This window comes from Meriones unguiculatus, chromosome 8 (genome assembly GCF_030254825.1).
Source record: "Meriones unguiculatus strain TT.TT164.6M chromosome 8, Bangor_MerUng_6.1, whole genome shotgun sequence".
Lineage (NCBI taxonomy): Eukaryota > Metazoa > Chordata > Mammalia > Rodentia > Muridae > Meriones > Meriones unguiculatus.
In genome coordinates, this window is record NC_083356.1 from 41,775,830 (window position 1) to 41,847,918 (window position 72,089).

Consider the following 72,089-nt stretch of genomic DNA (forward strand, 5'->3'; position numbering starts at 1 on the left):
AATAATAACCTGTGTAAGTGCATGAAAATAGTTGTTACACTGTTCTATTAAGGGAATGATGACAAAAAAAGGTCTACAGATGCTCCAGGCAGATACCCAAGTACTTTCGATCTGAGGTTCATAGCATTTGCAGGTTCAAAACCACAGAGAAGGCTGAGCACACTGTCTTACGTGCTCATAGCATATTTGCTGTGTACTGGGTTCTCAGCTGGCTGCCGCATCGGTTACAATAAAGATGATAAAGAAGGGATTTGGATCTTGATTACGCTTGAGTGGATTTCTCGTCTAAGCAGATTTATTTTCTGAGATAGCGTGCCTAAGTGTCCTTAGGTTCAGAGAAAGCAGTGATCTCCCTTACACAGAGGAGAAAGTTCCACGGAGTAGGTGACACTTGGCCTGGGCCTTGAAGAGATCTAGGATCTGGACAAGAGGGATGCGAGAATCATAGAACTCTCTCCTCTGAGTGCCACAAACAGGGGAGAAAAATCTCTAGGCACCACTCGAAAAAAGGTTTACGACATTCTTGTCCCTGGCTCCAGAGTTAGCAATCTGCAAGTAAGCAGCTGTCATCAGGCCAGAGAAGGATGTTCTCTGCCCCAAACCTTGAAGCTTAAGTCTCAAACCCTCCTCTTGTCGGGACGGGTAGAACCGGCCCTGCCTTCCCCGGGGAGCTGCCAGAGAGGGCGTTTCAGCGCCGCACTGTCTGGCCGCGGTGGGCACAGGCTTGGCGCAGGGCGCGGCTCTTTGTGCTCATTTCCCACAGGCCTGGGCAGGGTGCGGTGACCCCACGAGGCTCTTAGCCGCCCCGCTGCTCCTCCAGGGCCGTCCAAGTTCCAGATTTAGGACGGTGCTGCGGAGAGCTGCCGGCAGCCGCACCAAGCCGCCGGCCGCGAGCACCAAACTCCTTATTCATTTATTTCTGCCGTTCCCTGCGGTGCACTCAGCACCGGCGGATGCCATCTGACAGGGTGCGCACCCCTTCCTTCCCCCTCCACGCAAGGCAGTGGGTGGAGACTCTAGGGTAAGCTCCCTCCCAAGCGGCTATGCGCCTGCGTAGCTCCGCCCACGCCCCTCCCTCTCCCTGTCGCCCCGCCCTGCCATCCCGGTCTCCACCGCTAGGGGTGGCGGCTGCGGCTCCGGCCGGAGGGACGGCGCGGATGCTTTGAGGGCGCCGCAGCCCCGCCGAGTGGGGACAGCGGGCGGCCAGAGGGTGGGAAAGCGACCGGCGGCGGAGGGCGGCGCCGGAGGAGGGCGGCGCGCGGTGACTCATCCCTCTGGAAGACCAGACACGCTCGCCGAGCTCGCCCGCGCCGCCGCTCCTCACCCGGGAGGCGCCCGCCCGCACTGCCCGCCCGCTCCGAGCTCCCGGCCCGGCCGCGGCACAGAAAGTTTTCCCGGGCTCGCGGCCTGCGGGAAGCGGAGCGGGCACGGCGGGGAGGCGGTCGCCGCGCGGGCCCGCCGAGTGCATGGTTGCGGGGCGTCCGGGCCGCGCGTCAGGAGGAGCTGGGGCGGGGCCGAGCTGAGCCCAGCTCCTGAGCCTCCGTCCAGCGGCGCCCGCAGCCGCCTTCCCTTGGGACTGCCGCGGGGGTCGCGCTCCAGCGCCATGTCCCGGCTGCTGCCGCTGCTGGGGAGCCGGACGGCGCGCAGCCTGAGGCCGGGCCCTGCCGCCGCGCCCCGCCCTCCGTCCTGGTGCGGCTGCGGCCGGGGGCTGCTGGCGCTCGGGGTCCCCGGCGGTCCCCGGCTTTTGGGCACACACCCCAAGAAGGAGCCCATGGAGGCGCTGAACACGGCGCAGGGCGCGCGCGACTTCATCTACAGCCTGCACTCCACCGAGAGGAGCTGCCTGCTCAAGGAGCTGCACCGCTTCGAGTCCATTGCCATCGCCCAAGGTAAGCGGGTGGGGCCGCCTCGGAAGACCTAGTTCTCGGACCCCTGTCCCCTCCCCTCCCGCTGGCCCCGCGTCTGGGGCGTCCGAAAGGGGAAACTTTCCATTTCCCAAGTGTCCCCAAGGCAGGGAGGACACGTGCGGGTCGTGCCAGGCAGCTAGGGCCAAGCCGGGCTGGTGCCTCCCCAGCCATGGAATTCAGGAGGTTCAGCCTGAAATGCCAGCTGACTCTGACGGTTGTGTTTTGGTTTGTCCTGTGCCTCCTCGCTCCAGTCCTCCATTCCCTAAGCCTTCGGTGCCTTCCTGAGACCCTGCACCCATGCAGGTGCCGAGTCCTTCCCGCTCTAAGAAAGTGCCAAGAACTAGGCGGGCAGGAGGAAACTTTCCTGAAGGTGTGTGCTGTCCCCCAAAGGGGCGTAGCTTTCCGAGGCAGGGATGCTCTAGGTTGTATATTGCTACTCAATTGTATATCACTTCTGAGCCCCCCAAGGAAATCTTTTCCTGGGAAGTGGAAAGAATGTATGGAGCCAGCAACTGAGTAGGTACTGGAAGCCTGGAGATTCAAATTGAACTCCAGTGTTTGTTTCCTTGGAGTTTGAAAGAATGAAGCGAGCTTTTGGGTGGTTGAGGCTAGGGGATCTGTGGCTTGAAAAATGGAAAGCACGCTTCTACTTAAAATAATTGGGAAAGGATGAAAGGAAAGCTATTTTTAAACAGACGTGTTAAGATACGGTATTTTTAAAACAAGTGCGGAATGTGGTAGGTCAGAATCTGAGTGTAGGTGAAAAGGCTAAAAGTTCAGAAGGGGAGACTTGAAAAGATGCAAAGACCAAAATGGATTCGGTCTTTAAATGCATATTTTTGCTACGTAAATTCTGTCGTATATATAAAACACAACTACTATTTTATATGGCATTCGGATGTGTTGGAAAGTTTTTCCGCAGTTGAAGTTGGTACTGGTTAGCATTATATAAACATCCCATAGGTTCTGAAGAATGGAGCACATTAATTTGTAACGTGGCTCTCAGATGTCTTGAAAGTTTGTTTTTGGCCCGTGCGTAAGAGGATATTAGCATGGCTTCCCTTTACTACTTAAGAATCTTAAGTTGTACCCTTTAACTACTTTAAATTTTTTTTCCAGGTTAGGAGATTGTGAATGAATATAAGGTAGTGGATAATTTCGGGCATTGCTTACCCAAAATGCTTTTTACAGGAAATGCAACATCCCAACACATTCAGTTAGTAAATCACAATATTACAGGAAATCATAAATGAATACCAGCATATTTTTAGTCTATGTGTGTGTTCTATGTGTGGCTTTAAAAGACTCAATTCTGAAAATGTGCCCTTTGAAAACGATTTAGACAGTCAAATCCTAAGTCAATTTTTGTCGCCCAGGCAAGACTATGTACACATCCATTTTCCCTTTTCTTTTAAAACAGGGTTTTAGAAATGCTACATTGTCAATATGTTGCAAGATTGGAGGGCCCTGTGAATATAATTTTATATCAGTTATTGAAAAGCATGTTCCGCAATACCTGACTTGCTAAATTTTATCTCATGCATTACTGTTTTTGTACACGTTAGCAGTGTATCAGGTAGGAGTGCTACATTTCCTAATGAAGATAGTACTTTAAAATCTATGATGGTTTTAGATATCCTAAGAAGGACCCAAAAATTCAAGTCCACAGAGGTCTTTAGCATCAATAAAGTTTAATGATCTAAATTGTTGGAGGAAGCCATTGCTAATTTAAATGTATCTGTTCAGGAGAAATGGCTAAGTATGTGGGAAACAATTTGGTGGCTTACTGCCTCTTGTTTAGAAAAGTAAAGAACTTCAGAATTTGGTCGTCTACTTTTTGATGCTACTGACTAAATCACTTGAGCTAAGCGACGCCTAGAGGAGCTGCCACATTCATTTTTAGCATGCCCTGGTGCTCACTTAACAGTTTCATGTCTAGTCCATGTAGTTAAAGGGATAGCTAGCTAGACCTGCTTAGTAAGTTATCTTGTTCAGAAGGCAAAAGGATTCCTGCATCGGGAATGCATGCCCCACTATTGCTGAGGTCAATGGAGTTTTTTTTTTTTTTTTAAAGTGAAAACTTCTCATGTTTTTCTTTAGTCAATTTTTCAGTATTTCTTGTTAAACATATTTTAATTACTTAACTTGTGTGTGAGTGTGCTGCTGCATGCTTGTGTGGCACCGCCAGACGACAGCGTGTGGGAGTTGTCCAGTCTTTCCTTCCAACATACTGTTGGACGATATCAAACTGGGGTCCTTAGGCCAGGCTGCAAGTGCCTCACTAGTGAGCCATCTCACCCGTCTTTATAATGTCTTAAACTACCGACTAATGTACTAAATATCCGAGTATTTACTACTACACTTTCTAACGATAGTGAGGCCGTCTCTTACTGTGGAAAGCCTGGGCGCTCTTGGAAAGCTGCTTTGATCATCCTGGCAAGCATTCTGGCTTTGATGAAATACTGCAGAAAGAAAAAAAGAAATCATCTCTGTTTTGAGATGGCTCGTGAGGTCTGCTGAAATTTGTGACTTGGTCCTTATCTTCCTCATGTATCTATCACGTAGGCCTGTGGTATAATTTGTGACAAGATAACACTCCAGAAAGGGTTTGTAACAGATGAGGCAGACTTTGTGGGACAGCTCAGCTTATCTTATTACTGAGTTGGGTTGCTTTGATTTTAAAATTACAGACTGATATCCTTTTCTGTTTGAAGAGAAAGTTTCTGCTGCACTCTCACCTGCTCAACAGTGGATTGGCTGAGAAACTGATGTTATTATAGTTGCCTTTTGGCACTCTTCTTCTTCATTTTTGCAACTAACATTTCTGTTCAGAAGTTCATAATTATTTTAAAAACCTTTAAAAGTACATTTTGCCTTTGAAACAAGGCAGTAGTCATTGTATTGTATTAGTTGATACCTGTTACTATAAAACAAATTGTTTCAAACACACAGAACACAGAGCAAGTACCTTACAGTTTCTAATGTTCCTGAGTCCTGGAGCCACCTATTGGGGTATTTCTTACTCAGTCTCTCATGCTACTGAAGTCAGGCTTTTGGCTTTCTGAGGTCTTGCCTGGGGCTGGAGGATTCATTCCCAGGAGGACACGCTCGCTTGCTCACTCACTCACTCACTCACTCACTCACTCACTCACTCACGGGGCTATTGGCTGGCAGTGTCAGTTTTTTATTTTTGTTTTGTTTTGTTTTGTTTTTTGATGTATGGACCTTTCTAGAGGGCTGAGAGCTTTCAAGACAGAATTCCTGGAGAGAGGGGGAGGTAGAAGAGGGAAGATGATGCTCAGGGGAAGGAAGGAGTTCTAGAAGCTAGTTTTTTTATGATGCAATCTCTTGTTTGCTGTGGTACCTTGTAGGAGGTTCCTATGCAGGATGTGAATATTGCATCTGAGATTGGGAGCCTTTGCCGTCATGTTGGAGGCTGATTGCCATGCTTACTAAGGTTTAATGAACAGTTACTGTGGAGTTATGTAAGACAAGAGCTGGCTCTGGGAGAGATACCATAAGAGATGAGATTTGAAAAAAGCTTCTATGGGAATATTATTGTCAAATATAGTCAAAACTTAAAAAAAAACAAAACAAAACAATTTTACGTAAGGGAAAGAAGATAGATCAAGGTGATACTTAGCTGGCAGAGGTGATACCATGATCAAGTAGGTGGTTTTCCTAGGTGAGGCTCATCATGGCACTCAGGGTGTGCTGACCCCTGTGACTTCCCCAAGTGGGGCAAACTTGACTGTATGGTTTGTGGTAGTGAGGGACTGTGTTCCTGTTTTACTCTTAAAAAAAAAAAAAGATATTTCTTAGTGACTAGTGCAGTATTTCTGTCAGCAGCAGATTCATTAGCTTTTTCTCCTTGCTTTTTTCCACCCCCTCTGTGTAAACAGTAACTGTGCACTTTTAAAGTGTTTTTACTACTTATGTACTCCATATTACTTATATAATTCTAGGCTGTAATGTGTTCATTCCTTCCTTTTGTGATTGTTTATTTGAGGTAGGATAAGGCACTCTGTTTGGAGTGCTTTGCAAATAGCCTAAAGGGCCTTTGACAAAAAAACGAAAATCTGACAGCTGTTGGGCTAGACATCTGGAGTACTAACACATAACCAAGTTTTGTCATGGAGATCGCTCTACTATGGATCTTGTACTTTTTTTTAAAAAACTCTCTTCTTGTTTTACACAGCCTGTTCCTCAGGATTATATGAAAAAGAAGCAGTTACACCCATATCTTAGCCTCTGGGAAGGATTGCAATAATCTCAGCTTTCGCTCAAAGAGAAAAGCATTTCCTGTGCCAATTAGGACATGAGTAAAGATATTTCAGTGTTTTAGTTGAGATAATAAAAGAGGAATAAGGGATGTGTAGCCACAAACTAGCCTTAGCAAGAGGGCAGGAGACACCACGGGTTCACCAGAAGTCAGCCCATGTTTTACTCACAGTGGGCTGCTGACTCAGGCAGATACATATTTCCTCAGTAATGTGACCATGACATTTCAGAATGGCTCTAGCATGTAGGTAATAGGTCAGAGTTCCTAGAAAAAGTGTTTCAAGATGGGTAGAAAAGCTGTAAAACTTTATCAGTTCCCTATTGCTGCTGTAACAAGTTAGCACCCATTCAGCGCCTCAAACAACACAGTTCCTCTTGTACTGTTTTGGCAACTCAGGGTCCAAAATGAGTCTTAAAGGCACTTGTCAGCAAGGCCATGTCCTTCTGGAGTCTCCAGGGAGAATCTGTTCCTTGCTTCTTCCAGGTTTTAGCATTCCTTGGCTGATGGCCCCATCACTTGAATCTCTGCTTCAGTTGTTGCATTATCTTCTTTTCCCTTGACCTTTTTGCCTCCCCGCTTGTAAGGACTCTTGTGACTACATTTAGTTTTAAATTAGCAATAATTATACCCTGGACAAACCTTATTGCACATGCCACCGTACAAAGCTTGTGACAACTTTTATGATCCAGTGAGATAATTCAGGATAATCTCTCTCAAAATCTTAAATCACATTTGTCAAGTCCCTTTGCTCTATAGGTAGGATATTCAAGTTTTGGAGGATAAGACTATGGACATCTTTGAGATCCTAGGTCCAGCTTCGTACAGACTTGTTATGACCTAGTCTTGGAAGCCCACACTGTCATCTTTGCTGCATTCTATTGATCAAGAAAGCAAGTCACTAGGCCTATTCCAGATTCAAGGAAAGAAAAATTATGAGATAGCATTATTATGTGAGTGATCATACCCAATAATCACAGTTCCATTATATCTGGATATAGAATGAATTTTCTGTTGAAGATTTTGCAGATGATCATGTTAGTTTTCGTAAGGGTATAGGAACATTTTGGAACATTTGTTCCTGTAACAGGTTCTAGTACAATAATTCGTTAGTCACTGAGGTGTACAGCGTTCCTCCGTCTTTATCGGGATTTCTTACTTTTCTAGGTGTTGGCATTTTGGCCTGGATAATTCTTGGCTTTGGGGCTGTCCCCCTCAGAGGTTATTTAACAGCCAGCATTCCTGTCCTGTGCCTACCATTCACTGGTGGCGCCTTTCCACTCTCTCCTAGGAGTGTTGGCCAAAAAATGTCTCTACCTGTAGCTACATGTTTCTTGGATGGTAGAGAGTATGGAGCCTTGCAGAAAGAGACATCAAAATCTCCTGGCTGAGAGACATCATTTATATGATATGCTGATACTGTTTTAGTTGTTCTCCCTTGTCTCTTCTCAGCATCCACGGTGCTTGCTATTGGCTGCATGCCTTTGCCCCCACTTCCGTGTTTAATTTTTCCATGTGTTTGTGTCCCGATGAGGACAGAGGATAATTCCTGACATATTTAGCCAACTTCTCATCTGTCTTATCAATAAACTTTACCGATAACTGTTTTTCTCAACATCTAAAGTCAGAAAACACTGCTTTCAAATAAATCAGACATCACCCTAGTTTAATTTACAATTTGGCATTTTCTATCTCAGTAGTCACTTTTATTTTAAAATAGCAGTTATGATAAGCAAATTTACAAAATTTGTGGGTGGGGAAGTTGGAACACTATAAAGTCAGTGATTTATAGGATCATGAAGAGGGTTGCATGGAAATGAAAGAAGCTGGGTGATTTTGAATGTTGAGTATGACCTGATATTAAATCATTATTAATAGAGATTTAGTTTTTCTAAAAATAGTCATGTTTGCATAATCACATTCTTGTCTGTCTCCCTTTGGCATGCCTGCTTATAAAATCACTGGAACAAATGGAGACCAAATCCCCGAGTGCAGATTCTGTTAGCATCTTGCTCAAGTCAGTTGAATTAATTAGTATGAAGCTTTACAGGACTCCAGCCTTGTCTTTGGCTTGGCTTATGTCTTTGTGTCTTCTTTAAGGTAAGGTACACTATCATGTAACAAGTAGTTACATGGTAAAATCACCTCAATCTGATTAATGTGAGGCTCTTGTAAAAAGATTTTGCAGGGAAACTATGAAATATTTATTCTGCTGGCTTTTGATGTAGTCTTTCTGAACATTTCCTTCTCTGCCAGAATCCTTCTCTACTGTATTTTGGTACAGTGATTTTTCTCTGAGGCTACTTCTATTTGTAGACGTACCAGTCATTACGTCAGATGCCTGCAAAACACAGCTGTTTTAGGTGGCATCTTTAGACTGTCATAGTGAGCGTGAAGCGTGTTGGGTTTGGCCTGCTCTCCACCTCCCTTCATTGCTCTCCCATATTCTGCTATCTTCTCATTCATTCCTGGTGGTTCTGTCCTGCTTTGTAAGGAGGTATGCTTCTTGGCATTTCTGCTACTGTTTCTAAAGTGTGCTGTTCTGCTGTTTGTTACTTTTCCATGGTGCTTATAATTTATTTTTCTTTTACTAATAAAGCAAAACCTTGTGCCCTTCCACTCCACGCTCAGAAGTATCTTGATAGAGACTCCAAGGACCAATCCAATCTCCAGCCAGCCACTGACATCCATCACATGGTTATAGATCATCTTCAGCTATTTCAGCTCAGACCTTTCTTGTGAGTGTTTTCATTAATAATATATGAGTTCTGGCTGGATTGTCATTGTTCCAAACACCCAAAAAAAGTAGTTTTCTGGGGCATTGTTTTTATGAGTCTTTAAGCTGCAGAGAAATTTAAGTTAGAATGATGCTTTTGGCTGGTCCAGATTTTCTGTTTTCCTTCTAAATCTCAGGACAGACTATTTAATATGTTTTTTAAAAAATCTGTAATTTAAAAGTCGGTCTGGGATTTTGTAATGTAACTTCTGAATTTTTGTTGTGTTGCGACTGTCAGTATTTCTATTGTAAGCACGTCATCACTGCTGCTCTGTATGTTATTGGGTGCTTGATGGATTCTGGACATACCGAACTGACTTTTCTGATACTAACCTTGCTTACTATTCTTGGAAGAGGTTATCTTTATCTTATAGATTATGAAACAGAGGCTGAGTTCTTTCCCCAAGAATTTTTAAGACAGGTATCATATTTGAGTTATTACTCAGCCTTGTTTGGCTTCAGAACCTCAATTGTTACCCTTCCTTTTTGAATATTTGTACCAGGATGAATATCCAAGTGACCAATTAAAAAAAACAAACAAACAAAATAAAAACAAATGTGCCTGTATCATCTTTTTTGGTGTGTTTGTTGGCTTTCGTTTTTTAGGTAGAGTTGCCTCAAGTTCAATCTCCTCCTGCCTCTTAAATGCTGGTATTGTAGGCCTGCAGTACCATACCCAGCTGGTAACATATCACAGTCTGTCTTTTGTGTATTTTTACAAATACGTATTCAATATAAAAGTAAACATGGCTTCTTTACTTTGTCAACAGGGGTCCTCAGTGTGCAGAATAGTTAATAAGATCATGTAAAAGTTTGGGAAAGTCAGGAAACTAATATTCGAGTTTATCCATAGCTTCCTATGTAATGGATGCTGGTGAGATAATGATGGAGACCTAGTCAGTAGTTAGTTGGGTGTGTGGACACTGGAGTTCCAGGGGAAGATTCAAGCCTGGGCATCCTACTCACATTGATAGTAAGGTGGGTAGGCAGAGTGAGCAGAGTGAAGGGGAAGCTCCTAGAGCAGGCCTTCTCTACCTTCCCAATGCTGTGACCCTTTGATACTGTTCCTCGTGTCATGGTGACCCTCAGCCGTAACATTATTTCATTACTCCCTCATAACTAATCTTGCCACTGTTATGAATCGTAATGTAAATATCGGATGTGCAGGATATCTAATATGTGACCCCGCCCCCGCCAAAGGGATTGCAACACACAGGTTGAGTGAGAACCACTATCCTAGTAGGTAGTTCTGAGACACACTAGTGCTTGCTGGACGGAGAGAGAGGAAGAAAACTGAGAATTAGATGGCAATGAATGTCTAGAGAGAGATGGAAAAGAGCAGTAATATGTCTAGGAGCTAAATAGCAAAGAACACATTTCAAAAGAGAAGGTGGTCTGGCAGTTCAGGTGGTGAGGGGCACTCGGCTGGGGCATCCCTTGGCTTTCAGAACAAGGGGAGCAGCAGCGTCTTCGTCAGAAGCAGGTTATGATGGCCTTGTGGGGAGTGGCCAGATTTAGTTGGCCGAGAAGAAATTCAGATTTGGAAGGGTTTAACTCTGGAAAGGGAACTCGGGGTGCAGAAGGGAGCTGTGGGTTAGGTTTTACCTGATCTCTGTACTCATTTGTCATTTGGTAATTTGTTAATTAATATGCTAATTTCCCCATGTGGTTCCTGAGTAGAATTCTAGTTCATCAGTCATGATTCCCAAAGTATATGAACTCAGATATCTCGTGTTTCTTTGTCTTTACCTCATTTTAACCCTCAATTTATTGTAAATTGGAAAATAGTGTTCTTGTGCTATACTTTGAAACATGGCTTCACAGGAGGATGATATTTTAACATTTTTTTCCTGTAACCAGCAACAAAGGTGACCTGGTAGGCATATGTCTAGAGGGTCATCTTGCATTGCTGGAATCTCAGAAATCCACCATGTGCTTTCTACAGGTTTGAAGAAAACTGAAAAGTAATTAAAATTTTTCATTATGAAAAACTTAAATTTCATGTGTAAGCAAATTACACTCTTTTTTTGGCAGCATTCTGTAGAAAATGTGTGGGCCATTTAGCAGGTAGAATCTGTTCTTTGTGAGAAGCTTATAGGCAAAGTGGATTTTGCCAGCATTTATATTTGCACCATATGTAGATAAAGTGAGCAAAGTCTAGTTTGTATTTAGATAACTTATCAGCTGTGATCAGTTCAAACTCAGAAACTAAAAATAAATTTTGGGGGTGGTCAGGTGGCTTATGGTTTGGAGACATGAATTCAGATAGCTCTGTCTGTGTTCCTAGGCAGACAGGGAAGGTAGGAATTTACATGCTGAACTGGGCCATGGGCTTGTTGCTGTGGAAGATATAAGAGTATGTTAGCAGAATGGAAGTGTTCATAAGACAAGATTCCATTAATGTCTTAATTTCATATCATCAGCTTCAGATACTGTGCTTTCCACATTGCTCAAGTTCCCGGTGCTTGTGGACAAAGGATGACAGAAATTGTTGGAAATTCCGTTTGGGTCAAGTCAACAACTTAAATTGAGTTAAAAAAAAAAAAAAAGAAAAGAAGCACTCTAACCATGTAATCTAGAGACATACTGATTTGATTTTTAAAAATGCTGAGGAATGATAGGAGCAAAATACTGTCTTTGTTTTCTGTAGTTAAACCATTTTGTTTCTCTTAAGAGCAGAACACTTTCTATGGGTAGTTGAAACACTGCAGTTCATAAATAGTAGTCATGAATTTGAACCAAGGTCTTTCAAGCTGCATTTGGCCATGGAGTACCGTACTGCCAGGGACACTTTGGGTTCATTGTGTATAATTTTGAGTAGAAATCTTCAAGAAGGTGCAGGCAGAAACCCCAGGCTGTGTGTCTTTGTACTGTCTCCCTTCTCGTTGCCTTTTCTTGCTCTTCACCTGTTGTAGCTGGACTCTTCTCCTGGTGTAAGGTTGCGTCTGTCCCAGGTAAACAACTGCCGAGGTCTCCTCTGCCCTTGGAAGCTCTTGACGAAGTTCCAGTTGCTCTCTCTGTAGCTACAGTTCTCTTAGGGGTCTGAAGTTAAGCTTTGAATCTGAATCGACTTTAGACTTATTTTATCATGAAGGTGGGTAATGTTTCTTGTACCTCTCTATTTCAATGGAAAGTAAACTTGGTTTAACAGAGTTTACTATATGTACATTACCTGAAACTAAGGTATAAATGAAGGATCTATCTCAGTAGGTTTAAAGGCTTCACACTTTCTCAAGAGTTCCCAGGGATTTCCATGTTACAGGTTCAGGGACTTTATTTTAAGTAACAAAAGTTAGAGCTTTTTATTCCTTTGTTTCTTTTAAGATAGTAGAGAATTGAAACTATGCAGATAGTAAACATAGGTACATTTGAATTGAAAAGTATAAACAAATGTGATCATGATGATAAAGATGTAGAACATTTTGTGAGAATGGTAGAATTTTATATTTGCATGCATAAATGATCTTTTGTATTAAAAAAAATCTAAGAATTTTTTTTTTCTGCTTCAGAGGGGCTTGCTTTTAAAGGACATTAGAAAAAAGATGCCTTGTAAACGAACATAGTTTTTCGTAGCCACACAGCAGCCACCTTTGGGAAATGAAAGCTGTGTAACAAATGCTACATAATGATGCTGGACCATATCAGATTTGTATCAATGTAGTGAATACCTGTGACAGCTAATATTACTAAAAGATAAACGCAGCTTGGGGTTGTGGAAGCCGAGTCTAAACCACCTAGCTTTTCAAGCTATGCAGCTGCCTCTTGGCTGTATTTTCTTCAATGGTACAGGCGGCAGCATGGGAGTCATGTGAAAGCCGTTAGTAGACCAGAAAAGGTACAGTCTCCAAACAGACAGTCAGGGACTTGGGGGGCGGGACGTGCATGAGACAGATAGGACCTGGATCCCATGGGTTCCCATAATCTTTTCTTAGGGCATGTCCCCAGTGACCCAAGGAACCTCTCAGGAGAGTAGGTGTGAAGGTTCTCTGTACCCTGGGGACCAGTGCACCGTTAGAGGTCAGTCAGACCACACTCAGACTGTTGCGGTGATGAACTGCGTGGAGCATGGCGGTCCTGAAGCAGGAAATTGCCTGGTGACAACATCACTGTTTAAACATACTCTGATACTTGCACAACTAAAATTTCCTGACAGCGCTTGTCTCAGATGTGGCCCTATTCAGTGATACATTGCTGAATTACTTTCTACTCATGTTCTTTTATTTGCTAATATTGCCTAGAACATACTCTCCAATGAAGTATTTCCTCAGTGAACGTGCCTCCACACACAGATCGTTTTCATTTGCTTTTTAAAATGCTGTTCTCCTCATGCACTTATTTCTGATTACTTAGAATTTTTTTGGTACAACCTCATATTTACAGACTTCCAAGTATTGTTCAGTATTGAACATTTTTTTTTCTTTCCTCGAATCATTAGAAAACTAGTTCCTGGGATGAAGCCCTATTATCTCAGTTGTAGGTTACAGTTCCTTGGGAAGCAGTCCATGCGACAAAGACTAACCGGCAAGAAGTACATTGGGTATCTTTGCTTCAGTCCTTACCTTAGGAGAGAAAGGAGGACCCAGGCCAGGCTCAGCAGGGGAAGAAATGAAGCTTTGGTATTGTCTGAAGAGGCGACTCAGCTGACCTGTGGGGAGTTGTGGAGGTGGGATGGCTCCTCTTTATTGTCCTGAGGTGGGTGACAGTACTGGTCTCTGCTTCTGTGAAGAGGAGCTGTTGACTGTAGACTGCTCTGGACAGAGTGTGGAGCTGTACATAGGTAAAGCAGTAGTCTCCAGCTGCAGCTCCCCCGCCCCCAAGACGAGTGGATGCTGAGAGCCATCTCTTAGTAAAACTTACAATCAGAGTCCTTTGATGTGCACTTCCTACAAACAGGAACAATTTTCTGGAGGAATGGAGAAGGGCTAACAAAAAAATAAGGATGTATGAAGAAGTCTTAATGAACACTAGTTTGTAAGCTAATTAAAAATACAATTAAAAGAAAAAAATGGCATTGAACAGAGGTATTGACAGCACTGCTCCCAGGAGACAGTTTATTAATGAAAATCTCAGTGCTGTCTGTGTACAGGTCATCTCCCTGTGGTCAGGGAGGCCCAGAATCATCCTTACCATATAGGCCATTGCTGCTGTTTCTGTTGTGCTACCTACCACAACTAGACTGTAAGACCCTGCTACTGAAGATACCACACTGGTTGTAGGACTTGAGGAAGTTAATTTTGAACTGACCAAGAAACTCTCCCTGCTAGCTAGCTTTTCCAGTGGTAGAAGGTGCTGTGCAGGTTGCTGGAGGTGCGGGGGGGAGGAAGGGTATCAGTGGTCTTATCCAGTACTGGATCCTGCATGTTGCAATACTGACCTGCCAGGCAAGATAGTACAATAAAGGCAAAACAGTTTGTCGGGTAACCAACCACTCTCTTGACTGGATTTGAGGCCTGCTCCACAGGATTGAGTCATTCCTGGTACTGAAAACACTGTGAAAACCCAAGGCTGGAGAAGTGATAGGTTCAAAGGGAGAGGCTGTTGATAGTTGGACTAAGTGGTCATGTTGTCCAGCTTCTTTTAAATACTCATGTTTATGTGCTGATTCCAACCTTAGAGAAACTGCTCATTGTGTCCAGTGGTGGTTAATTCACAACTGTTTAAAGTGCTGAGAGTCAGTGACTGAGTGGTCAGCAGTAGATGCTATAGATGCTGGAGCTCAGTGCTCCCAAGGCTCAGGGAACACTGCAGAAGAGGGAGTGGAAAGAATCTAACAGAGGATGGGAGCAGTGTTTTGAAATGCTGTCCTCTGGACATGTCATCACATCAGTGGCACAGACAAACTCACAGCAGTGGTGGTTGCCTGCACACAAACAAGCCGATTAAAACTTCCAACATGGAAGGAGGGAGACTTGCAAGTTGCCATCTCTGACTGAGGATTTATTGGTAGTGGGTGGCTGCCAAGGAAGGGAGAGTCAGTTTTAGGGCTGGGGTACTTGGAGTCTGCTCATGCCTTGTAGAGGCCTTCCACACTTACATGCATATGGCGGAAGGAGATTTGTTGCAAGTATGAGGGAACTGGAGAGAGGGAGTGTGGGGTGGCTGTGAATAAGATATACTGTAGTATACGTGGATGGAAATTTTAACTAATTTTTAAAAATAAAGAACATTGTCCTATGGCTATATTGTAGCATGAGTACATTACTACTCTTTACTTCAAAGATGCTTTTAAGGTTTCAGCAATTATCCAATGCTTCTGTAGAGCAAGAAGTTCTAGACAAGTAGCACACTATTTAATTGTTATGTCTGCAGTGGTTCCTCAGATCTCCCTGTTGGTTACATAACCTTGACACTTAGTGGCATTATTATCAACTTGAACAGTTAGTGAACAAAGAGTTAGGTGCATAGATGTGTGTGTGTGTGTGTGTGTTATAAAGAACATGTAATTAACCCAGTACCACATGGTCCATTTTAGTTTCTTAGTTTCTGCATTTGTAACTCTCTTCTCTCTTGTATAGAAACCTGACTCCTATTAGTACTAATATATTTGCTTTCTCGGTACCAGTGTACCACCGCCCACTGCTGCTGCCTTCTCATGCAAATATTCTTTCACTTTAGTTAGGGCACTGACACCCAGTGCCACAACTCCTTCCACTCTACCCCATGGAAGGAAGCCTTCTTACCCAAAGTGGATTTCATACCTTGTTCCGGATTGACCCTCCTCTTCTCCCCGCCCCTCCTATACACCTACCCTTTACCCTGCTGCAGCTGTGAAACCCTGTTGTGTGTCATTCTGGCTTCCTCACTTTTGTATAAATGCCTGCCTGCCTTAGTCTGAGCTGGTGGCTTTTAGACTAGGTATTATGGGAAGAAGGGCTCCCTCCTTTTCCTCCTACTTGCTTAAAATTTGCAGTGCTTTAAGGCTAAGCCCAAAGCCTTTTTTTCTGGAATCTTGTCTTAGGAGCGAAGTTCTTCCTGCTGGAAGGTCACGTTATGCATTTCTGCTCTTTATTGACTATATATATAACTCTGGTATCAGGGATAATTTTTTATGAGTTTTTTTTTTAAATGACTCTCAAGTATTTTTGTTTGTTTGTTTGTTTGTTTTTTCCAGTCATAGGTGGGAAGGCAGGTTGAAAACCTTTCTAGTCAAATTTATGGTAACATTCCTTTATTTTTAACAAGGTTTAACACATGAACTTTGCTTCATTGTAGATTAGTAAATCCTAGGCTGGTAGTTGAATGATAGTAAAATTGAATAATTTAAAAAGAAAATATTTAACTTCTAAGGAAAATACTTTCTTGATTTGCATATGTAGTTTATGCATAATTTATTAAATAATCAAATTTTCATTTGTATAGGCTGTTTGTGCTTTATATAGTTCCCAGGTAAATGGATTTAAATGAGGATGCTTTAGTTAAATAAAGTAGCATCAGGCTCTAACAATGTAGCTTTAGCGTTATTTGTTTATTAATGTTGAATAATTGTATAATATACAGACTTCTCTGTAAGTTTGGTGAGCGCCTCAATTCACAAATCACTCTGCAAACACATGTGTGTGATGGTTAGTCATGGCTAGTCTCATCACAGTGTGTTCATATTTGGACACTGTATTCATTATTCAGTTCATTGTTAGAAAAGCATGCAATTGTGTTTCTTTCTTGTCTCCTAGTGATAAACCCATGGAACATTTTACAGAGTGGATAATCAACAGGGAATTGAAGATCAAGTGTGGTTGCATATGACTATAGTTGTAATACTTAGGAAAATGAGGCAAGAGAGTTATCTGAGCTCAGGAGTTTAAGCCTCTCTGGGCAACACACTGTAACCCTATCTCAACAAAACAAACAAGCAAACAACGCATGAATGAGGAATCGATGGGAAAAATGAAAGTGGTGCATCAGAGAAATGAAAAGTGTGAATTGGGTGTGAGAGCGCACACCTCTAATCCCAAGCCAACTATATATTGAGGCCTGTCTTCAGGAAGAGGAGGAGGAAGCGTAATTGCTTTGTTCTGTCATAGCTAGAGGCCTGAGACCGGGGTGGTGGCCCTTTGACATATAGTGTCATATGATAGGAGCTGTCCTCCAGCGTCCATATGGGTGCACCTGCCCCTCTCTCTCCTTCCTTTTTCTTTTCAAAGAAAGGTTTTCACTAAGCTCAGGCTACCCTGGAACTTACTCTGTGGTTTAGGTTGGTTTTTAACTCTTGTTCTTAATCTTTCTGCCTCCTTAGTGCTCTGGTTATAGCCATGTCCCCTACCCTGGGTCATGAGAGGTGGGGAGATAAATAAGGTCCCAGAATAATTTAAAAATTTCCTACTGATTGTTGTTGTTGTTGTTATTATTTTTCGGTGATGGGGATCTAAGACAAGCTAGGCCTCACCTACTAGGCAAGTGCTGTACCCTGGAGCTACACCTAGCCCTCACTGGCTATTATGACTGTACCATTTAGTTCCGCATTGTCAGTTTTACAGTACTGTGCATAGGAAGGGCTGCTGTGATGACTTCATTGCTTGACTGCATTCTGATTTTAGAATATTTTTAGCATGCAGATTCCCTAAACCCGAGATGGTCATTGTGAAGCGTGCGAAGGAGGTATCAGCAGCAGAGAGCCCTGATGCTTTCGGTACAGTCCAGTCTTACAGTGTTCGGCAGATGCTGATTGCAAATAGCATCCATGTGGCAGCACTTCTGGCTTGCTGGAAGTCCAATGCTCAAGAACATTTCCTTTGCACTAATATTTCAGATTCTTAGCAGAGTGTTTCCATTGTCTCCCCCTGGCCTGTGGTTGTGATTGAGTGATAACTTGCATGCTCAGCTAACTAAAGGGTTCAATTTGTGACCGTGAGACAGTAACAGCCAGGTAGCAGCTCATGCCTTTCTGCTCCATGAGGAGGTAAGACAAGAGCTCTCCTAGCTTAAAACCACCCTGGGCTACGTAGTGAGACCTATGTCGGTGCTCCTCCCATACGTGGACATGCAATCTTAAGCAGTCTAAAAGTTTATTTAAGTTCTCAGTTCATGTTAATGCCAGAAGTGAAAGGCTGTTTAGCTGTCGTTTTAGATTTGGTAGCTGTGCATTTTCATATATTAGCAGTGGTGGAATTATGTGTATATGTATTTATATGTGAAATCTACACAGAGAAAAATAGTTTAAAGTCAATATTCTTTGTCCTAATTTTAGTTCATAGTCTATTTAGCATTTAATATTAACTAGTAAACCTTTAGCATTGCCTAAGAATGCAATGCAGTGTGTGAAAAGATATGAGTTAATTTATGCCTTTATGGGTTAATAAAATTTTGTGAGGATAGGAACTGAATACCACTCAGACAGTATTTATGGGGTCAAGGACAAAAACCGAGTTGTCAGAACTTTAGAGAACTATAGAGGCACATGTGTAGGCCCATCTTTGTATTCACATTAACATACTAGTTCCTGGTCTGTAAAATCCTGCTATATTCTACTTTGCTAATTCTGATGTCAGTGTGAAAAACAAGGTAAGCAGGTAAGCATACACATTTAATGCTAGCATCTTGGAGAATAGTTTTGGCTTTGGATTATTCTGGAGATCGTTACAATGTAAACATAGAGAAATACTCTCAGCCTATAGCCTACAGCGCATATTCTCAGCAGTTACTGTGTTGCCGAACGGTAACTGAGCTAACAGTAGGTATTATTTGGTATCAGCTCTTGAAACTTGGTCTTTAGTTATGCCCCTTGTTGCTACACCTCTTTGTGAACATTTAGGTAGTGTCCCTCCAAAAGCTACCAGTGTACAATAAAGAAGGACACACTTGAATCTTCAGGAATACAGAGATTTAAATCTCTCATGAAAATGTATTCAGGATTTAGCAATTGTCAGAGCAGGCATTTGCATCAGGCCCTGATTTTTAGTTCAGTGTGATTTCAGGACAACAGATTTGTTCAGGGCTAGAGATGAAGATTAGGCCTAGACTGGAAGCCACAGAGTTCCGAAACCAGCAGGAATCTGATGTGTGCATCCTCCCTTCTTCCCATTAATGTAGTGTTTTATCTGATGATCATGATGAGCCGTATGGGTTTCTTATTTTCTTTTTCATGATGAATGATGATGAGGTATATCCGACTTCTCACTTTCTTTTAAATGACTGATGTTTGAAAACTATGTCTAAGAGAAATTGTATCCTAGAAGAGAGGGAAAACAAGTTGAAGAGCATATTGGTATTTTAACTGCAGTTTTCTTTCTGATTGAAATACTAAAACATGACCAATGTCTTGATAATGCTATGTAAGTGCATGCCATTATTTTTGATGGTTCTTATTTTCTCTTGGAGGTTTATTAAATAAGAGAATTTGAACCTAGAATCTAGGTTGTGGACTAGCGCTGTACATCATGACTGAGTTACTGTCTCTGTGGCTACATCCTCTCATCTTCAAAGCAGAGAATCTCCTGGAGGCCGTGCTCAGGGGCATTTAGAGTGGATAGTTCTTAGTTGTGATGGACTGTAGGGTAACGATAAAAAGTTTAGAATCCCTGCTGCTAATAGTGGTTTCCATTTTTCATCATATGCAAAACAGCCGTGCATTTGCTTCTGGGGGAGGCAGCACCCACTGAGAAGCTTTTCATTGCTAATCTCTTGCGAAAGAGTTCATATTTGAAGAATGGCGGAAAGAAAAAATGGTAGCAATTGACTGAAAAAAAAATCTGTTCTTTCCTTGATGTTAAGCAATTTTATTTTAAAAATTAATGTCTTTGGGGGGTTATTTAATCATACTCACAGACAGATGTACTATTTATGATACTCTATGATAGATAGATGTTTCTAGCTCAGTTTAAGTTTTCATGTGTAATATTATGCATGGTTATATGATTCTTTTTCAAAGAAAAAGCTAATACCCATAATAAGTAAAAGTAGCAGGATTTAAGGTTACACTGTTGTTTACTGTATTAGAAAAAAAAAGATATGTTACATGTAATAATAATTTCCTGTCAATCACAGGCATAAAGGCAGAAGTCTCTGTTAAGCATGTGTAATTGTGGCCTGTACACAGCTACATATGTAAAAGCAACCACACACCAATGGTATGTTTGGTTTTCTTAAAAAACAGAAATATACTGTGAAATGAAAGAGAGGAGGAAAATAAATTCTTGTACCTCAGCACAGTAATTATTGCTTAAGCCAGAATTTAATAGATCAGTAAATTCCTATCTAATTGAGCACTGTAGCTTTCTTGTCAACACCGCTGGTCATGACCTGTTTTTAGCTGTGGTGCCACTGGCCCAGTGGCTCCTCTAGATCCTGCACTGGGTGCAGTTCAGCCTTATGGTGCCCATCAGCTTCTCCAGAAGGTCAAGGGGATGACACAGCTCTGCTAAAGCTCTGAGCAGGAATACCTTACGTAAATATATAAACACACACACAGACACACACACACACACACACACACACACACACATGCATATGTATCTTTGTGTATCTTACAATAAGAACTTTTAATTGATAAATAAAATTACAGGATCACATTCAAAATACTTTCATGGGTTTAACCCAAAGCATGTACTTAAAATATTTACTTGAAATCTTTATTTAGAAGGGCCTATCAATAAGCTCTACTAAATCAGTTTTCTTTGCTGTTTCTAAAGACTGCTCACTTTTTTTCCTTATAAGCATGCTACAGGGCGATGATTATGTAGTGTTATAAATCCCTGTTTTGGTGCCTGGATTTTATCATCTAATATAACTAGCTAAATTATTCTGCATGCAGCATGGTTTGCATTTTGTATACTTTAAGACATTACTGTGAATTTCATCATTCTCATTTGATGTTTTTGTTCTCATTAAGAAGTAAACAGACATCCATTTTGCCTGGGATCATAGTTCTCTGATTGCTGTTTAAAAACATCAGTTTTGTCTTTGTTCTCCCTCCTGAGTTCCTTAGTAGGTGACACGATTTGAGCTGCTGGCTCTGCTCCCTGGGCAGATGCTGGGTGGATGTGCAGTAGGCAGGTGTCCAGAAGGCAGGCACCGACTCTAGCTTGTATTCTGTCGTCTCAGAGAGAAGCTGTTTTGCTACTTAAGTTTATTAAAAGGATTTAAAAAATATTTTTCTTGATGTTTTCAGCAATAGGCTGAAACAAACCATTATATTTAGAATTACCTTGTGATGAGAGCACAATCAGTAAATAGAGTTAGATGCTTAGTACTTGGTTTTTCAAAACTTCCATCATTTCAAATTGAGTTTTATCATAGAAAATGTAGGTTAATTTAATGTGTTCAACATTAAAATAATGAATCGTAGTTTTCTATTAAATAATATACAGTAGGTTATTGTATGTCATGAACTGCGTTTCTACTTTTCAGAGCCAGTTGCTGTAAACATATTGTATAATTCAACAATGGAAAGTAAAATATGGAAATTATAGCTCTCTCACTTACACTTCTATTACAGTTGTTTGATTCAGTTTAAAAATTTATCTTTGATCCACTTGGACTTTAGTTTTGTGTAGGGTGATAAGTATGGATCTATTTGCATTTTTCTACATGTAGACATCCAGTTAGACCAGCACCATTTGTTGAAGATGCTGTCTTTTTTCCATTGAATGGTTTTGGCATCTTTGTCAAAAATCAGGTGTCCATAAGTGTGTGGATTTATGTCAGGGTCTTCTATTCAATTCCATTGATCCACAAGTCTGTGTCTATGCCACTACCATGCAGTTCTTAATATTGTTGCTCTATAGTACAGCTTAAGATCAGGGATGGAGATACCTCCACAAGATCTTTTATTGTAGAGAATTGTTTTAGCAATTCTGGGTTTCTTGTTCCAAATGAAGGTGAGAATTTTTCTTTCCAGGTCTGTAAGGAATTGTGTTGGTAATTTGATGGGAATTGCATTGAATCTGTAGATTGCTTTTGGTAAGATGGCCATTTTCACTATATTAATCCTGACAAGCCATGAACATAGGAGATCTTTCAATCTTCTGATATCTTCTTCTAATTCTTTCTTCAGAGACTGGAAATTTTTTTCAAACAGGTCTTTGACTTGCTTGATTAGGTTCACACCAAGGTACTTTATGTCCTTTGTGGCTATTATGAAGGGTGTTGTTTCCCTAATTTCTTTCTCAGCCCTTTTGTCTTTTGTATACAGGAGGGCTACTGATTTTTTTGAGTTAATTTTGTATCCAGCCACTTTGTTGAAGGTGTTAGTCAGCTGTAGGAGTTCCCTGGTAGAATTTTTGGGGTCACTCAGGTATACTATCATATCATCTGCAAATAGTGACTATCAATGCAGATGATGAGATTTATGGGCAACCTTTGGGCAGAGTGCAGGGAATCTTATGAAAGAAGTGGGAAACAGTAAGATCTGGAGAGACAGGAACTCCATAAGGAGAGCAACAGAACCAAAAAAATCTGAGCACAGGGGTCTTTCCTGAGACTGATACTCCAACCAAGGACTATGCATGGAGATAACCTAAGACCCCTGCACAGATGTAGTCCATGGCAGTTCAGTATCCAAGTGGGTTCCATTGTAATAGGAACAGGGACTGTTTCTGACATGAACTGATTGGCCTGCTCTTTAATTACCTCCCCCTGAGGGGGAAACAGCATTACCAGGCCACAGAAGAAGACAGTGCAGCCACTCCTGATGAGACCTAATTGACTAGGATCAGAAGGAAGAAAAAGAAGACCTCCCCTATCAGTGGACTTGGGGAGGGGCATGCATGCAGAGGGTGGAGGAAGGGAGGGATTGGGATGGGAGGAGGGAGGGAACCACAGGGGTGCTACAAAGTGAATAAAGTGTAATTAATAAAGAATTAAAAAAAATTATCTTGTAGAAGAGTTAGAAAAGAAATACACCAACAAGTATAGCTTATTCTAAGAAGTATTATATAAATTTTGTTAATATTGATAAAATTATCTTTAAAGGAAAATATGGTAAAGAAGAGATATAGGTTATATCTCACAGTAAACTCAGGTTTATCCTTTTTTTTTTGTTAGAATCTTGTCATTTAAAAGAAAGTGACAGTTGGAGCTTGAAATTTTTTAAGTTTCTTTCTTGTGTTTTATCTACAGCTCAAAATGTTTTCATAGAGTTTGACCTGAAATGCAAGCTGGGCTCAGTGCCTGCCCTGGAAGCTGCAGCCCTTGAGTGGCTGAGGCCAGAGGTCCACTGGTTCCAATCTAGCCTGCCTGGACAGCAAAGCGAGACCTCCATCCCAAGCAAAGCAGCATGGTGGGGTTCATTAGGCATACTTTTTCTGGGAGATATTTTATAGCTTTAGAGTAGTCTTTAAATACATGTCTTGTTTTTATTTTGGTTCAATGATACCACAATAAAACATCACTTAATGAGTTTTTTGAAGAACACAAGAGATTTAGGAATGGAATTCTAAGTATGAAAAAAACCAAAAACTAATTAAAATATCCAATAGAAAATTAACCTGCTGTATATATGTCTAAGTTAATAGACAGAAAAGCTCAGTCTAAAAATATTAATAAATTTTGTTATAAAAAATCATTTTGGCAAGGGCAGATGAGCTATAAACACTGTTTTCTCAAGAAAACGTCAAATAACTGTATATTCACTATGTTTGTTTCTGCATAGTTTATTTTACTAATAACTTTGCTATAAGTGCAAATTTATATAACTTTATTATTAGTCTTTTGTAAACAGTAGTAAGGCACATGGTCTTTTGTCACCGGAATAAATTGTTTTGGGAATTTGATGTTAGAAAATGGTTTTCTCAAGTAGAGTAAAGGTTTGATTTTTCATAAACAAAATTGATTTTTTTTTTAATTAGGGAAAAATGTGTTCTTGTGAAAGACACAGCAAAAATAAGTATTTACTCCACCATGCTTCTTTTGTTGGTTTTGAACCCCTTTCTCGGTGATTGTGACACATCACAGATTTCAGTGACTAATAGTGATTTCAAGGGCAAAAGCATGTTATAAGTGTGGTATGTCTTGTAGATAACAGAAGTCACATGTACATACTGTAATTCTGTAAAACAGCTAAGTGTTATTATATGTTGAGTGACCATGGGTCAAAGACACTGATGTCTGCCTGGCATGTTTGATCACCTCCCACTCCCTACCCTCCAGCACCTGTGTGTGTGTGTGAAGATTGACTTTGCTTCCTTGAGAACAAACAGTGCCTTTGAATCTGTCATTTTTTCCTCTGTGATAATCCCTCTCCCTTATCAGAGGCTAAGCACTAAGCCCCGGGGACTTGTGTTTGATGGTAGACTTAGAGTGTGCTTAGTTCCTTTCATTGCTTTATCATAAGGAAAGTTATCCACTGCTAAGGCAGAAAGAATCTGAAAAATGGTTTTACTTATTTATTTATTGAAATCTCTAATTTTTTAAAATTTTATTTGTAATTTTATAAGTTATAGTTTATTCAGTTTGTATCCCAATTGTAGCCACTCCCCTTGTCCCCTCCCAACCCCACCCTCCCTCCCCCAGTCCACTGATAGGGGAGGTCCTCATCCCCTTCCATCTGACCCTAGCCTCTCAGGTCTCATTGGGACTGTCTTTCATAGTCATCCTCTGTGGCCTGGTAAGGCTGCTCCCCATTCCCTCCTAGGGGGAGGTAATCAAAGAGCCAGCCACTGAGTTCATGTCAGAGATAGCACCTGTTCCCCTTACTAGGAAGCCAATTTGGAGACTGAGCTGCCACGGGCTGCATCTGTGTAGGGGTTCTAGGTTATCTCCATGCATGGTCCTTGGTTGGAGTATCAGTGTCAGAAAAGACCCCAGAATTTTTTGATCTTTTGCACTGGAGAATGGTTTTAAACTTTAAGCTCTATTGTTTGTTGTGCTAAAAGCTATTGTTAGTGTATTTTGTTTTTTTCTTTTCACAAAGTAATACTGATTGACATTAGGATTTTGTTTTTCCAGTCTGTTCTTAAAGTGTCCACTGAGAGCGATAAGCCGGCCTTTTTATCTGCTACTGCAGTAGAGCTGCTCATTTGTACTCCTGCCATGTCAGGCTGGCAGGGCCTCTGACCTGAACCGACATACGCTCAGCCTGCTGTCCCCACAGGCAGTTCTGTTTCTCCAGAGTACATTTTCACGTAATTGTCTTCTATAACCTGAGTTTTTATATAAAAGGGTGCATTTCAATGACAGTGGTAAACTATTTTAATGTAAATCACATTTTATCTGTGAACTATGGGTAAAATCTAGTAGGGTTATCCTAGGATTGAAGCAAATGTGAGCTCTAAATGGCAATATTTGCTTTACTGTAGTTAGGTCATAGGGTTTCTATAACAGTGAAGATTCAGATCTAGGATTACTGTCCACAGTACAGTATCTGTTTTTGGATTTTATGTCTTTTTTTTTTTTTTTTTTGAAACACGGTTTCTCTACATAGATGGCCTTGAACTCACAGAGATTATTGCCTGCCTCTGTCTCCTGCGTGCCTGGTTTTATTTGTTTGTTGAGACAGGGTCTTGCTATGCAGCCCTAGCTGAGCTTGAACTCAGGTCCACCCTCCTGTGCTCACTGTGCAGAGCAGGGATTACAGGGGATGCCAGTACGCTGCCAGAAGAGTTTCTACTGATGAGAAAGCTTCCTGGATATTTTCCAGTATAGCAAAATGAAAAACTTAATTAGCTAGAGTTCAGTTTATTAGAATCTACCCTACAGTTAGTCATTTCCTCTCCCAGCAGATGTCTCATTAGAAACAGAAGAAAAAACGACTAAACAATTGGCCAAGAATTCAGAGTCAACTTCTCAGAACATCACCAAGGTGTTCTGGAACCTTAGTGGCAAGCAAAGTGTGAGTGCAGCTTGAGTGATTTTCTGCTTTCTTAGGGTGATTGGCACTGTGCTGTATGTGTGTGATCAACCCAACTCTCAGACCTCTGAATGGCTAAGCAGATGGGGCAGAGGGGCTGACAAACCTGTGCTCCAGCAATGGAACCCCTGAGAGAGCTTCCTCTGTTGCCTGGGTTCCTTCTTAAGCTTAAAAAATTCTGTTTGACATCAAATCTCCAATTATTCTGCCCCCCCCGCAACAACAAAAACCTCTGCATTTTTTCCTTATCCTTGTTTGCTTTTCATTCACTTTGTCTTCCGCTTCTTATCTAACTTGCCATTTTCTTTACATGAACAGAATATAAAGCTTACATATTTATGTAACAGATTTAAAGCACCTAGGTTAAATAAATTTTTATTTTTTAAATAAGAGGGGGGGAAATGCTCTTTTTTGATTCACTTGTGGTTTCTATAGCGACTGCCTTCAGTTTTACATTTCCTAGATAAACAGTAATTCAGCTTCACAGCGGGGATTCTCATGTGGTACATTATCTCAATCATCAAGGAATAAAAGTCAGCTACCCTTCAGATGGTTACAGTTTTTTACAAGCTATTCTGGTTCTCTGGTTGGTTTGGTCACTTAGAAAACTGGGATTCTTCATCTTTTGTTAACATTTAAAAATCAACCTTTGTTTTAGATTTATTATGTACAGGTGTTTTGCCTATGTGTATATCTATGAACTATGACTATACAGTTCTTGCCGAGGTCAGAAGAGGCTGTCAGAACCCAGGGGACTAGAGTTAGAGGTGCGGTGAGCCACTAAGTAGGTGCTGAGAATCAAACCCATGTGGAAGAGCAGCCAGGGAGTACTCTTAACCGAGCCATCAGTTCAGCCCCCTTCATTACATTTTCAGAAATTAGTTTCTCACTACCAAATTACTTCAGTATTTGTATTTCTACAGATTAACTGTGTCCATGAAGGAAGTTGGCTATAATTTTCAATTTTCCTCCCTCCTTTAGGTTTCAAGGATTGAACTTACAGGTTCAAGTTTTGAACCTACAGTTTTGTAGCGCTTTTCTCTGCACTAGATCTTAAGCCCTGTAACTTTCTATTTAGTTTTATTTGTTAGGCTTTGTTTTAGTATTATTCTGTTCTCAAAATGTGCTGGAAAATATTTCTCCACCATGTTATTCAGTTATTTGTTACTGTGATCAGATACAAGGGGGAAAAGCAAAGAAACAAACAAACCCAAAACAAAACAATCCTTAAGGGAAAGATTTATTTTGGCTCACAGTTTCAGATGGTTCAGTCTGTAGTGGTTTGTTCCCATTGTTTCTGGGTGACGAGGAGATAGTCAGACCATCACGGCAGAAGAGCATGGAGCAAAGCTGCTCACCCCATGGTGGCCAGGAAGCAGAGACTGGAAGGGCCTGGGCACAATTTTCTAAGCATGTCTTCCAGTTAGGACCCACATCCTACCTTCTACCACCACCCAATAGTGCCACAATTCTACGACTGTAAAGGATGAATCCATTGAGGTAGTCAGGGCCCCAATGATTCAGTCACTTCCCCAAAGCTGCACCTCTGAATCCTGCCTCACTGGAACCAAGCTTTCAACATAGTCACCCTCTGGGGAACAAATGTATATAGGTTCTTCTCTGTGAGTTACAGACTTATTCTGCTGGGCTGGATTAGGAGAGAGAAGATGGAATTATTGACCCTTGCAGCTTTCACAGATGGTGGGATGGTCTGATTGGAAGACTAGCTATTTGCATTTTGTAATAATTCTAAATTTTTACATGTAATGAGACATACTTTTGTTAATACTTGGGAAAAACTTAATGCCATATATTATTTATTGCCTCTTGGCCTTTTGACTAAAGATAAGTATTTGCCATTTCTTATAAAGAGTATGTTATTACTTGTTATTTGGAATAATAACACTATTCCTTTTTATGGTTGTTTTAGTGTGTAGACTACTTATTCTAATAGTATAGCCTGGAAAATTAAAAAATTCAGCATATTGTTAAATGGCATTAAGTGGAGGAGGACATGATACAAGCCAGTAAAACTATTGTTGTAATGACATTGCTTTTAAAATGAAATTTCCAAGTGGTTGTGGTGGTAAAGCCCTGGTATTTTAGCGCTTGGAATGCGGAAGCAGGAAATTGCATATTTGAGGCCAGCCCAGACTGCATAACAAGACCCTGTTTATAAATAAATAAATAAATAAATAAAAGCATATTTGAATGATCTTTTTTTTTGCTGTCAGTATTGGTTTGTATGTATTTCTTAAGAGTTCCTATGTCGAAGACAAATTGTATTTCTGGAGTATGTTTCTATTGTAATTGACGCAGATGGGTTCCTTGCATAGTGATGCCATGATCTAACTAAAAGAGAACCCGCATGCGTGTGACCCACAGCATATGTGAAGCTGTGTAGTTCCTGATCTTATGGTTTCCTTAAAACCAATATTCTTTAAAATGGATAATTTTGATCTACTAACCTAAAAGTGTCTTTCCATTTTGTAAGTGTGTTGCTGTACAGTAGTAACTAATTCTTGCTCTGTACCCTTTCTTTCCCTTAGAAAAATTGGAAGCTCTACCACCCACTCCAGGCCAGCTGAGATATGGTAATGGTTCTATAATTGTTAAATTGATACGTATCTCTCTTTGGACCTAAAGGAACTGTTTCTTATAATAGTAAATTAAATTATATAGTAAATTAAGCCTTCCTGATAGAACAGATTATCCTATTTTTCATGTAGGAGTACTTTGTAAACCTGGTTGAAGATATATCACAATATTATGGGATATCTAATATTTTAAAAGTGTTCTTATCATCTAATAATAAAAGTAAGTTTATGTTAGACGTTTTCTTAATTTGCAGGGAAATATGTATCAAATTTACTTCCTAGGCAAAAGGATGTGCTGGATTTAAGTTAGGTAACTGCAGAACTTAATTTTAGGTTCAGGCTAACTGTTCTCTGATGCAGAAATTGTTTCTGGGTAGCATTCGTAGTGCCAAGAAAGTAAGTGAAGTTCATTTGAGGAGGAAGAACTTCGTTACTGAGCTCTACTTTTCTTTTCTGTTATGATAAGGATGAATATTTCAGGTTAACATGAGAATGATGTAAAACAGTTTAGGGTCTTATTAAAAGACAATGCAAAAGAAACATTTAAAAGTGTGGTGAATTTGAGTAGGTGATAATTAAGCAGGTAATTAAATATTCAATGTGATTTGCTAACACCTGCTTAGCTATAGAATAGTGTTTGCCAAAGGGAATTGAAGGAATAGTGAAATAGTAGGAGATCATTATTCATTGGAAGGCAAATTAAACGACTAGGAAAAAACTAATGATAGTTCTTTTTTTTCTCTCTCATAGGTAGAATATAATTTATGTTAGAAATTAGTAACTTTCCTCAAACACCAAAACAATTTAAGAATTCTTTAAGATCTCTCTTTCCAGGTAATCTTTCCTGATTCTTGCAGCCCAGATTCCTAAGTCTGCATTGATAGCATATACGATACTATTATAGTTTCTTGTAGGTGTTGCTGAATTAACTGTTTGTGTGGTCTAAATCCTTTAAGATGTGGAAGAAAAGCTTCATATGTCTTTGTATCTCAAGTCTCCAGTGCATACTTCTTCTCTGAGAAACTTCATTTTTCTCCTTTTAATTAAAAGTGGTTTTTTTTTATTTCTATGACAGATTTATTTAAATATAAACAAGAAGATCTACTTCAAGTTCAAGTTGATTAGTAATGGCCCCACGCCTTAGTTTTCCTCACCAGGCTCCGCCCAGGATAAACAATCAGTACCACCTTAATTTAATGCCATTAGCAGCTTGTTATGATGTTAATGCCATCATATTATTCGAATATGAGCTAATTTCAACAGATGTCTCTGTTCTTCTCTGCCATGTTTGAGTTTCAGAGACCACTGAGCAGGTTATGTATAGATACACCCAGGCAGGTTTCTCTTCACTGTATGGCCTTCACTGGGTGACTTTAAAGTTTCCTATGATCCGCTTTCCCTATTAAGTTTATAATGTAGTTGGAAGTTAGGGTTGTGTGTGTGTTTTGGAAACTGTTTACTATAAAGGTCAGTATGTTCAGTAGGCATCCAGTGGACTTAGGTGAACAGCGAGGGAAGCAAGGTGGGGTTCTTGAGTTGAATCCCATTTTTTGAATATGACGTTTGACTTTTACCATCTTGATAGCTTTTGTAGTAATAATCACAATGGAATATTTTGGTCTTCACCATGAACATTGTTACTGTGACAAGTAACACTGAAATGACTGGTTTTATCTATAACTGTAACTGTAATAATCTATACATGATGACACATATTATTATGCAGAATATGGTATTTCTTTGATACTAGTTGTGAATGGAAGTATTTTTAAAAATTTTTGCCTACTAGCCTTCCCTGATGGCAGAGCTTACCATAGCAATATCATATTTTCATAACTTCTGGGTTGTATTTTAATTACATTGCGTATTTAACTGCATTAAAAGAAAAAAAGAATCTGAAGTCATTAACAACTCTAACTGGCTAACGGCAGGACTTTTTTTTTTTAGATATAGTATAAAATTCAGATTCTTGATGTTTATTGAAAAAAGTTGTCATTTAGATGGCATAGGCCTTAGCAGTTGGAAAGATCAATTAGAATATTTTCCTGTTCCCAGCTTTTAATCTGTTTCACACTCTGCCTCCAGTTGTCTAAGTGTGGAATTAGCTTCTTTTCCAGGTTAGTAATTCTCAACTTAATTACTTTTTGAGCACCTGTTGTGTATTCAGCATTGTGTAGTATGCTAAAGATACAAATTTGAAAAAAATGAGGCTGAATAAAAAACATGGTTTTGCTACTTTGACTTTAAATATCTCAGGTTTCAGTTTATGTACAGATAGATGAGCTGAGAAGTGCCTTTGGTAGGAAGAGGCCTTCAAGCCACATTTTGATATAGCAGAAATACTGATTCTTACAGTTTTCAGCAGCATTTAGAAATCCTGATAGGTTCTGAGATGTTAAAAACTGAACATAGATGGCAGATGAAGATGAGCAATTGCCTTTTCCTAAAATTTCTTTAAAGAGTTGACAAGGGAGTAAAACAGTCAAATAACTTTTCTGGAATTTGAGTGTAGGAACTCTTAAAATTATTACAAATATAGAGATTAGTAGTGTTACGATAGTCCTCAGGTACAAGAGAGAATTAGACCGACATGAGTCAGGTTAAATGAGATCATCATATGTTTACAAATTTGTTCTCCCAAGAACTGTATGTAGGTGCTTCGCCGGTAAGAAAACACATAGGCCTAAAGCTGTTTGTATGTGTTACACATTTGTGTTTTGCTTCCCAGTATAACAACTGTGAAATAAACTTACAGTAGGAACATAATCATTCTGAAGTCTGTTTAGAAGCTTTAATTACATGGTCTCTTGTGTTCATTGTAAAGTTATCAAAAGTTTAAAATGTTTTTCTGTGTTTTGATGTTTTTCAGTATTCTTCCACAATGCGATACCTTTCGTAGGGTTTGGCTTTTTGGATAATGCAATTATGATTGTTGCAGTAAGTCTTCTTACCACTTCTACTATGAGTTAATAAAGAAATTAGTGTGCTTTGCATTTTCCTAATATTTTATGTATTGTGCCAAGTTAGTTAACAGTAAGCAAGTTCAGCTTTAAAGCATCATGTATATTAATCATAAAACTTTTGGCAAAGCATGTAGGCAAACATTTATGGTTTATATAATTCTCTTCTAATATTTCTATTAAGGAGCAAATGTATGTAAAATGTCTGGCATTCTTCAGTTGTGTTGGTACTTTTCATCACATACAGAGAGTGTTTGGTTAGTTCCTTGTTGAATCTTCTCAGTCTTGACTATCTTAATAGGTGTTTTGGGCTGTAGTCAAGACTTTAGTCTCAGCGTTTAATCCAAAGATGTCACTTTACAACATCTTCTGCCTTTGTGTTGTGCAGTATTATTTAAAAGTTCCCCTTTGCTGTGACCATTGCAATCTCAGGAATGCCTTTCATATATTAATGAGATTTATTTTAGTGGACACAAATATTTAGTACACTTTCCTAACAAATTAATGATTAAGACATGAATATGTTAAGCCTTTCTCAGTGTTTACTTATTTTTATTTTGTATAAAGATAACAATTTGCTCATAGTTCAGTTAAAGCACTTACAACTTTTAGACATACTTCCAGAATGCTTTATGCAGTCAACTTTTTGGATGGTAACAGTAAATATATTGAAGATTACCTTTAAATCCTTGGAAGAGGAAAAAGTATAAATTACTTATTTCTAAGTATCAATTTGAAGTCCTCAGAAGTGGACTTTTAGTTAGACTCATTTGAAAGAAAAATGCTCTGAGTTAGAACACTGGGAATTTATTGTCAGCTTCACAGCATCTAACTTTGAGAATTTTCTATTAACTATTATTTGGGAAACTTCTCAAAAAGATGGTGGGAGAGAGAAGGGTTGGGTTGGTGGGAAGGGAGGGGAGATGGAAGAGTTTATTTTTGGTGTTTTAGAATTCACCTGCACTGTGAATGAACATAAATAGATTTAGTAATTTACATAATTGTTTTATAGACTGCAGGTGTTGCTTTGAGTATCTAAAAATCCATTCATTTGGGATGCTGTGGCTGCTACAGGGTCTAGCCTTGAGTCCAAATTAAGGACCCAGTCTCCAGAGGGTCCAGCTGTCCTCTGGTTTAAGAGAGGTGCAGGGGTCACAGCAGCATGGTATCAGCTGCAGTCACAGTGACTCTTGCTTGTGCACAGCTTGGGGTCATAGGACCTCTGCAGAGTTTTTGGTAGTATGCTGTGGCAAGACCAGATTTCCAAAGGTTGACAAACATTACGTGAATTTGCCTAAAATGTAATTCTAGAATACTCATTATTTTTAGGATTATTTCTCCAGTATTCGTATATCAATGTATATACGAATGTCAGATGGGTTTTAATTATTTAGAACCACACTGCTCTTCTCAGGCTACTAACATTGAGTTGTCTAAATTATTATTAATACAAAGCGTATCTACTTGTAATAAAAGCTCCTTTCTGTTGAGCTGATAAGCTGTAGTTCGTTGTGTACCCGTGAGCAGGTTACCTGATGAGAACATCTCTGTGCTAACTATTTCAGTTTTCCATCATTTTAGTGCTCGAGCCACCATTTTAATACGTTTCCTTCATAAGGAACAGCTTAAAGACTCAGGTGCTGAAATACTGTCCTTTGCTAAGGGCAATGGTGAAGATGATACATTTTGAATAAAAGGGTGTGTGTAGGGAAAGTTTGACGGGAGAGGGGAGCATGGAAGCTAATAGATTGTTAGATTTCTAATCAGAACCTGTGCAGTATCTTATTAAAAGCTAGAGTCTGTGTAGATGGAGCTACTGATGGTTCTAGACCATCAATATTGGGAGACTCCAGTCACTTCAGTAGTATCTGTTATGTTGTGTTTGTCAGGCCTGTGCCTTATTCTTAGTGTATCAGAGTAGGGTTTTTTTTTTTTTGTTTGTTTGTTTGTTTGTTTTTCCCCAAACCTGAGATTCTTAACTCCAGGTTACCAGTAACTCATTTACACTGAAACCACCTTCAAGACAGCAAAAAATCAAGTAATCCAATTAAAAAATGGAGTACAGAGCTAAACAGAGAATTCTCAATAGAGGAATACCGAATGGCAGAGAAAAACTTAAAGAAATGCTCAACCTCATTAGCCATCAGGGAAATGCAAATCAAAATGACCCTAAGATTTCACCTTACACTCATCAGAATGGCTAAGATCAAAAACTCAAGAGACAACACATGCTGGAGAGGTTGTGGAGAAAGGGGAACCCTCCTCCACTGCTGGTGGGAATGTAAACTTGTACAACCACTCTGGAAATAAATCTGCCACTTTCTCAGACAACTAGGAATAGTGCTTCCTCAAGATCCAGCTATACCACTCCTATATAGGCATATACCCAAGAGTCTCAAGTACACAGTAAGGACATTTGCTCAGCCATGTTTGTAGCAGCCTTTATTTGTAATAGCCAGAAGCTGGAAACAGCCCAGATGCCCCTCAGTGGAGGAATGGATGCACAAATTGTGGTATATCTACACAATGGAATATTACTCAGCAATAAAAAACAAGGAAATCATGAAATTTGCAGGTAAATGGTGAGATCTGGAAAGGATCATCCTGAGTGAGCTATCCCAGAAGCAGAAAGATGCACACGGTATATACTCACTCATATAGACATAATAATATAGGATAAACCTACTAAAATCTGTACACCTAAAGAAACTAATCAAGAGGGAGGACTCTGGTTAAAATGATCAATTCCTATCCAGAAAGGCAAAGAGGATGGACATCGGAAGAAGGAGAAAAGAGGGAACAAGTCAGGAGCCTGACACAGAGAACCTCTGAAAGGCTCTGCCCTGCAGACTATCAATGCAGATGCTGAGACTTATGGGCATTCTTTGGGCAGAGTGCAGGGAATCTTATGAAAGAAGTGGGAAAGAGTAAGATCTGGAGAGGACAGGAACTCCACAAGGAGAGCAACAGAACCAAAAAAAAAAAAAAAAAAAAAAAAAAAAAATCTGAGCACAGGGGTCTTTCCTGAGACTGATACTCCAACCAAGGACTGAGCATGGAGATAGCCTAAGACCCCTGCACAGATGTAGCCCATGGCAGTTCAGTATCCAAGTGGGTTCCATTGTAATAGGAACAGGGACTGTTTCTGACATGAACTGATTGGCCTGCTCTTTAATTACCTCCCCCTGAGGGGGGAGCAACATTACCAGGCCACAGAAGAAGACACTGCAGCCATTCTTGATGAGACCTAATTGACTAGGATCAGAAGGAAGGAAAAGAAGACCTCCCCTATCAGTGGACTTGGGGAGGGGCATGCATGCAGAGGGTGGAGGAAGGGAGGGATTGGGATGGGAGGAGGGAGGGAACCACAGGGGTGCTACAAAGTGAATAAAGTGTAATTAATAAAGAATTAAAAAAAAAAAAAAACATAGCCCCAGTTTTTACTGAAGTATTTTAAATGAACTGACTTCAACGAAGAGCAATGATTCTTAACAAAAATACCATCTCTATAATTGAAGGCTATTTCAGAGAGGATGACATTTTCCAATGAGGCATTTTAGAGATTAAAATAGATAAGTAATACAATGGTAGAATCCCTGAAAGGAAAACGAGTAATCATTACTGTCCTAGCAACGTGGTGTTTTTTGTTTTTTTTTCTGTTTATTTTGTTTATTTTTACTCCTTAACCATGTTTTAAAGCACAGATATCTTTTCGAATTGTGGAACAGATGTGAGCTTTTTCAGAGAGGGTGGGGTCAGGGTCTTCTGCCCTGTCATGGTATAAACGTTCTGTCCTGCCTGTTAGATGTACCTTTCTGGCTTTGTAGTCATGAGAACACATTTCTATATAGTCAATTATAAAAGGTGAAGTAGACCATTACTATTGGCTGCTAAAAATACTCAGCCTCAGGTTACATAGCTTATTATAACTTTATATTACTGGATTGCTTTTTATAATCCAGTCATTTTAGTCATTTTGGGAATTTATTCATTTTACAATTCAATTAGGATAGAGTTTTATACAATAGATTAATTGTAAGGTAAGTGTAATTAAGGTGGTAAAGTTTAACTTTGACAACTGACGTGGATTTATTTGTGATTTCCATCTCATCTGTTAAAACAAAAGTTTCTAGAATACAGGACAAATTAAAGAAGTAGGGAATTGTTCCCCAGGCATCTTGGAGTTTATATGAAGCTTTTTATGCTCTTAATAGGACCTTCAAGCACCTCAAAATTCACCAAGTGACAAAGCACACTTGTTCCTTACTTTGTGTGTGGGGAGTGATGGGGCTCAAGTCTGGGACTTCAAGCATGTTAGCAGATACTCTAGCCACAAAGCTATGTCTTCAGTTCACACAAATAGCTTTCAAATGCATATTTTGCAAAAAGGTTCTGGGCCATTGATGATTCATTGCTGTTAAAGGTGCTGTCATATTTATTATTTATCTGAGCACAGCTCTGCTGTAGTGGTATTCTGCCATCTTTGCATTTATATGAGCTATGTATCTTTGTTATTTTTCTCTCTGTATTTTTGTTTTAATTTTCCTCAGAAATCTATTTTAGGTGCCTTTAGAACTGTATAATTTTATGTGTCTGGGAGCATGGTGCATCAGGCTGTTTGCTCATACTCAACAAGGATTATATCTTCAAGGGTAGAACTGAAAGCAGAGGGACAAGAGAATTGAGGAAAGTATCATCCAGTTTTTACACTCTACACTCACTGATGAGCACTGACTTTATGTAGCATATTAGCCTTTTTTTTCTTAGTATTTAATTTTTAAAAAATGTTTAATACAAAAAAAACAAAATAAAAAGAAATAAAAAAATAATTAAAAAAATAAAAAAAATGTTTAATACCAGTCTTCTAGGAAGCTCTTGAAAACTAACCTTCATCAAGGATTGGAACTGAGTTAACAAAATAGACCCAGCACCCCATCTGTTTGACAGCCCAGGGGCGTCACTGCATCCCTGTCCCCTCAGTGCCACGTCTATAGAGTGTGAGGGAAACACGAGCTCCTCTTCTTTCCCCGAGGGAAAGTATAAATGTGGGAACCTGTGGCTCCCAATAAGTAAGTCCGGTGGGAACATAGTGGGTCCTCATTCTTGCTGCATTGTTGACTGTTCTTCCCACTTAAACACACGAATCCCACCAGTCAATGGTTAAGGAACTAAAGGTGTCGAGGAAAATCTTTCTAATGGCAGTTTTCCTAGAAACGTATTTAGTCTTTCAAATCTTTTGATAGAGTAAGCAACAGTACAAGATGTTTCTTGGAACTTAGCCCCCATGCACCAATCTTTGTGTTTAAAGAGCTTTAAAACATATTTCTGGGAGATAGAGAAGCAGAATTAAGAATTTAGAAATTAGATTTTTAATGATGAATTGATCACTGCATGTGTTGCTGTTATTTATTTTTAGGAAAGTTCAATTTTAATGATATATATATATATGAATTAAGTGTGCACATTTATGGATATTTTCATGTGTAATTGTATTGCAACAGCATGTTGATTTGACTGCATAGTCTGTTTTTATTAGCATGCTAAAATTCTTTTATAGCCATGTCAGCTTTAATTTTTTTTCCTAATCATTTTTCAGGGAACCCAAATTGAATTGTCTATTGGAATTATTTTGGGAATTTCAACAATGGCAGGTATTTAATTAGCAAATGTCAAAATTCTCTTGTCTGCATATTATTTTAAAATGTCAGTAAGTTAGGCCTAGAAGATGATAATTTATTTTAAATGAATTTGTTCATTGAGATGTTTGTTTGTTTAGATATCTTTAATGCTAATCTTCTGATTCCTAGTTTTCCGTATATAACAATTTTCCCCCCTGAGAAATTGTAAGTAATTTATGTTAGTGGTTAATAGTACTCCATTAAATTTCTATGTTATGGCAAGTTTTTCTCATAATTCAATGTTACATTCATGTTCATTGTAAATTTTTTACCCTTTGTCACTATTTAATCATTTATTTTCAAGTTGAGTAGAAAAAAATGCAAACTCTTGGCGCCTAAAACTATCCTTGAGTGGCTTTGAACACAGTAGTTACAGTAGAGAGCTAGGCTGACTCTGGCAGACCAGAGCTCAGTTCCTCGCGTGAAATGATACTGTGACCTTCGCTGGCTTTATGTTGATAATTCACTGTGTATTTTTCAAATTTCCAGCTGCTGCTTTGGGAAATCTTGTTTCAGATTTAGCTGGACTTGGGTAGGTTCATTCATGATTCATTTCTGTAGGTACTTACTCATGTATTCCTGTCTTTATTCTTCTGTAATTAACAAGCCTTTAAAAAGGACACATTTTCCTTCGGGTTCTGAAACTAAGTGTTTACTATTTCTAAATGAGTAGTGCTAAATATTTGCTTGACATTGAATGTCATTGTTGGGGCAGTGTGTCAATAAAACTGAATAGTGGCTCCAATAATGGAACTGTGTCACTATGTCATATTCTAAAATGATTACAATACAAGCAAAATAGAATTCTTTACTGAAGATGTGTTTCGTGAACATTTACGATGGGAACAGAGAATTAAATGTAAACCTCTGTCATTTTCCCACTTCCTTTTGTTTGCAAAAAGCCCTAAGATAAAGAGGTATGGCCCAAATTTAAGGATGCTGACCTGCAAAGGAAATAATGTCCACGTCTCTCTCTCTTTTATCGCTGGTGTTACACGAGTGAACATAGAGTCTTGTGCAGACTAAGGATGTACCCTACCTCTGCGAGACCTCCCGCTTCCCCCCAGTCTACAGGCCATATGTTTACTTGGCCATTTTTACTTCTTTCATATGGCAGGAATGATAACACAAATGGATGGCTGCTTGGAAAAGCCAGCTTCTCGCTTTCTTCCAGGTGGCAGATGGCCTGGGCTGTTTCCTGGGCTTGGAAAAGCTGGGAAGTTGGCATTAAATATTTGCACAAACGTCTCTCTCTCTCTCTCTCTTGTCTTGTTATTGACATTATCTTTCTTTTTTGGCTACTCAAGTGGCTACTTTGAGATTTGGATCCAGTTGGAGTCTATTTTTGCTCGCAGTTTAGGCAGAGGCAGTTTTGTAAGTGATCTGATCCTCAGTATTAGACATCTGCACTTGAGTTTTGGGCCAAAGCTATGCTTTAGAGCCATGATAGGAATTTTATATTCCTAAAATTCTTGATATACATCTTTAATATGGCTTCTTTGACATTTTATTTCCCCCATTTCCAGACTTAATGTTGACAGTATCGTAGCTTCTATTTAGCTTTCTGATGCATTAGTAGAGCCAGCTGATAGATTTTAAAGCCACTTAGGTTTAGATTGAGGTCTGAAAAGTTTTATAAAGAGCTTTTACATTTGCGAACTGTTTACTTCCTTCTATTTTCACAATTCCTCACAAATGTCACATTATATGTGTTCTTAGATGCACACTTTTAAAACACTTCTATCTGAAGCCAGAGTGTGTATTATGATTGTCAGTATGCATAACTGACAAGCTCTTTTCTTTCTGAAAGTACTTAGGACAAGATTATATCCGGTAATGTAGAATTGATAACATCCCCAGTTAGGGTAAAAGTTCTAGGCTGCCATTCTTTGTTGCATTGGTCTGATGAATTTTAAAAACTGTTACTTTCTGATCATGGTTATTAGATTAAATCATATGTGAAAATACTTTGAGTTTGAAGTGTAGCGACTTAAGAATAATGATAAAGAATTAATGATCTGAGTCACTGTGTATTAAATGTGAATTCTAAAGTATTTTAAACCAGAGTTATACCTAAAAAAAATGGAAGTTGTAAAATTCTTTTCCCTCTGTATAGAGTGGTGAATATAGGGACAAAACTGTATTCTCTCTGTAGTGATTGGTTTTTATTATATGAAGACATTTGCATGTCTATTGAAACTCTTTTGTTCTCTTGTTTCTTTAAAGCCTTGCAGGTTATGTTGAGGCTTTGGCTTCTAGGTTAGGCCTCTCAATTCCTGATCTTACACCAAAGCAAGTTGACATGTGGCAAACTCGTGTTAGCACACATTTGGTAAGTTATATGGCTTGTGGTGGTCAGCATGGTAGTAGTTTTGAGATTATAATTGATTTGAGTGGAGTTGCTTGGAAAAAGTGCCCAGGCCTTGGACATTCTCAGAAAAAGAGTTTGTCACCCGTTTATATTTATATTTAAACATTCCCTTGATTGTTTGTTTTTTTAAACGTTAGATAGCTTAGTTAATATTAAGGGCTTGAGCACCTGAAGATTTTGTTATCCTCTGGTCGTTCTGGAATAGATTCCCATTTATGCTGTAGCTGTTCATTTTTCGTCATTTCTGATCGTTTCTGTGAACTAATAGGGAGGAAAGATGAAGTAGAAATGGATTGAATGTTAATGGAGGCCAAGATCATTCTGCCCTGGCATTTCTGTAGAGAGCAAGAAGGAACCATTGGTCACCTTGGGTGATAGTGAAAGGCCTTTGAGCAGAATAAGTGGGCAGTCGGGGGTCTCCTAGCAGTGGTCATGGTCCAAGGCAGTCAGGAGCCAAGTAGAATAATCTCTATATTGAAATATAAATGAACAAAATATTGAGATCAAAATAAGAATTTAGAACTAACTTTTTTAGTATCTGGACAGAACAAATTTCTCTTTGTTATATCCCTGAAACTGTAGTGCCTTTAAAATATTTACATAGTGAGATTTACAGATTTAATTATTACTATAAAACAGTGGCATACCACCGTTGCTGCCACTGCCACCACCACCACCACCACCACCACCGGAAACAACAAAACTCTGTAGTAACAGACTAAGAAAGTGTTGTATACGCTATTGTCAAAACCTTGATGTCTACTTCAAAAGTCATTGCAGATACTCCACGGTCTGACTGGGTGCTATCTGAGAGGAAACATTTCCTTCAGTGCTACAGATGATGTAGCAGCTGTTAATGTCAGATGGGACTGGTTTTGTCTCCGTGTTCCTAACTGGAAGCTCCAGGAGGAGAGGTCGACTATATGTGATTGATCCCAGTCTTGGGATCACGCAGCACAGAGTTCAATAGCAACAGAATCTCAGTAAATGTCTGTATGAGAAGAAGAAAACTTAATTGAGGGGCTAGAGAGGTGGTGGCTCAGATGTTAAGAGAATGTATGCTGTTTTAGAGGACTTGAGTTCAGTTCCCAGCACTCAGGACTCAAAACTGCCCATAATTCCAGTCCCAGGGCATTCAGTGTCTTCTTTTGGCCTCTGCTGGCACTTGCACTCCTGTGTGCATATCCACACAAAAAGAGGCATGCATGCACATAAATAATTAAAAATAATAAAATAGGTAATTTTTAAAAAGAAAACTTAAATTTGACAGTCATCAGGAATGCAAAATTTGAAATCACTTATAGAAGTAAAAATTTAAACCTTTTCACAATGTAGGTTTCACAGTGTAGGTGGCAGAAATCTTTATGTGATACATACATGTCATACATGATTAAAATTGCCATCTATGCATTTTATGTGTGTGGACAGTATGAAGATGCACAAATATTAAGATTTAGTTTTTAAATTATCAGAAGAACTGTACATAGAAACCTTGAGTGCTGTGTCACAGCTGTGGGGATATAGCTATGGGTTGCTTTATAGTTAGGGAAGCTTTTAGGAAGCCATAGACCCGTAATTCAGTGGAACTTGAAAGTTTTTATACAGAATGTATGCAGCAGCTTGGAAACACAAGTGCTATATAACATGTACAGGGTAGAGAGGAGAGCAAAACTGTGTCTATAATGCTTATATCTGCATATAACTTAGCCTACATGGGATTAAGTACCGAAGGACTGGATTACAAGGGTATCAAATCAGATACAATGAGGATAGCTGGTACATTTCTCCCTCCTATGTTCCAATCTTCTGACATTAAAAAACATGTATGATTAAAAAATATGTATTTTCTACCTGAATATTTCTCTGATGACATGTTCATGATGATTTTTCTTCATTTATTCCTTTGAACTTTAAAACGGCATTTTCTTGAGTGTTTGGTAGCTTATTTAATACTTAGGTTTCTATAATCAACAGGAGTACAGTTGTAGTGGGAATTTCATAGTGTGTGGCAATTGACTGTTGCCATCAATGTTTAAGCAAGAATACCTCTTTTAAGGACATGTAACTTTAAGAAATATTCTTTTTTGTTTCCTTAGGGCAAGGCTGTTGGGGTGACTATTGGCTGCATTCTAGGAATGTTCCCTTTGATTTTCTTTGGAGGAGGTGAAGAAGATGAAAAACTGGAAACGACAAATTAATCATCTTAGAATACCTATAAAAAGATGTAAACTAATGTACCTCAGTCATTAAATATGCTGTCACAACATTTAGCAGTGAAGACAGTAACAGTGTATAGATATGGGATCAAATAATTCAGCATGTATTATGGAAACACTAACTTATTGTGGCTTGGTCTTCTTAAGACATCTTTTTAAAGACTATTTAGTATCATTTTATGTAAAGTGTTGAGATGCTTTTCATCAATGGCAGTCAACATGTATTCTTTCTATGTATCAACATATTATTTAACTTTCAGTCATTGGTACTGTACTGTACTGACTTGGGGTTTGCCTATTTGTTCTGTAACATGTACATGCATGGGAATACCTATTTATGTTTTCGGGTTTTTTTTCCTGATGGTTTTATTCAATGTTAGGGTTTCTCCAAATTATTTAAGATGTTTAGTATCAGTTAAAATTTTAACTCTCTCTCTGGTGGCATCACTTCTGTGCTATTTCACAGCAAACATTTACAAGCATATAAATTGACTCAGTTTTAAAACTTTCACAGCTATTCAGTGAAGCAGTGTTTAAAGCATATCCAATTCATTTTAATTTTGAACCACACTGTCTTAAGAGCCAGAGGCTGATCAGAAAGAGCAATTACCTGGCCTCCCTTTTACACCACCGTACATGCTAACAAGTGTACTTATTTCTCATTGGCTTTTTTCCTCTCATTTCTCAACTTGGAGCAGTCACTCGGGGGGTTCTGATTTGTGAGGAAAAGGCATGCTCTGTTGCTTGCTGTCTCTTGGATGGGATTAAGAGAGAGGGGTGAACTGAGGAATTTGAGATGGATGGCATTAGGCTAAACTTTTCTGTTTTAGAAAAATAGAAAATGGAAACTTTCAAGGAGTTCTATGGAGTGAGTAGTGTTCAGGTGGTATTTGGAAGGTTCATGAAGCATCAGCTCATTACTTTGGAAGAATTTTCCCCCTAAAGTGTTGTTGTCTCATGGAATGGAATGAGTCTAAATATTCCATGTCCAGAATCCTAATGTCATTAGATCTTGCTTTATGATTTTTTTTCTGGATGTATTTTTTTTTTTTTTAGAAATAACATGTATTTTATATTTTGCTCTTCACTATATAGAATCTAGTCAAACATAACATGAGAAGAAATCCCTTCTCCCATTTTTGGACTTTTTTTTCTTTTGTGGTGATTATAGCATATGGTTGGTTAAAGCTGTTTGTGTCTATGCTTGTATGTCTAACCAAATACAGTTATGTAGGAATCCAAGTTTAATTTTTGAACCCCTGAAGTTTTTTCCCATATGTTCTACTACACAGGCTAAAAAGTTACATATAGCAGAATAATTGAACATACGAAAGCGAGAAATTGAATTTAGTAATTATTAAAATTCTAAAATTAAAATTAAAATTGTTCATGTTTGCTAACTAGATGGAAAAGACAAGCTTCACATGCCTGTTTTAAAATCTTATTCTGGAGTTATTTTGCACACGATTACTTTGTTCCTTTTAAGGAAGATTTCTTCTTTAGAAGAAAGCATGTCACATCTTGTCCCTTTTTTATTTGGGATGATTTAGTGCTGTCCATTTATCATAGATTTTAAGGAAAAGTAGATAGCATAAAAGTAAAAAAAAAAATCAAATTCATATACACAAGTAATGTTTTCTTTTGATCAAACTAGCGTTACAGGACTTGAAATCACAGATTTATCTTTTGTATCTTCATCCAGACATCACACACATGGATACCGAGCAGAGGGTTCCAGGTTGATAGGGTTAGAATGCGTCTTCATTTTCTGTGTAAACACGTGTTTGTCCTTACCTTGTATATTGGTGGATTCCCTGATTTTGTTTTTAAGTGTTGTATTGTGGTGCTTAACTTTTCTTCTTATTAAATCCCATCTCCAGAAACTTGTCTTTGAGTTTAGAAAGGACTTTTGACGGTTGATTTTCTTTCTCTTCCTCTTGAAAATACCCAAGTCCTTATTACCAGAATTATGCCAGTTTCATTGAAAATCTTCAGTTATATGAGTTGTCAAAATATGAAAGATGTAGCTTTCACATTGAAAGACATTCTGATTTTCAGTCAAAAATTTGAATCATGTTTAATCAATAAAATGTTTTTGACTCATTAAGATGCTTAGTTTTCAAAAGCAGACAAAATCAGTCTCCCTGTCCTCAACCAAAGGTATTGTTTTCTCGCTCTTGCTCTGCCCTAACATGGTGCTTTGCACAATGTGATTTCTGAAGATGGTTCCCTTTAAATTAGTGACTCCATAAGACCCTTGTTGAGTGTTTTTCATCACGGAGAATCTAATGTCAGCTGAAACTGGACCGCCCTGTTTCTCATTGCAGCTGTCTGTATCAGCGTTAGCGCTGCGGCAAACTGTATCATGAGCTGCTATAGTACTGTTTGTTCAGCGTCCATGTTGTTCATGTATTACGATTTATTAACTGGTCGATGCATGTAACCCGGGTGCATTTTGTTGCCTCTGTATGTTAAATAGTGACCAATGTTTTTATGAAAGAATTGAACAAAAGATATCTTTTAAGACATTTGGAATGTGGTTTTGATTTTAAAACTTGGTTTGCTTATTCATCTCAGAGGGCCTGGGTTATTCTGTCATGGAAAGAAGCAGGATTAATAATGCAGCTTTGTGACGACGTGGCAGCCATAGCACAGAGACAGTGCTTGGAGCAGTTTTCCACAGAGCCCTCCCCTTTGGAGTTCCATTGACATTGAACCCTATGGAGTGTGAGAAATGATCTCATAAAACAGCTGTGAGTGATCACCAGAGCGCAGTGCCAGGTGCTTACAGGCCAAGCCCTGCACAGGCTGCTCAGTTCACTTGAGGCCTTTAATCCAGGCAGGACATTGTGAAAGCAGCAGGAAGAGTTTTAAAATCTATTTATTAGTTCTTTGTATATTTCCTGCAATGCATTTTGATCCCTCCCCAAAATCTTCCCAGGTTCCTTCCCCACCCAACTTTGAGGCCCCCCTTCGCCCCTCCCCCTCATCCTGCCAAGGCCAAGTTGTACTGCCAAATATTCTTGGCTCTGGCCTTTCACTGGAGTATGGCTGGCTTATCAGGGGCTAGCTACACTCTTAGCGAAAATTGACCCTTCCTTCCCCAGCAGCCAACAAGGACAATAGAAGTTTCTGTTTTACACCAAAATTTATGTAAACTGCTTTGAAGAAAATCTGCCTAGTTTTGGAATTCTGTTTTATTTATGGACATTTTTATTGCACTGTAACGTAGTGCCTGGGGAATAGAATTATGTTTTTCATCTCCACCCTCTTTGAGGTGCTCTGGTTTCTGGAAACTCCTATGTGATCTGCTTTTTTTTTTTTTAATTGTGGATTTAGAAAGTGGATTCCCATTCCTACCATGGGTTGTTTGGAAATGACCAGAAATGGGTTTTGGACTCCAAAGTGATGGTAGCTGTGGTAACAGCACTGTTGCCTCCTTTATTAACACTCTCTTGTTGCTGTCTGCTGCAGTGTTTCACACATATAACCCCAGTTAGTCATAACACCATTGGTGGTGCAGTTGCCAATGTCCGGTTTGACCCTGAACATTAACATGTGAGTGTTAAATGAATATACTTTAGATATTAAGCTGGTAGCAGTAGAAGAAAGTGGCCCAGAAGCATGGAGAAGTAATCTTGGCATTCAGAAACTCTGTAGATAATCTATCCCTAAGTAATTAGGGTTTGTCATGTTCTTATGACCACATAGCGGTCACTTGTTGTCCTCAAAGCAATATATGCTGCTGGTATATGAATTAGGACTGACATTAGACTTGTTTGGGGTGGGGAACTTGGCTTTTTTGGAGTTTTTGGTTGTTTTAGTTTTAGCAATGGGGCAGTAATCAAGACAGGCACATACAGTATTTCCTTTGGAGGTGTCAGGTCTTCGGGGGGGCAGGTCTCCTGATGACACAGACTCATATTTCACACTGCTGTTTGTGTGGAAGTTCATTGCACTGAGCATGGATGCCACTGACATGTTCCGTGAGCTCAGGTATGAACATGCGAGAGCTTATTTTCCGTAGTTACAAGAACTTCTTGATAAAGTGTGAGGGAGAAGGTGGGCAGGGGACCCTCCACAGTTAGTTGGATAAAGTGAATATGTGAAACTAAAATGTAGTTGACCTGGGATTTGTACATTTCATAGTGTTTCAGCGCACACACACACACACACACACACACACACACACACAGCACTCATGTAGATGCTACCCAGAAATGGGCTTTAAAAGAATTCCAGTGCAAGCTGGGAGGTACCTCAGAGATAGGGACTTTTCCCTTCTCCCACACTAACCAGGAGTTTTGGCAGCACCACTCACTCCCCTCTGTTGTCAGTGCGTCAAGTCCCATATTTGCCTTGTGTGCCTCTCTCCTCTTTCTTGTTTTCTTTTCCTCACCCTCAGGCAGACAGATACAGTTTTTAGAGTACATTTTATGTTCTGTGCTGTGACTTTAAAAACGTGTCAGTCAAGCATTCTCTCCCTTCTTCTCTATTCCTACTTGCGAGGATAATTAAAAAAAAAAAAGTTAATGTAGTTTATTTCACTTACATTTTTGACTATTATTTCTTCTACATTGATTCAGACAAAGAGCCCACATTTCAAAAGGATTAACTGGGTTTTAAATGCCAGGTCTGAGGACGAGATGTCTCCTCTCTGCTCGCTGTCTTTGGGGCTCTGAACGGAGCCTGCCTTGAGCTAGGTGCTCAGTGGCCATTTGCCTGCTGAGTGACCAGTCACCCAAGCCATTCTGATTTTCTCCTTAGGTACTGGAGTGCTGACTGGCCCTTCAGAGCTTTCTGTACCCATCCTCACAGACAGACTCCTTTTCTGCATCCTAATCTCTGCCACTTGCGACCTTTTCACGTTTTGCTGCTGGAAGGCTAGTTACTCTACAGCCAGTTCTCTGGGCCACTGCTGTTTAGTACAGGTGGTCAAATGCTTAATGAGAAATGCAGTGTGTATATGCATTCCCTATTTAAAAATCAACTCCCAGGACTGGGCCTGGGGGTGCGTGCTTTTAATCATAGCACTTGGGAGGCTCTGAGGTGAGCTCTTCAAGTTCAAAGGCCACTGTCTACCTATCTAGTTTCACACCAGCCAGGGCTACGTATGAGACCCGCAAGGAAAGCAAACACTTCTTGGCTTAGTCTTAGTGTGTGTGTATCGGAGCTAATGGGTACCACTTCACTTGCACCTAATCTCATTTTCCCCGATGCTTCACACCAATGCTGTTGATTTATGGTTTTGAAACTCTCTGCCCAGTCCCATCCCCCAACTTTTTCCTCAGCACCGTGTTATTTCCCCACTTCAAGGTTGAACAGCGGGTGTGTTTTCATAAGAAAACAGCTCTGTGGTTATGTCTTAAATTTAGTATCACAAACCAGAGATTTTAAGCATCTTGTTTTTGAGACGCCTTTATTCTCCGAAGATTGGAGTTTCTCCAAAAGGCTTTTATGTATGATGCTTATATAAATACTGTGTTAGAGATGCAACTAACACATTATAAAAGTAATTTATTAATGTAGTGTAACTGCAAACCAACTTCATGTTTATGTAAATGATAGATATTTTATGGAAGTTATTTTCCAACAGCTAGTGGGGAAAAGAGTTTTAAAGTTTTTCCAAACGTCTTCAATGTCTGGGTTGCTAGAGACAGCATTTGTCAGATGTTTGGCTTGGAGAAAATAAAACCTCACACCGACTCCTGGTTGCGGAAGGAAGGAAGGTAGGAAGGTATATGAGTGGCCTTTTGTTTGACTGTATTTTTGAGCCCAAACTGCAAGTGCAAGGCAGTGAAGAACACAGTGTGTGCTGAAGTCCTGCTTGGATCTAGGCTGCTTTGATCCACACTGCTTCCCCCACGGCTCACTCCTTCTCTCTCTCCTCACCCCTTCCTCCCTCTTTTCTTCTCCCCTCTCCCTTTCTCCTCCTCCCTCCTCTTCTATCTAGTCCTGTTTCCCAGGTTGAACTCAAATTCCTAGGCTCAGGCCATCCTCCCTCACCCTCTGTAGCCACAGTCGTACTTCTGCTCTGTCAGTGAACAAGCAGTAGTGAAGAAAAAAAAAGTAATAATGCTTTAATATATTAGGAAAAATGTTTTGAATTCACAAACTGCTTTAAAAGAACAAAAACAAACACTGAAACGTTGCAGCTCACACCTCTACTTTGAGAACTGTGGTTTTAACTGTCCTGATTCCTTTCTCCTCCTCCCTCCTCTTCTATCTAGTCCTGTTTCCCAGGTTGAACTCAAATTCCTGGGCTCAGGCCATCCTCCCTCACCCTCTGTAGCCACAGTCATACTTCTGCTCTGTCAGTGAACAAGCAGTAGTGAAGAAAAAAAAAAGTAATAATGCTTTAATATATTAGGAAAAATGTTTTGAATTCACAAACTGCTTTAAAAGAACAAAAACAAACACTGAAACGTTGCAGCTCACACCTCTACTTTGAGAACTGTGGTTTTAACTGTCCTGATTACCTTAGCTCCAGTTGCAAACATCAAAATCCCAGGATAACAATGGCAGAAATAAGACAGAAACTTATGTTCTATATAGTATTACCATGGCGTTTGGTCCAGCCCTAGTAAATGGGTTACACTGTGCAGAGTGGTCAGACACCTAGATTTCTGTTGTTTCAAGTACACCTTTTATCCTTAAAGTCAGTGCATGATCTAAAACGGTTTGTTAGCAGTTATATCCACTCCACGAGGGAGGGAGGAATAAAAACCGGTAAGTGGCTTAAAGCAACTTAAATCGAAATGTGTCACATCTCTCAAATTTCCATCTAGAAGCTTGCGGATGTCTCTGTTCCGGATGACTAAGTCTGTAGCGAGAAATCGGAAGGACCTCTGAGGAGACAGCTGTCTGTCACAATTCACTACTGTGGCTACCACATAATCATGTCTAACCTGTCCCCTTGGTTAGACACCCACCTGGAAGAAGGCTCAAGTTTCTAAGTCGTGACTATTTATCAGGAGCATCGTCATCCTATCTTTAAGTGGCCCCTTGGTATCAAATAACCCACACATGGAAAACACCTGGTCCAACACTCCCAGCATGCACTAACAGTTTCCATTCAGGCAGAGAATGAGTTGGGATACCGTGTGATCCCCACACAACAAAGATCCATCCCGACTGTCCAGCTAGACAGCTGGCTGAAGACCAGGGCTCATCGAGTTGAAGAAATTGGCGAAGGGAAGACTCTAAGATGAGTGGGCATCACAAAATGAGCTAGCTTCTGTAGCTGCCTTCAGGCTAGAGGTTTTCAAGTCTTCTTGGTGACGTGGGTGCTGCAGTTTTAAAAGCCTGCTGCAAGAGCGCAGAAACCCAAGAGAGCTTTGGATAGAGACCCCAGGGTTCTCAAGCTATGGTTTCCCTTTGGGAGCGTTGGGAAGTGGAGGCTGTTGAGGATGGAAAGGAAAACAGTGGAAGGTTTCACAGGTTAGGATTGAGGAGCTATGAGAAGGAGGGGTCTGAAGGTGATTATCAGACAATAGGGTGAAAGGAAAACCAAAGGCGCAGTGAGGCTGATGCCCCAAACTTCCTGCACACACAGTGAAGCTGCCACGTCCTAATTCCTGGAATTTGGGAAGGTGTTATATAACATGGTTTTTCATGAGGATTAAGAGTGTGGAGCTAATGACAAGATTTTGCAGTGTTGAAAAAGATGCTATAGAAAAAAAAGAGTAATTGGCAGCAAGGAAAGCACCATTACTGGCCTTGAGGATGGAGGAAAGGGACTGTGATCCAAGGAACTTGGGGCACCTCCAGAGGCTGAGATTTAGGAAGACTCTCAGGAAACAGGGGACTTTATCCTATATCCCCAGCTGCCTGCAAGAACAAGGAAGTGGGCTCCCCTCTAGAGACTTCATCAAGTGACAATGCCCCTGTCACTTTGGCTTTGTCATTGTGAGACCCGATGCTGAGAGACTAACCAGGCCCACAGGACCTCTGACCTACAACCCATCAGTTAATACATCTGTGGTGTGTAATAGTTATGGCAGAAGTAGAAAACTTACACAATTCATATTTAAACCCCTGGTTTTTTGTTCTCACTAGTTTAGCTATATTTTACCAAATAATTCTTTGACACTGCTTGTGCCCCAATCGGCCCCTTGTGTTTTGTATATACAGTTAAAGTCAACTTGTAGATGCCAGCCTGCCTGTTCAAGAGTGAAACCCAACAAACCAATACTTATTTTTTTTTCAATTTCATTGTTCCCCAACTCATTTTGGGGAGAGATGATGCATTTCAACACTGAGTCTTCTACTCTGTGTGCACAATTCATCCTTAATCTTGACTCTAATAAGCAGTTCATAGTTTCTGTGTATGTGTAAAAAACCAGGTCTTTTATTTTTAGATATTTTCTAAATATTTATTGTTCTTGTCATATATAAATAACAATTTTTTTTCTGCTTACAGCTTCTGCATTTTTTGTTTATTTTTTATCAACATTGTATGCAATGACTTTTCTCAAGCTACTGTTTCTGACTTGCGTAGTCCTATGACCTCCTGGTTGTGAGACATTGAGTCTCCTACGCTGAGACACTTCTCCTTGCTTAGTATTTTAGCTAAGGTCATCAACACAGTTTGGGCACATTCAGTGGCCATTCAGTTTTTGAGCTGGAGAATCTCAGAGTAGAAAATTTCAGTATTTCACTACAATGTATCACTGTAGGCTTTTGATTGCTTGGGTTTTTTTTTTTTAAATATATATAAATATATCTTTCTTATCAGAGTAACAGAATTTCCATCCTATTTGGTAAGGTGATTTATATTTTGATCGTAACTGTGTGCTGGATTTTATAAACTGCCTTTTCTTCACTGACTTCTTTTAAACTTTATTTTATTGTTGAGTCAGGGTTTGCCTACATTGTCCTTTAACTTGCTTTTGAGCCCCCTTGTTTTCCCCTTCCAAATGCCAGAATTATAGCTGTGTACCACCATGCTGGAGCCACGATAATTTCCTTTTTTTGTTGTTCTTTTAAGACAGAGTTTCCTGCATCTCAGGCTGGCCTTGAATGAACTCACTTTGTGACTGAGGCTGGCCTTGAATTCCTAATCTTCCTGCCTCCATCTTGTAAATGCTATGATTATAGGCTTTTGTCACCACACCTGGCCTAGAAACCTCTTCAACATCTGTAATTTCTCCCTTTACTCCTGGCGCATCTAAGCTTCAGTTTTAGTTCACGCTGAGCAGGCTCCAAAGACAACTGAGATTAAGGACGCAGGAGAAACAAGATTCCTCAACCTGTCAACTGCTTGCTTGGCTTTCCTGGTCACCAAGGTCTAGAAACTTAAACAGAATTGCTCTAGCCCAGACTGCTCTAATGGCATCACCACAGGGATGTTAAAATCAACAGACTACCCTTCCTGAGAGACAGGGGATTTGTGCCTTCCAGTTTAACTGTATTAGCACTCTTGTTTCTCTCCCTAAGTCTAAACGCATCACTATTCATAAAAGCCTCGAAGATTCCAGTTACAAAAGGAGGTTCTTTAGAGAAATTAGCCGATCAGCTCAGTTTTACTTGATTCTAAAGTTGGCTTTAATATTTAAATAATGCTGTAAATTGCACCGGGAGCAATATAACCTCAGAAGCCATGGGTCATGTTATCTATTGTTAACTTATAGAGACACCTGAATCAGTCTCTATCTGTCTGTCTCTCCCTCCTCCCACCCCCGCTCTGCCTTTCTCTTTTCTCCTCTCTATCATTCTCTTGTCTCCCTCTGTCTCTGTCTCTCTCCTTTCCCTTCTCCTCCCCCCACTTTCTGCTACTTCTACCTTAAATGCTTCAAGGAGTCCACCATGAAGATCTGCCAATTCTAGAGAATTCTTTGTGAAAAGGTTTTTTTTTAACTAGAAAACTTTCTCAAGTTCTAGAAGATTGTTCAGGTTTCCCCTTTCAATTTATTCTTTCACCTTTGATAGTTTATATTTTTCTACCAATTTGGCCATTTCACTGGACATTTCAAATGTATTGGCATGCACTTGCATAGTATTCTAGTATTGTTGGATGCCCCCTTTAGTCATGGTAGAAAAACTCATTCTCTGTTTTGACTCAATCCTCATTTGATCCTCCTCACTTCAGGTTCCCTCTGTGAATTTTTTCTGAGCATCGGTCCTTGTTTCTTCTAGACCACAAGATGGCCAAAACGGTCTTACTTGGGTCCCCTTCTCCCCATACTTACTACCCAAAGAGTTCCTGACTCAAAGAGTTCCAGGAATGAACAGCTTTCATGAGAGAAAACTGGCCAAGAGTGCCAGGATCACTTTTCTTCCTTTTCCTCGCTCCTTCCTGCTCTTGATTTCCCTTTCCTATAGTCATGAACTCTCCTAAAGTTTCCTGTTTCTCAACCCTTGCTAGTGGTGGCCTTTTATTTGGATCTTAACCCCCTTAGTCCATGCCCAGAGGGACAAATGTCCTAGGAGAAAAGTAGCTGTGGCAGGAAACTCAGGCAAGTTCATATTCACCTACATAGTGAGTCTGAAGCCAATCTGGGCTCCATGAGACCTTGCCTCAGGCAAACAAATGACTGTGAAAAGTTGTCTCATATTGTTGGGGTATCAAACTTTCTAGATTTTGTCCCACACATGCTAATTGTCCAGAAGCTTTACAGTGCCTTCAAACAGGTCTGTTTGTTTGAGGCAGAGTTTCTCTCTGTAGCTCTGGCTGTCCAAACTCAGAGCTCCACCTGCCTCTGCCTCTGCCTCCTGAGTGCTGTAAGTAAAGGTGTGTACCACCACTGCCTAGCTGGAGTTTTGCTTTATTAAGTTTGTCTCTCTTGAGTTGATCCACGATGACACACTGATCTCCAGGAAGCTTCTCCTCTATGTCATTTTCAACTGGGGATAATTTTGCTCTTTCTCAAAGGGACGTTTGACAATGTCTACACAATTTTGATTGTTGAATGTTGGGATGGAGGTGCTACCGCTGTCCAGTGTGCCGAGGCTAGGAACATGCGTAGCAGGACAGCCCTCCACGGCAGGGCATCATGTGTCCTCAACAGCCATTGATACCAAGACTGCAATCCCATGACTGCTTCTAGGTAGGAGCTGGCACTAGCTCTCCTTGGCATCTCCTGCAACAACGGGCTTTCCACACTGTGAGCTAGGTGATGATTTTCTTCATGGATAAGAGGTGAGGAGAAAGGACTTTAAGCTGAAAGTGTGTCTCAGTGATGGGGAAGGGAAGAAGCCTTTGAAAACATTGAAAATCGCCATGGCAGCCAAAAAAAGAGCAGTCAGTGATGAGCCTTCAGAATGTCTTACTATCTTCCAGCCGATAGTTAAGGACAGCGCAACCACCGATTTTATAGAAGCACTTCAACAGCGCTTAAACAAGCAGCTGTGCAGTTGCTGTTCAAGTGGCTGCATGTCTATTTAAGCACAACTCTCGCAACTCACACATGAGGCTCCATTTTGTCCCCTTTTCCTTCTTTCCTCTTCTTCCTCGTTTCCTCTTCCTTCTCCTCTGTTTTTCTCCCTCCTTCCCTCCCTCTTTCTCTCCCTTCTCTTCCCTCTCCCTCTTATGCTTTGAGAACTCTAGAGTAATCGTATGTCCAGCAGCTAAGCAGCGTAGTGAGTAACCTGGGGCTTTTAATTCACAGGTGAATATTCTAAAAGTCAGTGCCATGCTTTTATTAGTTGTATTTGTATCTCTCTGTGTAGAAGATGAACCACTTTAGAAGGACAGTTGATGCTCAAGGTTAAAATCATATTAAGTCATTTTCCCAAGCCCCTTTCCCTTTCTGAGCTCAGATCTTAAGTCCGCTGTAGAGGAGATGAGCCAGCCTCTCTCTGGATTGCATAGCCTGTCTCAGTGTTTGCCTCTGTTGTTAGCTCTATCGCCTTACATGTAACCTGAGCTGTGGCATGTTTGATCGACAGGCCACAGTCTATGGGCTGGATGTTGGCTACATTCACATTCCATGGTGACATCTGCCTGCAATATCCCTCCTACCCAAAAGCTGATAAGTAGTTTCACTGAGATTTAGTATTGGTCTCTGCAAAATGTAAGAATTCCCACTTCTGTTCACAACAGATATTTTCTGTATTCACTCTTACCTATATGTTCAGTGTCCAAAAAGGAGTGGATAGAGGGAGGTGGGTGATAGAACTGTCCTTGGGAGCATTCTATCTCAGAGCCCAGGCAGGCTTTCAGTTCTCTGTGAGCCCACAATTCTGTCTTCTGAGTGCATACAGCGCACAGTGCCGCATACAGCTCACAAGATCTTAGGACACATTACATTCTGTTCCTTTCCCATAATTTAACATACTGGGCAAGGAATTCTTCTGATTTGATTTGTATTAATCTGTACTTTGCAGCAAGACTCAATGTAAAATAACCTAATAAGTTCAACTCTTGAAGTATTCCAATTTAAGAAAAGTATAAATGAAATATAACTCTTGAATTATTCCAATTTAGTGAAATATAGAGGGCAATTTCCAAGGAGAAGACATTGTTTTTTCAAAACAGAGTTTATCTGTGTAACTTTGGCTGTTCTAGAACTCACTTTGTAGACCATGCTGGCCTCTAACTCAATAGATCTACCTGCCTCTGCCTCCTGAGTGCTGAGATTAAAGGCATGTACCACCACCACCCAGCTCAAGACATCAGTTTTAATGAGTGTTAAATATGCCTGGCCCTGTGGGTCTCTGGACCCTAAAACCCTTCTGTGTTGTTCATGTTAGCCCTCTGCTCCTGAATGCAAAGGTGTTCTTAGCTAATCCAGTTTTTCTGTCCTTGGCATTTATGGTGATATCACATGATAGTTCATCCTTCTCTCTGAGAAGGAGCTGGGTGATTGCTGTGAGCTCTCTGGAATCCGTCCATCCACAGAGAAACTGGTTATTTAATAATTTCCATAGAAATCGTTTTGCCTCTGCAAAGAAAGACTTGGGGTTTAAAAAGTTAGTGTCAGCATAAAATTCAAAGTTTTGAAGGCTGGGTGTCTTCATTACTGTTTCACTGCTGTGAAGAAATACCAAGGCACATTATAAAGGAAGCGTTTAGTTGCAAGGCTTGCTTACAGTTTCAGAGAGTTAATCTAGGGATACTATGGCAAGAAGCATGGTGGCAGGATGGCTGGCATGGCACTGGAACAGCAGATGAGAGCTTTATATCCTGATCTGGCAGGGGGTGGGGCGGGGGGGGGGGAGGCTGGGCCTGGCATGGGTTTTTGAAACCTCAGAGCCCACTCCCAGTAACATACCACCTACTCTAACAAGGCCATGTTACCCAATCCTTCCAAACAGTTCATCAACTGGGGAACAACCATGCGAACATATGAGCCTCTGGGGGCTATTCTCATTTAAACCACCACACTTGTCTAGAGAACTATAGACCCCTCAGAAATAGTGGGGTCGTATACTATTGAGCCCTCTGCAGTGGTCTTCAGAAGCCCCTCCTCTCAGTCTGGGATGGAGTCATTGTTGTCAAGAACCCTGGCACCACTCTGTCATATGGGAAGCTTCCTGAAGCCATGCCAATAGCACTTGCCTTTTGGAATCATGTGGCTCTAGGCTGATCTGTAGATGTAAGATCTATATGTGAGATCAAGCTTTCTGAGTTCTAGGGAAGGCTCCCAAATAAAACTGCAGTGACACGTCTCACAGGACTATGAGCCTGAGGTTGAGTATGTGACCTATGGGAAGTGTGTGGTACGGAACAGGCACTGGGTAGCTGATGGTAAAAGGAACTTTTATTCACCTTGTTCAGTTGTCGCTGAGGATTTCTGCCTCTGTCTGCTAAGCCAGGCCGAGTCCTAGAAGCTTCTAGCCCCTGTATAATCTAACCTAGGCCTAGAGTGTTTCAGCCTCTGAGACTTACTGCTTAATAAGCTCACCCTTTCTTGTTCTTCGTGGGTCAACTTCATGTTTTGGCTCAGACTCCTCTCTCAAAACTTATTCAGTCTGGCTTCTCTCTCTGCCCCTGAATTGCTCTGCAGTCTTTTCTAGTCTTCTGGCTCCTTCTCGTTCTCTGGCTCATTCAGTCTTTATCTCAGTTCTCTCTCTCTGCAACCTATCTCTCTTACTGTCCCAGTAAAACTGCCTCCTTTCTCCCTCTGCATTACCCATTAAATAGCTTCCCTTTCCTCTCTCATAAGAGTTGGGTATATCCTATTCTGTCAAATCTTCTCTGATTTGTCACCTTTTCTGCCACTCAGTTAGACATCACTTTCAAACATGGGTGCTTCCTTCTACAAACTAACTTTACCTTCATTGTTTGGGATTAAAGGCATGTACCACCACACCTGAACCTTTTCTTGCTTTACCAGGATGGCCTTAAACTCAGATCTGATTACCTCTGTCTCCTGGATTAAAGGCGTCTTTGCATTCCAGCTGGTTCATACAAACCTAGAAGGTTTTTGTATGTGATCTCTTTCCAGGGCAGGCATGTTCTGGGTTAAAATTCCTCTACACCTGATCTACAGTGGTAGTAACTCTTGGATACCATTTCTTTTCAATTTGATAATAAATATTTGAAAAAAAAAAAAAAAAGGAACCTGATGGATAGTTTTAAGGTGAAGAGTAACAAGAAATAAAAAGGCCCTAAAGAGACGTTAGGACTTTAGGGCCTTATTTTATGATTGAATTGTTTAAGTATTGAAATCTCAGTCCATCTAACACGTTTTTGATGAAAGCTAAGTGCCACCCAAAAGAGCCGAAATCAAACACAGTTTCGAAGTTATTGGTGTTGTTGTGACCCTTACACAGCTCCACTTGAGTGTGATGATTTGTGTGCCCTCAGTATTTCCTGATGTCTTCGGAAAAGCTGATAAAGTCCGAGCTACTACTGTAATGCCTTTGGAATAATGTTTAGAACAAAGTCCCAGGTCTTCTGTTGACTGGCTATTTGGTCCCAGCTGAGCCATTTCACTCGACTGCAAGTGATGATTATCTCTGAGATTTATTTGACAGTGAAACACTGAAGAACAGTGGGATTTTCACTGGGGTAGCCATATTAAATTCACAGCAGCACTAAATACCCATAGGAGTGAAAAGGGACCTTCATTTATGAAATCTTTTGACACATCGTTCTTGTGTGAAACTAGGTTGCTCAGAACAGTTGAGGGGAAGTAACGTCTTGGAACTTTTGTTTTTGTGGGTCATTCATCACAACAGTTATTGATTCACTCAGTCTGAGCCTTATCCCCCTCCTTGGTCAACCAGGGCAAGACCAATAGAAGAACTTGATTGAGCTCCACCCTAGATTTTAAAATTGTGGGAATTTGTTATAATGTGATAGCTAACCAAGTCAGAAGTCTGGAGTTGGAGGTAGTCATAGCAAAACCATAAAACACATACTCTTGGCTTTGGAACTGCGTAGTGGGTGGAACTGGAGGAGCCTCAGGGGACCCCCAGTGAAGACTCAAAGTGGTACTAGAGTCTGGAGGAGAGACAACCTCTGGCATGTAGTGGTTGGAAGCTTGGCAATATGAGACAGAAACGATGTCCAAGGAACTTGGGAGCCTAAGAAACTCTTTCCAGATAGAATGTTGAAGGTGTGAACAGGTTGCTCTTAACTACAGGAAGTAAGACACAGAGAAAAGGATGGAAAACAAAGCATCAGAGCAGAAAAGCTTTCCAGCTTGGGTCTTGTGAATAAAACTGCCTATCATTTCCGCCTGCATAGTTCACAAATTTGCTGAGGCAAAGCACAGGGAAAATGGGATCACTTCTGAGTTAACAGCACGTCAGGGCTGTGAGACCCTTCCAAGAGGATCTCACTAGAGCCTCTAGACATAGGCTCGTCCAAAAATATAAGGGTGCCTTCTCTAAGAGCTAACACAGCCCTGCATATGGAGAGGCTTATTGCAAATGAAACCTGACGGCTTTTCTTTCTAATGGAATGGAGCCTCAACAAGCATATATGAGTGCCACGTGCTTTTGCAGAGTAAAAACCATATCAGCAGAGCAGGGCCTAGATGGACAAGCCTATAATCCCCAGCTTCTTGGGAGGCTGAAGGAAGATCACAAGTTCAAGGTCTGTCTGGGCTACAGGGAGAGATGAAAGCAACGGGGGCAACTTAGCAAGACCCTGTCTGAAAATAAAAAGTGAAGAGTGTTGAGGACTCAGTTCTATGGCAGACTGTATGCCGGGCACACATGAAGCCCTGGTCCAATCCCTAGTCCTACAAACAACAATAGCAACAAAGAACCAGAGTTGGACTAACAGGGCAGACAATTCAAAACCTAAAGGGGCCTCTACACCCAAAATGCAGGGACTAGGGTGGGAAAGCTATTTGGTTATAGAAATCGGCAGTTTGTTTTCCTAAAAGAAGAAATAGTTGAAAGCCAGTGCCAGGAATGGTAGAGTGCCATCCTCAGGGACCACAGCTTTCTCCAGAGCATGTCACAGAATGGGGTGACATGCACCAGGCTGGATTTCAAAATGGCTGTCTTCCAACCTCTATGTATGCTGTGTGTGTATCTAAGTCTGCAGGTGCTTGGGTGCGTGTATGTCTAAGTGTGTAGGTGCTTGTGTGTGTATGTGTATGTCCAGGGGTACAGGTGCTTGTATGTATGTGTGTGTCTAAGTGTGAAGGTGCTTAATGTGTGTATGTCTAAACGTGCAGGTGCTTGTGTGTGCGTGCACACACCCTACGAGGCCTGGGAATTTCTGATCTGGTGTTTTGAGAACCATTAGGTGCTACTCGAAAGGAAGCTGCCACCAGTCCAACTTCTCAGAAGGCTGAGTCAGGAGGATCATGCCTACCTCGTGAGACCCAGTCTGAAAACAGAAAATGAAAAGAAAGGTTGGGAATGGAACTTACTGTAGGTGCCTACCTAGCAGGTGTGAGGCCCAAAGTCTCTTTCTCTCTATCACCCAAAGGTAACTACGACAATAATAAGGCATAAAGATAACTATGGTGCTGGAAGAATCTTGTGACGAGATCTGTAAAAAGCCCTACCCCCCTGCATCTGAACCTGAATCCTGTCCCAAGCCAGCCCAAGGGGAATCGCTAATGATTAGCTGAAGGAAACAGCCTAGCCCACCAGCCACCAAGCCTGGCAGAAGCCTTGTCCGGCTAAGGCTGACTCTCACAGAGAAAATGCAAATGGATCTTTTAGGCCATCATGTCTGGGGATGTTTTGTTATATAATGATAGATAAGTAAATACATTGACTCAACAGTAGAGTTGATCACAAAACCAGTTGTATCAAAACTGCTGAAGAAAAAGACTGGAATGTTTGTGTGTGTGTGTGTGTGTGTGTGTGTGTGTGTGTGTGTGTGAAGTGGTGTGTAAAACACCTGTCTGGTCTGATTGACATTAACTGGCTAAACTCAGTCACAACCAGGGCATGAATCACAGTTGAAAAGGCAGACTCAACAGCGGAAACGGAGCAGGCTCATCAAGCCATCTATTTTTAGTATCTGCCTGGGGTTCGAAGTGGGATCAGAAAGAGAAAAAAAACAAATCAAGGCACAGTAGGGTTGAGAAATTTGTTCTTGAATCTTCCAGAAGGAAGGAAAATAAGTTTGCACGGCTGAAGTAAGTTTGCCGTGCTGTTTCTCCAGCTCCTGTCCTCCCACGCCCTAGTCACACAGAGAACCACCATAGCTCTTCAGACCAGACAAGCTCTCACACTGCTTAAAAAAATTCATTGCCCGTTTTGTAACTCATGTAATGAATTCAGTCATTTACCCTCCATTACTCTCTTTCACCCCCACTCCTCCTGAAGGAACCATTCTTTCCATCAAACCCTCCTCCTACTTTGGTGCGTGCGAGTGTGTGTGTGTGTGTGTGTGTGTGTGTGCTCATCCTAATGAGTTTAGTTCAGGTTGCTGCATGAACATGGGCCAGAGGCTATGTACTGGAGGCCAGCCAACTTCAGTGATGCCACCACTGAAGAAAGTGCCACCCTTAGGGATGCTGAGATGGCTAAGCTGGTAAAGGCCTTTGCTGCCAAGCCTGACAGCCTGAGTTCGGTTCCAAGAGACGAGATAGAAGTAAAAAACAGACTCTTGCAGCTTATCCTGTGAGTTGCATGCATGTGTTATGTCACTTGTGTGTGCACACACACACAATACATAAAAAGTAAAATGATAATAACAAAAAAAGCATGCTCCACATCTTTCTGCCACTATTAACTGTCACTAGTTCCACAGGGAGGGGTGGGGACTCATTGGCCTTCTTCGAATCTGAGGTGAAATTCCGACTGACCCAGTTCTCGCATTGATTTTTTTTCATATTATTCTTCTGCTATGTCCCCCATCTTTCCAATTCATCACTAACCTTTGAACTCCACCCAACTACACCCATGTTCAGGTGTAAAGCATGCAAACACAGCTTCTCTTTGTGAAAGACTTTTCTTACGCTGTGTGTAATACCTGATTGCTTCAGAGTGAGGCGGGGTCACCATGGGTCCAGAAAGGCTGGACTGCCCGGCAAAGGGGATTCAATCAGTGAGTAGTATGAGACTCAGGAAGTTTGGCTAGAAGCATCTGGTTTACTGACCATTGGGTAGTATCTCTAGTGAAGAGACAGGGAGTGCTTAAAGTTAAAAGAAATATGGAAATCATTGCGCTAAGGAGATGTAAGAGCTAGAGGCCCACAAGGACTAAAGAATACCCTTGGAGCAAGCCCCTGGAGGCCATAGTTTGCAAGCCAGTTTTCTTTCACAGGGCTGGGCTGTTTCCAATCAGCTTTCAGGAAGTTCAAGGCCTACCAGTTTTGCAGTGCCATGAGGCTCTAGGGAGAGGAGCCTGTTTTGGATCAGTTGCAGACCATAGTTTATTCCTGCATGGTGTCTGTCAGGTAAAGCAGAAATGTGCTTAGACAGATACAGGCTACGGACTGAAAGTATTAGCACAACCAGTGTCTGCAACTGACTCTGAAATCCTCCTTCTTGTAGAAAAAGCAGCTAACAGTGGTCTGTGAATGCTGGAGTAGACTCAGGACTTTGAGGGGTAGCTAAACAAAGCCCAAAACCTCAACCACATAATAGAAGAGTAAACATTCATTTGTAATAAGACAAACATCTCAGCAGGAAAGAGAACAAAGGGAAAGAAGAGCTTGAAGACCCAAAAGATGATCTGGGATAAAAACATGAGCCTCTTATAAGTGAGCATATATCACGTGTGTCTTTCTGGGTCTGTGTTATGTCTCTCAGGATAGACATACTACAATGCACAGACCCCAAGAAGAGAAGTAACAAGGAGGACCCAACGGAGGATGTGTTAATCTCTTTTCCAAAAGGGAAAGGGAACAGACAGAGGTAGTGGTTGAAGAGTAGGAACAAGGTAGAAGAGGGAGTAGGGAGAGAAAAAAGGGTGGAGATGAGACCTGGGGAGAGCAGGAGCAGGAAGAGAAGGGAGAGCAAAGAAAAACAATGGGTGGGGCTGTCTCTGTGACACTGACCATAAACATTCTCTTTGCTTATTCCCATAAATCTCCATTTCTCCAGCAGTTGTAGTTTTGTTATCATAAAAGGACTGAATTCTAGGGCGCAGTGTCACAGGCAGGACTTCCCAGCACTCAGGGGAGGCAGAGGCAGGTGGATCTCTATGAGTGCAAGGGCAGCCTGTTCTAGAAGGCAAGTCCAGAACAGCCAAGGCTACACAAAGACACCCTGTCTCAAAAAACAAACAAAACAAAAAGGCTGAATTGTGATGCTGTAGCTTAGAACAGATTATTTCCTGCCTGCCCTATTTTAAACAATTCCCCTTCTCCTAACTTGGGGGAAATGCTCAGACAATTGAAGATTCTTCTCAGTCTAACTTTAAAGATTGGCAAAACTTCCCTTCCAGTGGCCACTAGAGACCTATGCCATCCCTGAAGAGCCTTTTCCCAGTAAACTGGCAGCAACAGCAGCCGGGAAACAGGAACAGGAGCATGTTTTAGTTGGAAAGCCCACTGATTTTTGTGAAATATCCACGTTCCCGCCAGTTTTTGTGACTCTGGAAGTAAAAAACACAGATGGCCAGTAGCGGAAGCAACGAAGCAGGGGCCTGAACAGTTAAGACAGCAGCTTGCTGTGGCAGAGAGCCCTGGGCACAGCAGGAACTGGATTCACGCTTAGCTTGGCCTGTGACTGTAGGTCAAGCGTTTGACCTGCACAGCCCTGAACTTCTACATTAAAGTCACGCTAGGACTACTGATGCTGTCTTTGAAGACAGGAACCTGATGCAAACGGCTGTGAAGGAATGTACTATGTATTAGTTACTTTTCTTGTCACTACGGCTGTATACCTGATAATGCAAGTTGAAGAGATAAAGTTTTGGGTCATAGTTTGAGGGGATGTAGTCCATAGCAGTGGGTGGAGTCATGGCCGCAGGGGCCCGGGGCTGGGGTTCCTCATCTCCACAGAATGAGAAGGGGGGCTGACTATAAACCTTAAGGCTTGCCTCAGGTGTCCAGATTCTTCCCACAAGGCTCCACCTCCCAAAGCTCTGTAGTCTCCCAGAACAGTGACACCAGCTGGGGACCCAGTGTTCAAACGGGAGTCTCTGGGAGATACTTCGTGAGTGGGCTGGCCCAAAGCTGGGATGCGCCTTCCTTCTAGGAAGACCCCTCTGTGGCTTTGCAAACAGAACTTTTCATGTGGTATGGTTGCCTACGGTGTTCTGTTCACAGACCTTAGTGGAACTGTGCTACTGTTTACGGTGCCCGAGAATGCCAGGGGTGAATTCAGATCGCACGGGTGTTAGTTATGAGTTACTAAACTCATAATTCACAGGGTACATTTGACAGTGCTACACAGGGTGGCTGGGTTTTCACACAGGCCAACATTTTTACATACATATACTTAGCTATTTATCATGTCATACTTTCACAAACCAGTTCACTTGAATGAAGTCTAAAAACTGACTCAATGAAAGATGTGTGGGGCATAGAGCAATTACCTAGGGAACAGGATGTGATAAAGATCCCAGCTGTGGTGCCAGATGTGAGCAGCTTGGGATATACTCTGAGAACATAAGCCTGTGGCACCTGAAGCAGAGCTGGTGGACAAGCAGGCTAGACAGGGTTACACACTGCCCGCACCCCCAGTGTGAATGACGCAGCCCCAGAGTGAACGATACACAATTTCTTCAGCAAACGTGAATATGAATATAATTGAGGGAGTCTCGTTAACAGACTTATGTCCATTGCAACCAAATGAGCTACAACAACAACAACAACAAAAAATTGCTGCTTTTCAGTTGTTTGCACGTGTTGGAATGTGGAAACAGACATTTTTAAATGGTAGCAAAGGATGCCAAGAAGGAAAAGAAGCACATTCCAGAACCTTAATCCTGAGTCATACTTCATAGATTTTTAAAACGCTTTCCTTCTCACTGCCTTATTTTTGAGGTAGCTGGCCCCATCCTACAGATGAGCAGTCTGCAGAACAGTAAGGCTCAGGGGTTTTGCCAACACCAACCACCCACTCATATCAGGGCCATGATTAGACACCAGATCCTCTTGCTTCTGGACTCTTGATCTCCTCATCCTTAATCCACATACCACACGAGCTTCCAAGGATCAAGGTGGCAGCAGGGGATTCTTCAGCATGTTCCCCAAGAGCAAACTATGACCACCAAGGGAGGAGGAAACTTTGACCTTACAATGTTGAGCTAGAGATGCATCCAAGATGCACAGATTGGTCTCTCGGGCAATGCAAAAATGCATCCCAAATGTTTGCTGGATTCCAGCAGTATTTCAGAGGAGCTGTTGCCCCAGAGAGCCTAATCTAGGCATGCACTGGGCACCCACTGTGCCAGGAGCCCTTGTTATGATACCCTGGAGTGTTGTTATCATTCTCCCCTAGATGAAGGAACAGTGCTTCACAGACATAACTGAGGGAGAGTAGTGATGAGTGACAGGCTAGGAATGAGTCAGTTCTGATGGTGTCTTAGCACCACATTTTCAGCTATTACCCTGCACGGAACGATGGCAGAGCCCTTGTGTTTCACATTGCCCTTGGGATGGATGCTGTGTCCACTAACTCCAGGCTGCTGCTGGGCAGAAACACATAGTCCTTGGATATGAAGTGAATCATGTCTCAGAGCCCCAAGTGCCAGTTACTTCAGCCATCTTCATTTTGGTGTTGCAGTCCCCAGGAGCAGGGAGTACACGAGGGAGCTTGTTGTATGGAGGAAACAGTAGATGCATGAGGCTGAAATGCAAAAGAAAGGTGCACTTGGGAGAGGGTTGGAGGCTCAGGTTCCAACATGAAGAGCCTCACTGTTCTGCCTGAAATTAGATTTTGTTCCCTGGACAACAGAGACTCAAACAATGCTTTTGCATTTGATCACACCATGGACTTATTTCCATGTGTGCTGTCTCATTTGGCTTGGAAATCAAGAACTGCTTCCTGGAGCAGGTATCAGCTAACCCAGGACAGAAGAGGAATAGGATGTCATCATCACAGACTGCTGACTTTCAGGGCAGGAGAACTGCGGCATCCAGGAACAAGCATATGTGTGCACAGGATTCAGTTCTGTGAATCTTACAGTAAACACCTACTGTATGTACTGTACTTAAAGTGTCTTGTTCCTTTAATGTTGTCAGAAACTCTTTAAGGAAAGGCATAACTCCTAAAATATGGAGATGGGATTAAGAACTGGGCTTATTGGATCCCAAAGCTTATGTTTTCATTCCACGAGTCCCCTGTCCTTATGGGTTCAGTCTCGGCAGAAGCTTAAATAGAAAGTCAGAATTAGAGGTGTGTGTGTGTGTGTGTGTGTGTGTGTGTGTGTGTGTGTGTGCGTGCGCGCGTGCGCGCACACGCGTAAGCCACAGGCTAACCTGGGGTGTTATTCTTCAGAATCTGTCTTTTGTTTTGGTTGTTTGTTTGTTTTGTTTTTGTTTGTTTGTTTGAAATCAACAAATCATTGATTTCACTGGGTGGAGAGGTTGGTGAGCCTGGGGATCCTCCTGTCTGCCTCCCAGTGCTGTATTACAAGCACTGTGCTACCATGCCTGGGTTTTAGGAGCCTTGACAGCTTAGCAGTGGTTTCAGGCTTGCTCTCTGGAGCTGCTGCTTTCAGTCAGTCTCCCCATAGAGCTGCAGTTATTAGTTGCAAATAGCTTCTTGGTTAGGTAAGAGACATTGTATCCATTTCCCCTAGTAAGAGTTGGGGGAGGGGAAAGAATATTATCAGAATATACTGTCATTATACAGTATATTTAGACAGAATATACCATCTAAAATTTAAATTAAAAAAAAGATAAATCACAAGGTAACGCTCAGACATTGGACTGAAGGAAGGATGATAAAAGTCTCATGGCAAAAAAAAAAAATTCTCTTTTCATCTCAGTGACAAATGTGTCAGGCAGGTCATTTTTATTCGACTTTGCAATTACAAGCACCCGAAGTGGATATTATATCAGCTTAGGAGCTTTGGTAATTATATAATATTCAGTAATGTCTTTTTCTCTCCTTGTTTAATTTTGCTTTTCCCCCCCTTGCTGTGCAGAAAAATATTTCATCTATAAGTGTCAGGAACCAATCATACATCTAAAGGGCATTTTAGTTGGTTGGCATGAAGCCAAGGGAGGGAGGCAATAATAAAAGACATGGTTTCTGCCAGAGCTCCTTTGTACAGCTGTGCACTGTGTGCTGTACAACCCTGAATCCGGCTATTTCTGTTGTAGTCTGTGCGGTTGTCTCCCTTGTCCCTGGTTGTTCATGCAACATGTGACGTAGGGGAACCCTTGGCACAGAGAAGGTCTTGCTCAGATACGAAAGTCTCCAGTGCCTTGGGTGAGACACACTTTCCCAAGTGGAGGAGCTCCTAGATTTAGGTTTATCTTTTTGTGGGTTTTCTGGTACACATTCTGTTGTGCCTAGATCTCAAGACCCCAGAAGACTACCAGAAGTCGAGCCCATTGCAAAAAAAGGGTTTATTTAATACAAGCTCGAGCCTGGGTCACAGCAACCTCCCTGTTGAAGAGGAGGTATGTGCCCGGGAGGCCTAGGATAACAAGGTTTTTAAAGGGTAAAACTGCAAGTGGGGCTTAGGGGGGCTCCAAGCCCTGACATTACACAAATGGGTAAGAGAAAGTGACTTTTGAAATGATTGGTTTACTTTAGGCACCAAGTCCATAAACGGTTCTGGACTGGCCATATGGGTGGGTTGCCAGGAGACAGTATCGCTTTAAGTGGTTCCAGCCAGGCCATCTGGGCCAGTTTCCTAGCAACTGTATCTCTAGTGTGCAGGAAAAGAATGCAGTAAGGCTGGTTCCTCCCCACAGGTGGCTGGACATATCTCCACCTGGCTGGCCTTCGTTCAGGCTTGTGCTTTAAACTTTAATTCAATAAATCCCCCCCCCCAAAAAAAAAAACCAACTAATTTTTAATTCTTGGTCTTTCACTTCCTGAGTAGAGAGGTTCAGAGAAGGGCCTGGACAGGAATGTGTGAGATGGAAAGAAGCTGGGATGAAAGCTGCTCCTTTCCCATCTCAGTTTCACTGGAGCCATTGCATCACTCGGGAGGCTGAGACAGGACAATGGCAGAGGATCAGGAGGTGGCTTTCATTTGGGTGTGCATCTTTCTCAGTGCTAAGCAAATGATTTCCTTCCATCTGCTGATGCTGATGGATGGCCAAGGAGCTCAGGAATTCTGCCTGTATCTAAAAGATGATTTGCTTGTTTCTAAACCAACCCAAGAATGATCACCAAGTAGCAATTCTTGTTCTTTGGGCTCAGTGCTCCAGAAAGCAGCACGTCCTGTAGGAAAGCTGGTTTGGAAGGTTGTAGAATCATCAGGGGGTGGAGACTCACAGGAGGAAGTAGGTCCCTGGGGGAGGGCTTGAGGTGTTATAACCAGCCCTGTCTGCTCTCTGCTTCTTGACTGCAGATTCAGTATGACCAGCTACCTCCCAGACCTGCTTCTATGCTTTCCCTGCTATAATGGACCATGTACCTTTAAAGATATTTATTTTTAAATTGTGTGTGTGTGTTCATGTGCATGTGTATGTGTGTGTACATGTTGTGTAAGTTTCTTCTGTAATAAAATGTTCAGGGGCTCTCCTTAAACAGGAAGGCAAACAACTCAAAACAGCATCAGGAAGTCCCTGAAACTGACCAGATTCACTAGGCCCCTCCTTGCCAGAGTAAGCCATAAAAGCTGAGAGCTAAGCTGCAAAGAAGACTCTAAGACCAGACCAGTTGCTTGGAAGAAGCAGAAACCAGAGGAGCTGCCCGGAAGAGGTTTAGAACAGACTCACTTGGAAAGGACACTCTCCAGCCTGTTGAGCTGCCTGCAGGCCGTGCAGTGTGCTCCAGGTTCCCTAACTTTTGTGAACCGTCACACATGCTGTGGTGAGCCTTGGTGATCCTGCTGTCTTTGAGTCACTTCTGCTCCTCTAAGTAATCTCTCACCCATATTCCTGTGAATAATCTCAAAACTCATCCATTCACGGAGCTGGACATGAGTCTGTGGGGTGTTTGCTATCTGGGGCAAGTAGATGTGTATGCAGTGTCTCCTCAGGAGGAGTTTTGTGATACAACAGTGCTTGTGAGTGCAGGTGCCTGTGGAGGCCAGAAGATAGCGTCAGATCCCCTGGAGCTAGCTTTACAGGAGGTTGTGAGTCACCCGACATGGGATCTAGGGACCAAACTCAGGTCCTCTGCAGTTGTGCTCTTAGCTGTTGCTCTCGTCAGCTCCACTTCCCTCTTAAATGATGAGCCAACTAGTGTCTTTCCTTAAGAGTCTCAGGATATTTGATCCCATTCTGAACCCCAGAATTGTGAACTGTAAAACCCTATTTCTTTGGTGTGGTTGATCCCTATCACACACCCCTTTAATCCAAGAGCTTTCTGTTTATTGTAAACAGGTGATTATGGTGTGGTTCAGATCTAGCACACACCTTTAATTCAAGAGCTTTCTGTACACAGAGTTTAATAAAGTTAACCCTTAATCAAGAGACAGAGCAAGACAGCAGCTGACAGGGATTAAAGAGTAGGAGGGACTTTGAGTTGAGGGGTGTTTAAGACAGCCTGGAGAAGAAGGAAGGGTTATTAGCTGAAGCTCCAGCTTTAGATTAGGCTTCAGCTCCTCAGCTCCCTGGCTTTTTGGGATTTGGGATAGTAAGCCTTACGCCTTGGGTTTTTTGGCCTTTTCCTCCTGGGCTATCAGCTGAGCTAGTGAGTCTTTTTGATTTTTTCCATCCAGACCTGAGCTGAGAAGGAAGGCTAGCCGATTACTTTCTCTGCCTCTCTGAGCTAGCAGGTTTTCACCCCAGCATCTGGCTCCTGAGTCTTTATTGGTAAAATAGAACAGTTGGAATTTTCCTTCTTTTAAATAACACAGTGTTTTTGTTGGGTGTTTTGCCAGAGCAATAAGAAAAATAACAGTGTAGGTTCATTTTATTCAGGGACTTTAGCCCTGTGTGTGTGTCAGGATCCCACAGGAAACTTTAAATGCCATGAGCTGCCCTGAGCCACACCCCTGGAGATGCCATTCACACCAGTGTGATTCTCAGGTTCAGCTGGCCTTCAGAAACACTGCAGTAGGGGCTAGCAAGATGGCTAAGGGTGTGAAGTGCTGCCACTAAGATTGTTGAGCTGAGCTTCATTCCTGCCATCCACAAGATGGAAGGAAAGAACCAGCTCCCACCAAATTGTTCTCTGATCTCCATACATGTACCGTGACACCCCCCCAAACACACACACACACACACACACACACACGAAATTTTAAAAATCTTATTTTAAAGAAAAAGAACTAGACCGTTAACCCAGGTCTGAAGTTCACTTTTAGGGGTTATGGTCTCATCTAAAGCTTATGTCTCCATGGAAACAGCAGAAAATAAATCATCACTTTAATGAGGCTTTAATGTTTGTTTCTCAGTTAGTCTAGATCATGGTTACCATACTCATTTCCATAGTGAAAGTAATTGGGACCAGAAAGTTTGGTACTCTGTCAGCACTATTCACCGAGCACCTACTGCATGCCCCAGACTGCTGCTCTAGATGCAGGGACACAAGTGCCTGCACTCATGGGACTCACATCCCAGTCGAGGAGATGGATGATTAGGGCTGCTGTGAGTCTCTGGATCATTAACCCCTGTTAATTATTTTTAGCACACCCTTTCATGTGAAGAACCTTCAAATTTTGATGATAAATTATGTTTTACCATTAGGGCTAAAAATACGATCAAAACAGATGGTGATATGGGGCAATCAATAAAGCAAACCCAAACATTATGTTCTAAAAATAATACAGTGTGTGCACTTCTGACATTTTAGGCATCAAAATGCTGTCTTGTTTGAGAGTGGCTGTTAGGAGAACGGACTTTTGGAAGCAGGTATACCAGGGATCGGGATGTTATAGTAATCCAATGTTGTCAGCGTGGATGTGGTGGATGGCATGGAGTTGCTAGCCATGCAGAGACCCATGGTCATGTTCCAGGTAGTGGGAACAGTAAGTAAAACGTCTTAAGATGGAAGAAAATCTGTTGTTTCTGAAGGAGGAATGACAGTTATTGTGGCCAGGGCCCAGTGAGTCCCTGGAGGATGGATAGAGATGGAATCTATGAAGCGGGCAGGTGGTTGTGTTAGTCAGGGTTCTCTCCAGGAACAGAACTGATGGAATACACGAATATGCAAGTATGTGTGTCATGGCTTATGGCTGGAGGTCAGAGGGCAATTCTCAGAAGTTGGTTCTTTCCTGCCACTTCCTGGGGTCCAGGCACTGGACTCAGGTTGTCAGGTCTGGGCAAACGCCTCTCCCAGTGCAATCGCACCAGCTCCGGGCATGGCTTAGATGTGGAAAGATGTGTCCAAGGTCACTGGTCTGGTCAACAGCCAGGTTGGGCCTTGAACTCCTCCTCTCATCTCTTCTCCAAACATCAAGTGTCAGCATCATGGACTGGAAAACTCACTGGGTCACAGTTGTTGCCAGTTTGATCCATCTGTCGTGACCAGGCAAGTGGCAATCACGTGACACTATTGGCCTCTAAATATTGAATTATTTCCCAAACCTTAAAAGTTTAAGACACCGCTTTTATTTTTGAGACACATGCTGAGCTGGTGTCTCTGCCGGCGGCTTAGTTTAACTGTGGGTCCTTGTGGTTTTCACTGTGCTGGGGACAAGGCCGTCATTTGCCTGTGGTTTGTGGGTGGCTGTGGATGGCATCACAAACCTTTCTTGTGCAGCAGCTGACGCTATAGAGAGCCTTTTCGACACGTGGTGGGGTTCACCACGTGAACAGGGGTTGACCTCCTGGAACCGTTTGTGTGCACCCAAGTCCCTTAATGTTTAGGTTGCTAGGAAACCAATCAGCAGAGAAAGGGCTTTCAGAGCTCATAGGAGGCCTCATTTGTGTCCAACTGACAACATGCGTTAGAGCAGCAGTTCTCAGCCTTCCTAAAGCTGTGACCCTTTAACACAGCTCCTTATGTTGTGGTGACCCCCTAAGCAGAAAATTATTTTGTTGCTACTTCCTAACTATAACTTTGCTCTTGTTACGAATCACAGTGTAAATGTCTGGTATGCAGCCCCTGGGGACCCACAGGTTGAGAACCACTGCTTTAGTGCTTGCCTAGGTGGGGCTGGCTTTCAGCTGAGCAGAAGCCTCATGTCACCTCTGAAGAGCAAACCTGCTCGGTGAATGGAGGTGTCAGCAGCCATCTGTGTGCGTGCATGCGTGTGTGTGTTGTGTGTCTGCCTGCCTGCCTGTCTGTCTATGTGCCAGACACGTTATTGGGTGGAGAGACCTAACAATCTCCTTGATGTTGTCTCTAAGGACTTCTCTTTCCACCATGGCTGTGCTCTGAAACTGAAGCTGTGCTGGGAAGGTGCTTTCGGACTCTGTGTTAGACCAGCAGCCAGTTCCTCACTGGGCAGCTTCGTGGAATTGTAGTACCTCAAGCCTGTAGACTTCGAAATCTGGCTGGGGAGCCTGGCAAGCTGTTTCAACAACACCCCAGGGCTTTCTGATGTGCGTGCTAATTTGAGACCCAAACGGAAATTCTGGTCTCTCAAATTCAGTCTTGCTAATCAAGCGGCTTCCCGCAGCTCATGTCTCCTTGGGCTTCAGCTTTTATGTGATAAGCCAGTGTACCCCAAGAGCACAGTCTAGGCCAGGGAGGCTGAACCTCTTCTGGCCTAGTGAAAGCCCAGTTCTGCGGCGGATGATTTGTTAGCAGTCTGTCACCACTAACACGGTGCTCAAGGAGTAGTGCCCCTAAGGAATCGTAAGATGACTGTCGGCCTGTGGCCTTTCCTGTCTCAGCATGATATCTGAATCACTGTGATTTAGAAGCTTCTCAGAAAAGAGGAAGCTGGGGCCAGGGTGCTGGGGCCCGTCTTTCTTATTGTTTAGGTTACCAACTGAACTGCCTATGGTGACTGCGCATGCAAGGGAAGGATAATAGAATGACCCTTCCCGAGAGCCCAACAGTCACAGAAAACCCAGATCCTGAGTGAGATACCCCCCAGGATCCAAAGCTTCCAGAGGCAGCTCCTTCTCTACCACCTGGAGGCACTGCCCTTTGCCCCTGGGGACACATTTAAAGGCCAGCTTATAGCTAGATGGGGTGAGATCCAGCTGGTAGACCTGTTGTGTAGCATGCATGAGGCCCTGGGTTTGATCCCCAGCATGTCATAGGGCGAGCATGGTGGCGCATGCCTGTGATCTGGTTCTTGGGAGATGTAGGCAGGAGGATCAGAAGTTCAAGGCTATTGTCAGGTGCAAAGCAAATTTGAGGTGAGTCTAGGATTCACGAGACTATCTCGGCAGGAGGAGGAGAAGGAGGAGGGGAAATGGTGTCAGGATAAGCATCTTCTCAGGACCCTCAAGATCAAGTTCTCAGCATGAAGGAGATTTTATTTGGCTCAGGGTCAGAGGCCAGGGAATAAGAGACAAAGATGGGAGATAAAGGAAAAGGGAGAAGGGGAAAGGAACAAGGGAGAGGAGGCAAGGATATTTGTCCTGGAGGGACAAGAGACTGCCTCTGGTTAGAGGAGACAGATGTGGTCTATACGGAAATGGCGGTTTATAAAGGTAAAAGGGGAAACCTCACGCTAGGATGAGGTGTTTAATTTTAATTGGGCATGTTAATTAGGGCAGCCACAGGGGCCTTTTGATTGCTGGACTTCAGTACTTTGATAGCTGGACTTTGATAGTGAGCCTCAGGGGGAGGAAGCAGCCAAATAAGGGACTAGACCCTTGGAGCTAGTTTTAGGAATCTAAGGGTTTTTAAGTAAGGCAGAGGGAAGGGGGGAGGGAGAAGGGCAAGGCCTGTAGGTCCACCAGGAGGAGGAAAAAGAGGAGGAGGGAAGAGAAGATGAGAGAAAAGATGGTTGGTAGGATGACTCTGGCTGCGTTATGAGCTAAGCGGAGGTGAGATGGAGACTGGCCTCTAGGCGGAGACTGAAGGGGAAGTTCAGCCCATCAATCAGTAACTGAGGGGTTTAACTTAGCTTCAGTGTTGGTATCTGTGGATTAGAATTCCTGCTTCTCAGGATGGCTCCAAAATTGATACCCACAAACCACTTTGTACATGACAGATAGTCTAAGATGAGAGCTGATGTGATACAATTAAAACATTGCCCAATTTGACTCTCTTCAGAGGTTCTGTTAA

General features: G+C 41.5%; 1 protein-coding gene and 1 non-coding gene across 2 annotated transcripts; both read left to right on the forward strand.

Moving 5' to 3' along the window:
• Positions 1-1,101: 1,101 nt before the first annotated feature.
• Positions 1,102-44,092, forward strand: Tmem65 (transmembrane protein 65). Its single transcript, XM_021643730.2, has 7 exons — positions 1,102-1,889; positions 28,292-28,336; positions 31,209-31,276; positions 36,896-36,950; positions 37,467-37,509; positions 39,204-39,309; positions 41,445-44,092. Exons 1-7 carry the CDS (start codon positions 1,604-1,606, stop codon positions 41,544-41,546), a joined length of 705 nt encoding a protein of 234 aa, XP_021499405.1. The 5' UTR covers positions 1,102-1,603; the 3' UTR covers positions 41,547-44,092.
• Positions 5,543-5,705, forward strand: LOC132656197 (U1 spliceosomal RNA). Its single transcript, XR_009594120.1, has one exon. It is a non-coding gene; the product is annotated as a U1 spliceosomal RNA (small nuclear RNA).
• Positions 44,093-72,089: the final 27,997 nt, after the last annotated feature.

Bases quoted from the DNA above. Each gene is read 5' to 3' on its own strand.
- Tmem65 (XM_021643730.2), top strand. From the start codon at position 1,604: ATGTCCCGGCTGCTGCCGCTGCTGGGGAGCCGGACGGCGCGCAGCCTG. The intron at 28,337-31,208 runs GTAATGGTTCTA...GATGTTTTTCAG, and splicing joins TCCAGGCCAGCTGAGATATG to TATTCTTCCACAATGCGATA. The intron at 37,510-39,203 runs GTAGGTTCATTC...GTTTCTTTAAAG, and splicing joins TCAGATTTAGCTGGACTTGG to CCTTGCAGGTTATGTTGAGG.